Consider the following 71,541-nt stretch of genomic DNA (forward strand, 5'->3'; position numbering starts at 1 on the left):
TGGGGGCAGTTGGTTGGGTACTTGCTTTTTTTTTTTATAAGAGCATGAATTGTCGATTCCTCTCTTGGATATAAAGGACCTTTTGTTGTTTCAATTTCTAACTAGGAAGGTAGAATTTACGTTGTTGTTCTTTGGTTACTTGCATGGTATTGTAGTGTAAGATATTTTTTATATAGTGTTTTTAATTTAAAAATATATTAAATATAATTGAATTTTTAGATTTTTTGTATTTTTAACATTATTATAATCCAAATTAATTGAAAAATACTAAAAACTTAATTTGATATTTTTGAGATAAGCGCACTTTTAAAATGTACCTAAAAATAAAAAGCTATAATATTTGTTGTTTTTGTTTTTAGATGTTTTTTAAAATATTTTAAAAAATATATATTAAATTAATATTGTTTTTAGTTCTTTTGATTATTTTAATGTTTATGATGTTAAAATAAAATTAAAACTAAAAAATAATTTTAATTAATTTCTCAATGAAAAGCGCTTAAAAAGCAAATTGCACACAAACAAATATATAGTTTGAGAGAAAATTAAATCTTGATGTCCAAGAGTCAATAAAATGTATTTTTTTTTAAAAAAATGCTATCTACATATGTAATTTAATATAATTTTCAAAATATTTTTTTCTGGTGAATTTATTTTTATTTTTTCTTATCTAATCAACATTAACTTTTATTAAAATCCGGTTGTAAAACCATAGTGCAAGCACCAAGACAACTCCCTTAATAAAATATGACATCCAAGCAAAGAGAAATGTCATCATAAAATTCAAGCGTAAGGCTTGTCTGCGAAACACTAATGTGACCATTGCACTGTAGTGCATGAAATGCAATTGCAATTGTCTCACAAAGCATGTTCCTTTGAATCTCACTTAATTAGCAATTCCAAGCAACTAGACTTGATAATAATATATTTAACCAACCTTGAACTTCAATCCAACGTATCATCAATTTTATTATTTTTCATTAATTAAAATGATGTTGTTTTATCTTTTTAAACCTTTATTTAGTGTTAAATTAGATGAAATCTAAACATTAATCAGGGTGACTAGCTAAATTTTAAGTCAATCAAATTTAATTAAATAAATTTATTTTTTTAGTTCAAATTAAAATCCAATCCATATCATATCTCAAATAGATTTGAACAAGTTTAATAATCATCCTAAGAACTTCTGAATTGTTAGAGCATTTATATAACTTTTCAAACCCGAGACATTAGACTAAAATCACTCTATTCGAAAAAATAAAAAAAAAACTTAATTCTCAACCAATCAAATATTAAAAGCTAAAATTGAACAAAACAAAGAATTTCAATTGTAGAAAAAAAAATTAAAAAAAAATAGCAATTAAAATAACGAGCATTAAAATAAAAATAAATAAAATATAATTATTTTTTATTGAAGGGTGGAAATGAAAAGAAATTTTTTTTTAACAAAAAAGACAAAAAAAATTTAATCAAAATAATGAGGATTAAAGTTGAGATAAAAATAAAAACAATTCTCTTTATTAAATGGTGAAATTAAAAAGAAAAATTAATTTAACAAAAGGACCACAAAATAATTAAAAAAATGAAGATCAAATTAAAAAAAATAACATATTACAAATTAAGATTAAATGACTAAATTAAAAACAAATTAAAATTTTATAAAAAAATAAAAATTAAAAAATAAAATCAAATTCAACATCTCAAAAAATCAAAGAACAATTCTGAAATTTTATATGGCAAACAAGATTTTCAAGAGGACAACATAGAAAAGTGGGAGAAGGAAAAAAAGCCATGTGTCATTTCAATTACATAGCAAAAGTTAGTGTTGTGTTGCTAAGAGGTGCAACATGCACCATTGAAAGGACTTGCGCTTCCTATATGAAAATACACGCGCTAGCTTTTTTTTTTAAATATTATTTTTTATTTATTAAAATATCAAAGTGACTTTTAGTTAACTTAATAATAATATTAAAAATAAGTGAAACACAAAGATGTCCCTAGATGTTAGTTTTATAATTTTTTGTTTTTATAAATATTTTAATCACTTTATTGTGTTTTAAAAATATAAAAAAGTTAATTATCTTCAAAAAAATTAATGATAACCAATGAATCTGATAAATAACCATGTTGCACTTAATAACCTGTCCAATGTTTTTTTATAATAAAAATAACAAAAAACTGTTATTACACTATTTTAGTTATCGGGTGTTTTTTGAAGGGATTTTAAACTTTTGCTAATAATTTTATATATTTTGCTACAACTGTTTGAATGATTGGTTGATGTTACCTCCGCATTGCATATTTTGAGTTTTGAAATAAACCTTCTTTGCTATTAACGAGAAATTTATCAGCCACTACATGAAGTGGGCTTTCACGTGGTGGACCCGTAATATATACTGTGATATTTTCTGCAAGTCTTCGTCAATTTTATTTTTTTTTAATTCTCGAGTCTTTGTTAACATTTTAAGTCTTGGTCAATAATTCATGTTGTTATGAACGAATGGTTCCTCGGAGCCACAAATACCACCAAACCAGCGCAAGTCTTGCTGTGTTCCCAGTTTTGCGAGCAACAGACTTGAACCCTTGATTTGAAGCTGGTTCATGTGTTAGCACAAAAGAAGCTATATATTGTGGAGTCCAGCTGCGTGTTATTCATCATTGCAGACTTTGAATATTCTGTATGTTATTCATTTAGCCATGAATGGTATGTTTTTAGTCTGTCACCGTTTGTTTCTCAACTTCTCTTGATTCTTACTTCTGTTTCTTCCCTGATTTAAAATATTTTGCAGGAATGAAGACGAGAAAAGAGAGAGAGAGAGGGTAGAAGATGCTGGAGGCATTGTCAACAATGAAAAAGGAATTCCGCGATTTAAGACTTTGCAACTGGCTAGCAGTTTATGCGATCTATCATCTTGAGCATTTTACAGATGAGACTGCATGATTTGAGTGGATCTACCACATCAGAACTGGGATGACAAGATGCAGAGAGAGAGACTACCATTTGCAACTGGCCAGGCACTGTCATGATAGACCAGTCAAAAATCAAGTAGCCGAACCAGGCCCAAGAAAAAGAGGAGGAGGAGAAAGAGAAAGAAAAGAGAGCCCAACATGACAGACCCAGCCCAACAGGCGAAGAGGAAGAGAAAAAAAAAGGAATGGAAAGGCCCAAACCGTCTAGCAGTTGAGCCAGCCAAGTTAACAACTTGTTTGGGCCAAATGGCCAAGATTTCGTCAAAGTTTTGAGGAAACGACAACAAAACATTTGAGCTTCGAACAAGCTTATATTTTTGGTGATGTGCAGTCGAGGAAAGCAAACCGGCCTCTAAAGAAGAGGAGAGAGTATGATAAGGTATGACTAAATAGTCTTAACAGTTATGACATAGTCGAACTAGTTTTCCTACAGCCTCCATTAATTAAACCGTATATAAGTAATTACTTTGGTTTTGCTTTCTCTTCTTTCTTGAAAGAAAAAAAAAACCCTTTTAAAAATGAAAAAAGCTATTCACATCCAAGTTCCCACTTACTAATGTGTTTTTCTACCTGTTTACCGAGAGGAGCTATTTCATGGTGAATTAAATTTTTATCTTATCAAACAATAACATATTATATATATTGATTCTTTCTTAACAGTTTTAGGAAAATGAATAGAGATCAAGTGATTGAGATTGTATTTTTTATAGTATTTGAAGGTATTTTTTTAAAGATGTTTTAATTTTTCTTGAAAAAATCAATTAATTTTTTTTTTCAATGATTTTAATATGCTGATATTAAAAATAAATAAAATAATATTTTAATATAATTTTAAATAAAAAATATTTAAAAATAATAATTTATACAGCAATATAAAAAAATGCTCCAAAGCAAACGATCGGAATTAAATCTAACTTCAGTTGATGGTGTCTTAACGTGGTAAAAAGCACTACATGGTCTGAACCTCATATCTTCCCTATCGGTCGTTTTTCGGAGGACTTCGCTCGGGTTTCGTGGGAAAGCGTTCTTTCTTCTAAAATAAATTTTTTGTCTCTCTTCTCTCTCTCTCTCTCCTCACGGGATCACTCTTCGTGTGGCTCATACACCATTTCATCTGGTCATAAATTCTCTCTCTCTTCTCTCTGCCTAAATATCGCTGTGCCTTTAGTCTCGAGTTTTCAGTACTTTTCCTTATCGATTGTTTTGTTTTCCTGAGATTACCAGGCAATTCAATGGAGATCAACCTGTAACTTGTCGGGGTACGGTACAATCCATCTATGATAAATAAGTGTTTCGTTGAGTAGATCTCTAGTTAAATTAATATGTTTCTGTTAAAGAACCATCTTTAACATGTTCATCATTTCTCACATATTTTCACTGTGATTTGTGCTGATGTTGATGTTGTTTGGTTTGCAAGAAATTTTAAATCTTTTTCTTTTTTAAAAAAAATAATGGCCATTTAATCGCCATTCAAACACTCTGGAAAGTTAACTTTTAAAATAATTAGAGTCGAATATAACTAAAAGGAGATTTGTTTTAAGGGGGGGTTTTTTATATAAAAAAAAACAGATATATTAGTTGAAATTAAGTAAGGAGAAAAATGAACAGCAATAATTCATGGTAGTTTTTTTAGATATATGTTGTTTTGATCCTTGATTTGCTAAGTTCAGTCGGATCATCAAATTAAACATGAAACGAAGTTATGATTATTACTGTGCGGTTAAGCATTATAGCTCCTAGTCACATGAGTTATCAGCCTTAATTTATTAACAAGAAAAGAAAAGACAATAAGCTTCTACATAATAAAGAGAATCTACATAGTTTATGTACTGGAGTGTACAGATCAGTTTAAGCAACTAATCCTTTATAAGTGAAATCTTTTTTTATTATTATTACTGGAAGTCATGTCAGGCCACACGTAAACTTAACTAATTTCACGGATTCAAAATTAACAATTATATAATTTTTTAAGTGGTTTTGAGATTGTAAGATTTAAATTGATAATCTATAGAAAATAAAACTTAAAAACTTGACCGATTAAATTATATTTTTCAGGTTACATGATCTGGTATATTAGAATACTTGTACCTACATTAGAACCCATTAATATTTAATATGTTGGTGAATTACCAATATATCAGCAGGTTAACATGCATATACATTGATTTTAATTGAGCATTGTAATAGTAGGATGATTCACCCATATCATATGATTTGTGACTGTTTTATATATGGATATATTGAAAGCTAGCGATCGCATTCGTTAACATATGTGGCCAGGTTTATTTTTTCTTTTTTCTTGTCAGTATATATATATACTTGAACCTAGTACCATAATTATTTCGTGCTTTGTTCTCCTGAATTTTAACCATATGAACACATAATCAGAACGATCAAGCTGCGCCCAATTCCATCAGCTGCTAATCAGGTAATACAATCAACTTGTTCAACTATCTGCTGATAAAATAAAAAAAGAAAGAAACCGGAAGGTGCTGACAAAGAAATATAATGAGAGAAAAAAGGTAGAAATGAATGAACAGTATATCCCTCTATATTTTTTTCTCTTTTTAAACTCTGCAGATGTAGTTAATTTGTTCTTTTCTTTTCTATATACATCTACGTGCAGACAGAACGAAACGTTGTAGCAGATAAGGCTAAGTTAAGAAAAAACTTGCCTCCACGAAGGCAAGTTTAAGAGAAAACTTGCTCCCACGAAGGCAAAGTTGAAGAGAAAACTTGCTCCATGAGGCAAGTCTTGCTCCACAGAAGGCAAGTCTTGCCTACAAGAATGGAAAACTGGATCAATTGAAAGAGGACATGGAGCAAACTAGAGAAACTTGTAGGATACAGAAGCAGATGGTGGAAACATATATTATGATCACATGCTTTCAACAACATGTAAGGCTGCGGTTTCTCTTTCTACATGCATAGATATCATTTTGCACACGCTAATAGTTTACTTGTGATTTCATTAACATCCATGCATACACCTGAATTATTTCTTATATGCATAGAGAGTGAGTGACATTGTATGGATAGAGAGTGAAAGGACTACACTCTCCTCTTGAAGATGGATGGTAGTTTTTGTGTGTGGAGACCGGAGAGAATAATACACAAATTTCATTTTATTTTATTTAATAGCCCCAAATTAATATTTCTATTTGTATAGATATAGTTTTTTAAAAAGCATTATAAGATAAACTATCATGTGATTAGAAAGTACTGACAAAGGGGCTTGATTGAAAAAAACAATAAATTAAATGACTAAATTCTATTTTTCTAGAAACTACGAGTAAAATTACAAACAAAGACTATTTGTGATTCTAATACAGGGACTACAGCAAACTTTTCAAAGCTTATATGGACTAAAAAAAGATTTATAAAAGCCGTGCATTACTAAACAAATTTGCAGAATGTAAGATCAATATGCACAAAATTCCTATAGAAATAAACAAGAGAGCCAGGCATTTCTTAATTTATTTTCGATGTCGAAGAGAATAAATATATTGCTGCACATTGATTGATCCTCTGCATGCTATATATGTCAAAAACTTTTAACAGCGCATAAACTCATTTTCCTTTTCTCTTTATATATAAATCACTATCTGTAACTGTGTACAAAAATCTTGTAATTGCAGCTCCCATTTGAAATACCTCAATTTAACACTGGAGAGATAGGGCTACCTGTTAATCACCCACCAGCTAATCAGCCTGGAATTCGACCATTGAAGAGTTATTAGAGCAGTGTCAATTACTTCTCCCTCAAGATGGGGCACATGTATGTCTCCATTTTTTTATATAATTACTTGCGTCCTGTTTCTATTTTCATGAAGAAATAATTACTTATTTATTTTTTTTGTTTTAAAAAATATAAAAAGCAAACAATTGAAAATTGTTATAATTATTTTAAACGAGGCGATTTTCAAATATTGTAATAACGATTGTTGGTTTTGCTCTTTTTCAAGAAAGAAATAAGAATAACAATTTTTTATTTATGTTTTCAAGTGCCTTAAAATTAAAACAAAAGACATAAACTTAAATGATATCAAACAATCTCTTAATTTTTATTTTTTGTTGTTTAGAATGTATACTAACAATTATTTTTACCATACACAGGGGAACAATGTTGAGCAGCCTGCCTTCAATTATGGTGGTTATCTGTCCGGTAGTCCTGATCACTTGAACAACAGTACTTATCCACCTGGAACAGGCACTGTATGTCTCCATTTTCTTTATAATTACTTGCATCCCATTTTTATTTTCATGAAAAAAATTCACTTATTCCTGCTTGCTATGTTTTTGTTTTGGTTTTATCTTAAAAAAATATAAAAAAGCAAATGATTGAATTGTCGGGTTTTTAAAACAAGGTGATTTAAAAAAAAAAAAAAAAAACAATTGTTGGTTTAGTTTCTTGTTTAACAAAAAATCCCGAACATCAAATTTTTATTTATGTTTTTAAAAACCTGAAAATTAAACAAAAGACAAAAACTTAAATGATATCAAACAATTTCTTAATTTTTATTTTTTATTTTTTAAAATGTATACTAACAATTATTTTTACTATACACAGGGGGACAACGTTGAGCAGTCTGCCTGCGCTTATGGTGGTGATCTGCCGGTTAGTCTTATCATTTGAACAACACTTATCCACCTGGAACAGGCACGTGTATGTCTCCATTTTTTTTATAATTACTTGCATCCCATTTTTATTTTTTCATGAAAAAAAAAATCACTAATTCCCTGCTTGCTATGTTTTTGTGTTGGTTTTATTTTAAAAAATTATAAAAAAGCAAATGATTGAATTGTCGGGTTTTAAAACAAGGTGATTTTAAAAAAATAAAAAATAAATAACAATGGTTGGTTTTGTTTCTTGTTTAACAAAAAATCCCGAACATCAAATTTTTATTTATGTTTTCAAAAGCCTGAAAATTAAAACAAAAAGACAAAAACTTAAATGATATCAAACAATCTCTTAATTTTTATTTTTGTTATTCAGAATATGGACTAACAATTTTATTTTTACTATACACAAGGGAACAATAGTGAGCAGCCCCCGCGCCTCAGATAATGATGACCAGTTCCCTGCTGTTCTTTATATATATATATTATATATATTTACTGTTTGTTTATGCGCGGTGTACTGTATTTTCCAGAGTGTATTTGATATTATGTTAACCTTAATTATGGCTTGAAAAATTGGTTTGATTAAAACATAAAGTTTGATTAAAATTATGGTTGAAGTTGTTTGTCTAGTAAAATACATGTTTAATATGTTTGGTTTAAAATTTATGATTGAAATTGTTATTAATAATAAAATAACTAAAAAACATGTAATAATTTCTTATTTTGTAATTACATTTATATGCATTTGATTATCAATACATTGTTTAAAAAACAACCATGTAAAATTACAATATTTGTTTTATTATCCAATTAAATTTACTATAGTTTCTTCAAAAAATAATCTATTATATAAATGAAATAAGTATTTTAACTATATAATGTACTTATTAATTATTACTTAACTACAGAAACAATAGCAATTAAATTCATATACCTTTTTTATTCTATTTTATCATTTAAAAAATTTTAAAAATGGTTTTTTTTTTAGGTGTCAAGATGCATGCTTGTTCAAATACAAACACTCCAAGCTTTTAAAGACAATTTATAGCTTTTTATTCATATTGTTTGTTTCTTTAACTAAGAAAAATTTTGAAAGGTTATTTTGGTATGTTTCCTTTCAACAATAAAAAAGAAGCAGGTAAAAATAAAAAGGCACAAGAAGAGTGGTTGATTGAAAATATATAAAAATTGCTTCAACCAAAAATCTAAGATCAAACATTATTTATTGGTGGATCCCATAAACAAACCACAGTTTTATTTTATAATCAAATATCATACAATTAAGGTTAGACAAAAATACTGTAAAAACAAACGTTCTCAATTGTCTACGCGGTTGTGCTGTATTTTCAAGTTAAAAAAATACATAATTGTTCTTTTTCTTAACATAACTTTTCACACATAAACAAGCTGAGAAACGTGATTCTGAACTGTTGGTGAGTCGTCGGACTTATCCATAAAGGCATTGTAGAAATTAAACATGATTGCAGTTGTTTTTTTAATAATTTTTATATTAAAATATATGTTAATAATATTTTTTTATTTTTAACATCAACACATCAAAAATGATTTGAAAACACTAAAAATATATTAATTTTAGGTTAATAAAAAAATAAAATAAAAATTAAATTCTTTTAAAAGTATTTTTAAAACGTATAAATAAATAGGTTAGGCAAATAAATATTGTTTTCCTGCTTCCAAGAAAGAACAAAAAACAAAATTAAATGATTGTTTTTTTTTATGAACAATTATTATTATATAGCATGAATTGTCAATTCCTCCCTTGGATATAAAGGACCTTTGTTGGTTCAATTTCTAACTAGGAATTTAGAATTCATGTTGTTGTTTATTAATTATTTGTCTAATATTATGGTATAAGATATTTTTAGTAATTTTTTTATTTAAAAATATATTAAAATAATAATTATTTTATTTTTAGTATTACCACAACAAAATTATCTAAAAACATTAAAATATTTAATTTAATATTTTTTAAAGCAAATACATTTTTAAAAAGTATCTAAAAACAAAAAACTACAGTATTATTATTGTGAAAACGAGGGCTAAGTAGAAGGTTGGGATTAAGGTTGTTTTTTGCTTTTAGGTGTTTTTCAAGATTTTTTTTTATAAAAAATATTAAATTAATATTTTAGTGTTTTTTTATTATTTTTAATATAATAATGTTAAAAATAAAATAAAATAACTAAAATATATTTTAATATATTTTTAAATAAAAAAATACCTAAAAACACCTGTAACACAATGACAAATTACATGGTTTGAGAGAAATTTAATCTTGATGTCCAAGAATCAATAAAAAAATGTTTTTCTTTTAAATGCTATCTAGATATGTAATTTAATATAATTTTCAAAATAGTTTTTTTAGTGGTGTGTGAATAATTTGATTTTGATTTTTTCTTATCGAATCCGACATCAAGCTTTATTAAAATCCGGTTGCAAAACCATATTGCAAGCACCACGACAACTCCCTTGATAAAAATATGATATCCAAGCAAGAGGAATGTCGTGACAAAATTCAAGCATAAGACCTACTCTGGGAAGCTTGCTTTGCCAAGATGCGAGGAGACCATAAATTGAGAAACACTAATGTGACCATTGCACTGCAGTGAATCAAATGCAATTGCATTTGTTCACAAAGCATGCTCCTTTGAATTTCACTTGACAGATCAAGCAACTAGACTTGATAATAATATATTTAACCAACCTTGAATTTCAATGCAGCTCAAAGTCATCTTTGATCAACTCGGTCCAGTTTTGATCAAAAAACAATATCTAAATCATCTGATCAATTCACGTATTATTAAGGTAATTATTTTTTTATTAAAATAATATTATTTTATTTTTAAAAAAAAATTATTTGTTGTTGACTTGTTCAAGTCTGAACATAATTTAGTTAAAAAATAACAATTGTTGGTTTTGTTTCTTGTTTAACAAAAAACCCCGAACATCAAATTTTTATTTATGTTTTCAAAAGCCTGAAAATTAAAACAAAAGACATAAACTTAAATGATATCAAACAATCTCTTAATTTTTATTTTTAGTTATTCAGAATATGGACTAACAATTTTATTTTTTACTATACACAGGGGAACAATAGTGAGCCGCCGCGCACCTCAGCTAATGATGATCAGTTCCCTGTTGTTCACTATATATATATAATTTTGACTGTTTGTTTACGCGGTGTGCTGTGTTTCCAGAGTGTATTTGATATTATGTTAACTTAATTATGGTTTGAAAAATTGATTTGAATAAAATACAAGTTTAATAAAAATTATGGTTGAAGTTGTTGTCTAATAAAAAAAATATTTAATATGTTTGGTTAAAATTATAATTAAAATTAATGTTAATAATAAAATAACTAAAAAGGACATGTAGTAATTTCTTATTTTTGCAATTATATTTATATGCATTTGATTATTAATACATTGTAAAAACAGCCATGTAAATTACAATATTTATTTTATTATCCCATTAAATTTATTATAGTTTCATCAAAAACATAATTTATATATAAAGAAATATGTATTTTACTATAATGTACTTGTTAATTATTACTTAACTACAAAAACAATAGCAATTAAATTCATACACCTTTTTTAATTCTATTTATCATTTAATAAATTAGTAATTTGGTTTTTTTGGTTGGTGTCAAGATGCAGGCTTGTTTCAAATACAAACACTCCAAGCTTTTTAAAGACAATTTATAGCTTTTTTATCCATATTGTTATTTCTTTAACTAAGAAAAAATTTATATGTTGTTTTGGTCTGTGTCCTTTCAACAATAAAAAAGAAGCAGGTAAAAATAAAAGGCACTGGTTCGTTGAAAATATATAAAAATTGCTTCACCAAGACCTAACATCAAACATTATTTAATTGGTGGATCCCATAAACAAAACCACGGTTTCATTTTATAATCAAATATCATACAATTAAGGTTAGACAAAAATGCAACAGTCACCGTAAAAATTAAACCTGTTGTCTACGCAATTTGCTGTGTTTTCAAGTTAAAAAAAACATAATTGTTTTTTTTTTTGCTTAAACCTAACTTTTCACCGCATAGACAAGCTGAGAAACGTGATTCCGAATTGCTGCTCGAGTCGTCGGATTTATCCACCAAGGGATTCGTGGAATTCTGTGGATTGTGTAGGGGGGAATCTACTAAAGCTAGGCAAATAAATAGACTCATTTCCTGCTTGTAAAGGAGAGCAAGAAACAAAAATTAAATGATTGTTTTTTTATTGATGAACAATTATTATTATTATTATTATTATTATTATTATTATTATTATTATTATTATTGTAGCATGAATTGTCAATTCCTCCCTTGGATATAAAGGACCTTTGTTGGTTCAATTTCTAAGAATTTAGAATTCAAGTTGTTGTTGATTGATTACTTGTCTGATATTATAGTATAAAATGTTTTTTAGTAATTTTTTTGTTTAAAAACATATTACAATGATTATTATTTTATTTTTAATATCACCATTAAAATATTATTGAAAAATATTTTAAAAAATTAATTTAATATTTTTGAAAGCAAATACATTTTTAAAAAGCATCTAAAAACAAAAAACTACAATACTGTTATTGTGAAACGAGGTTAAGTACAAGGTTTGGATTAAGGTTGTTTTTTGCTTTTAGGTGTTTTTCAAGATTTTGTTTATTTTAAAAAATATTAAATTGATAATTTTTTTAGTATTTTTTATTATTATTTTAATATGATAATATTAAAAATAAAAAAAAATAATTAAAAAATATATTTTAATATATTTTTTAAATGAAAAACACCTGCGACACAATGACAAATATATAGTTTAAGACAAATTTAATCTTGATGTCCAAGAATCAATAAAAATGTATTTTTTAAAAAATGTTATCTATATATGTAATTTAATATAATTTTTCAAAATAGTTTTTTTTTCCTGGTGTGTGAATAATTTGATTTTGATTTTAATTTTTTCTTATCGAATCCGACATTAACCTTTATTAAAATCCGGTTGCAAAACCATAGTGCAAGCACCACGACAACTCCCTTGATAAAATATGGGATCCAAGCAAAGAGGAATGTCGTCATAAAATTCAAGCATAAGGCTTGTCCGCGAAACACTAATATTAAATATATATATTTTTAGTATTTTGTTATTATTTTAATATGATGATATTAAAAATAAAATAAAATAAAAAGTAAAAAATATATATTTTAAATGAAAAATACTTAAAAACACCTGCAACACAATGACAAATACATAGTTTGAGAGAAATTTAATCTTGATGTCCAAGAATCAATAAAAATGTATTTAAAAAAAAATGCTATCTATATATGTAATTTAATATAATTTTTTCAAAATAGTTATTTTCCTGGTGTGTGAATAATTTGATTTTCATTTTTTCTTATCGAATCCGACGTTAACCTTTATTAAAATCCGGTTGCAAAACCATAGTGCAAGCACCGCGACAACTCCCTTGATAAAACATGATATCCAGGCAAAGAGGAATGTCGTGCTAAAATTCAAGCATAAGACTTACTCTGGGAAGCTTGCTTTGCCAGGATGCGAGTTGATCATAAATTGAGAAACACTAATGTGACCATTGCACTGCAGTGAATCAAATGCAATTGCATTTGTCTCACAAAGCATGTTCCTTTGAATCTCACTTAGCAGATCCAAGCAACTAGACTTTATAATAGTATATTTAACCAACCTTCAACTTCAATCCAACTCAAAATCATATTTGATGAACTTGGTCCAGGTTTATCAAAAAAAAGTGTCTGAAATCATCAAGTCAATCCAATCCATGTATCATTAATTTAATTATTTTTCATTAAAATGATGATGTTTCATCCTCTAAAACATTTTTTCTAGTGTAAAATTCGATCAAGTCTAAACATGATTTAAATAACTCATCAGGTGAGTAGCTACATCTTCCTGAGACCTTGGTGTGTCGATCTCGAACGATGTCTCGACGATGTCTCCTCGCAGATTTCATCTTTATATTGACACTTTCCGTATGAAATCTACATCTTCCTCTGCTCAATTTTCCATTCTAGCAAGCTATGGAAGCTAATAGGATCGAGCTGGATCCATCAGGCCAAGTACTCGAAGGTACGTGTGTTTAAATCTATAGATCGATATTGATCTGCAGGTTTGATTTTGAGCTAAACGATTTTAACTGATTTTAACTGCTTTCTTGATTGCAAATACTTCAGCTTCATTTGACTCTTTTGCACCAATTGTTCATGAGAAAACACACTTGAAAACGCACCAATTCCCTTTGTTTTCGGCTTTCCAAACCAAAGAGGAACCATCGACATTCCATGTTCCAGGACTAGAGAGTATATAAAGGACTTTACTTTTTTCTTTTAATCATTTGATCAACCTATATCTTATTATATCCAGATCTGCTGCAGTGGGATTAAAGTAAGATAGATAGGTTTCATGATTGCTTTTTAAGATGTCAGAACATTTAAAATTTAAGATGGGAGAAGATTGAAATGAAATTTTTTGTTTATAATATAGTTTTTTTTTTTTTTATCTTATTTCTAAACGCACAGTTGCGTGAATACAAATTTTCTAGCTGTGAGCTACAAGCCTTATTTTTTATTATTGAAAAAGGAAACTCATCAACAAGTTCATTTTTAATAAGCAAAACAACAAAATTTCCTATTGTATATTTATATATTGACCAATAAGTTCATATTTAATATTTTCTTTCCAAAAACATTTAATTTTTCACGTACTTTCTTCATTGGTACCCTCCAGCATCTTACATTATCAATCTTCCATTCTCTCCTTCGCAGCCATAAATTTATCAAGAGTAATTATTATATTCAAGCACAGCTATATATCCTTACTTTCTGCTTAAAAAATAATGCATATATCATCATCTTTTATTTTTCCATAGCATGTCAATTGTTAGGGTTCTCTTTTTAACTCAATTTTCTTTCGATCAGTGAGGCAATAAATTTGTTTCGAAAGATTTTAGTGTTTTGTTTTCCAAAAAATAGTTTTAAATTTTTAGTTGACATTTCATGTTTTGACGGTTCATTTAGAAAATGTTTAAAGAATTGAATTTTTTTGGAATAAAAATTCAAAAATGAACTTATTGATAATTTTCCTTATTGATGACACGTATTATTAAGGTAGGAGGTGCAGTGTCCTGAGAGATTTCTGTACAGAAAATAGCCAGGATAAAACGAAAATCATATGCGGAGGTGGAAAATAAAGGAAATATAAAAAAACAAATGAAGGATGGTTCCTTGAATTCTTACTATACACATATACAGCACCTGCTTGAAGCTCTCATCGGCATCCTTATTCCTTAACGCAAGTTTTTAAAGGTTTTCTTCTTAGTTTAAACGCAGCTCAAGCTAAAACCTTAATTGGAAACTCAAACTGCACGCAGGCAGAACTATCGCAGGGGAGATCTCATCCGTGAATCATCGAACACCCTTGCCATCAGCTCCACCTATAGAAGGAAGAGTTAAAAGCAATGATCAGAAAAGACAAAGCAAGAGGGACACTGATAAGAGATACAACGTGAACAGGAAGGTATAATGACCTGCTATTATCTTCTTATCTTGTTAGAGAATAATATAAATTATATTACCAATCTCATCTAATAGGTTAAATTATTAAATTAAAATGGTTTTTTATATGATATCAGAGTCTTAATAATCAAGTGGTCACGAATTCGAATCTTACAATCCATATTTTATTGATAAAAATTAAACACAAATATAATGTAGACTTATACAAATTTCAAGTCTAAACAGTTTTTACTTAAGGGGATGTTTTAGAAAATAATATAAATCATATCCTGAGATTCATCTAATAATTTAAATTATTAGATTGAGATTGTTTTTTAACACCCGTATCCCTTTCTATTCCTTAATTGGTGCTCTTTCTTTTGTTTCCTTCGTGACTAGTCTATTTATTGTGCAGCAAAAGGAGGATGAGATTATGAAAGAGGTCGAAAGCCTGGAAAAAATTTCTGGTGAATTGGAGAGTGAATATAAAGAGTTACAACGCCAAGAAAAGCAGTGGGAGGTCAACGTAGATAAGGAATATGGAAAAATTGTTAGCCAGTTGGAGGACAATAATGCAGGACAAAATACTGATGTGCAGGGGGCAAGCGCGCATGCCGATTTTCCAATTGCAAATGCAGATGTGCGTATAAATTTTTTTGGTTTATAATTAAAAAAAAAAAATAATATATATATATATATATATATAAACACAATAAAAAAAGTAATATATTCATTTTTTCTGAAAAAATATAAAAAAATTATACCCACAGCATCACGGCGGGTCACATAGTGTTAAGCTATGCTTTGTTTTCATTGTTTTGCAGATCAATACTACTGGAGAAATATCAATGGGTCATGATGGGCTTAAACGAGAAATGAACCAAGCCCCGATCACGAGCAGTAAGTTCAGTTCCACCTAGAAAAAAAGGTGTATCTATTGCATTGTTTTGATGGCATGCATTTCTATAATAACAATAAACAAACAACCATTTAATGCCTGTTTTAATACTTTAGAAAACTTTAAAATATATAACTGGAGTCAATACATTATAAGGTATGTGTTTAAAGACTTGCAAACTTAGGAGGAGGCGTTTATTTTGTGGAAACGTAAAATATCTTATATTTTATATGAAATATATAATATCATATTGATAAAAGGTGATTTTAAATAATGATGGTAATTAACTTCAACATGGTGCTGCTGCTGCACCAATCTCTCAATCCTCTTTTGCGGTTGCTATTGCCAGCATAGTTTCTATGAACTCTTCTCTAGATATCATGAATAGATCTGCTATCATTCCTCTTCTTAATACGTAACAAGTAATCTCCTTACGACTCTCTAATACCAACTTCTTGTATTAGAGGATGCAGATAAAACCTTTTCTTTTAAGCCAAGTGTGTACTCCTTTATTGATGGCACCTCACCATGTCCTCCCTCTCATCTTATATCTATTGTCACATCCTTACCATTGGTCAATCCTTCATATTTATCATGGAAACAACAAGATCACCTAATCATGAGTGCTTTGTTATCCTCGCTCTTCACAGAAGTTCTGCATCTAGTTGTGGATTGTAAAACTTTTCAACAAATCTAGACAACACTGGAAACTGCCCTTACTTCCCCTTCAAACTCACGGATTATGCAACTCCACGGTGCTTTCCAAGATTTTTGACAAAACGATGACTCTGTCACCACGTATTTACAGAAGGCTAAGGCCTTGTTAGATGAACTTGCTGCACTGGCAGACCAATATCCATGGCCAAATTTAATTTGTATGTGTTTCGGGAGTTACGCAACGATTTTAAGGATTTGGTAACCAGCCTGTCCACTAAGGCTAATCCCATCTCTTCCACATAGCTCTATAGCCATCTCCTCACCCCATGAATTTCTCCATAAGGCTTCACTCCATCCTGCTGTAACAACTCCTTTGTTACCAGCTCCATCACAGCAGCCATCTGCATTTTTTAGGCAGTGTCAGTTTGGTTCTAGTACTGGAAAAAGTGGCCCGTTTCGTGGGGTTTGGAGATAGAGTAATCGTAGCTACAGTCGTGGGAATCATGGCTATAGTTCAGACTCCATCTTCAGCATTAATAGTTATGGTTCAGGTCTGAAATTTGGACAACAGCAAACCGTTTGTACTAATTAAGTCTTCATTTCATCCATAAAAGATATGCATGAACGTACGTGTACAATGTTCTTCATCATTGGCTTTCGAAGGCTCTAGCCAGTGCTTCTTACGTACCTTTATATATGTGTGTGTTTGTCTTAGCAATCTGACATGCATCTCCTAATAAGGGTTTTGTTCTTCTAGAGTTCAATTGCTGTACGTTCAAAGTAAACATGTTCACTAGAAACTGAATAGAAATGTGTGTGCCTATATATATAGATGCAGGTACTTTCTCTAGAGAGAACGCATCCATGAATGTTCAACTTGTAGGAAGTTCTGGCTTAACTGATAAGCGAGTAAAGAAAAGGATAGCTGACAAAAAATGTCGTGAAAAAAGGAAGGTATATATTCTCTTATATATTCTCCTTTGTGTTATTTCTGTAAATATTCTCCTTATATATAATTACTCTATTTTCTTTTCTAAATATATATTTTTGTGCAGGGTAAGATAAATGAAGCCCAGGAAAGGATTAGAGAACTTCGAATAAAAAATCATAAGCTGCAGTTACAGAACGTCAAATCAAAGGCAAAAGCAACTCAGTTGCAAAAACAGCTCGCTCAATATCGCAACATCAGTGCGCTGATGACTTCCAAAAATGCTAGAAGAAATGCTCTGCTGGAACAGGTTTTGAGTGATCATCTGGTAAGGATGCTCTTCTACTTCTATGCTACTCTTTTCTATTTTTATCTTCTAATTTACTAGATAATGTTTTTAAAATCCACATCATTGAATTTAATTCAATATTTAAGAATTGTGTTCAATATTGGATAATTATTTAAATATATGATTGGTGCCGTTTTATTTTTATATAGATAGAATATTCTATTGGTATTTAAAAAAAACTTTTCATCGATAATTACAATATTAATAGAATTGCCAATGAAAACATGTCGTCGACAAGTTGCTTGTCGAGGATTTAAGTTCCGTTAGTGTTTCTATCGACAACTTCTTATATGTTGCTAAAGTTAGAAGTTGAGTCAACTATTATTTTTAAAATGGTTTCATAATAAACTCATGGTTTTTTTGTATACAAATCAATATAAGTATTTATTGACAGATTATTTTTTTTTAAATAGATGTATTATCACATTTTTATAATGAAACTTTTTATTCTTACACTTTACACATGAACATTTAGTTTCACCATCACTAATATTTTTCAAATTAAAAAGTATGAAATTAATAAATATCCTCAACTTTTGATAATTTTATCTATACAATCCTTCAGAAAAATCTTAATACATCTAAGAACAATAATAATTCATTAATTACAAAATCTATATAGAATATATATTGATAACAATATTTATTAATAATATAACTGTCAATTCAAAATTAAAATTTTTATCAAAAATAAATTCATAATCCAATAACTAATTATCATTTCTATACAAAACCAATTTTGCATCAAAATATAAACTAAACAATAAAACTAACAACAAATAATAACTCAACTAACTATCCATTATTTATTTAATTTAAATTTATTCAATCTAAATTTATACCTTTTTAATTATTATCAATTTTCCTAAATTTTCTCAAATTTCTAACTTGACAAAATGTAAGTAGCATCGCAATTGAAAACCCATTATTTTTTTCAATAATAACACACCTAAGTTATAAAATTAAATTCAATTTTATAAAATAAAAAATAAAATTAATTTCTCTTTAAATCCCAAAAAAAATTCTAACATACATCTCATATATTCATACAATTAAAATTCTGTAGGAAAAAGTTGTAAAACACTTAAATATATAAATAAAAAATATTATAATTTTTTTAATAAATTAACCTAAAATAAAAAATGAATTAAAAAAAAAAAGTATATTTATTTACTTGGTGTCGCAAAGGTCTTACAATAAATTAAAACAAGAGATCAGGAATGCTAACACTATTGATAAATATAAAGAAGATAGATGGTGGTTTGGGGGTACTGGCTGAATTTTTTAGGATGGTGGTCGTATATTATGAGAAAATGAGGAGGGGCTGCTTTTAGAAAAAAAAAAAAAAAAAAAGATAGAAAGAAGAAGGAAGAGTCGAGAGAGTTTTGGGTTTTAATTCATTTAAATTTGTTAATGAAATATCCATTTTGAAAAAATTGTTTCGTGTCAAATTTCTAATAGAATTGCGCAATTTTTTATTGTTTTTTTTTATTATTATTATTTTCTCTACTATGTTAGAAATTCCAATGGAAATGTTTCGTTGTTACTTTCGTTGGATATTAAGATTGAATATTTTTTGTTGAATTTGCTAATTTTATGGTAGTTTAGTAATGATTTAAAAAAAAAAAACTGTAACCATTTCAACGGTTTAGATTATGCAAACATTATTTGGTTTACACAAAACCACTCCATAATATGGAACACGCTAAAAATGAAATTGTTTGTCGAAGCTGAAACTTAATGCACTGTTAACAAACTATTAGGACTAATATGTGGCAGAATGCATATATCCTTTTGACATGCTGTTGGAAACATAAAACGCTTGTGAATCAAAACCCTTTATATATATATATATATATATATATATTATAATATATATATATATAGAGAGAGAGAGAGAGAGAGAGAGAGAGAGAAAGAGAGAGAGACCGAAAAGGCACAAGCCTAAAACGAAAGGAAACAAAATCGTGAATACGATGAGATAAATTAAGAAGGTTAAAAGTATTAATAGTGATTGTAACATAGACATGATGTTGCGTATATTTTTCTCAAAACATCTGGAAATCAATCTTGTAGGTTGCAACTATGTTGTTGTTAAACCGTTTTTGCTTCTCTCATTATCATAAATCACAAAACCAAACCTAATAATTTATTTGCTTGTAAACAATTGGCAGCTGGCAAAACTCTGGCCATGGAAGCACACCTTTTCAACACACAGGTGCAGCTCTTCACTATCGTTGCTATTTCTATAACATGACTTGTTGTGCTTGACAGCTTTTTTCATAAAAATGAGACAAATCATTAAGATGGTTAGAAGTATTAATAGTGATCAGATCGTCTTTCCATACTGATTATAGCATGGAACGTAAGGATCATATGTTTTTGGTCTGCTTTCTCTCAGAAAATCTGCAAATCAATTCACCCAAGGCTACAACTGTGTTGTATTAACCTTTTACTTCTCCCATTATCATAAATCTCAACCAACCTAATAACTTCTTTCTGTAAAAAAAATTGCAGCTGCAAAACTCTTATCAGGGAAACACACCTTTCAACGCACAGGTGCGAACTTTTTTTACCCTTATTTTCCTCTTTCTATTTTTTGTCTTGTTGTGGTTTAATAGATTGTTTCACAAAGATGAGACAAATTAGGAAGGCAAGAAGTATTTGCGAATAGTGATTGTCTTTTCTTCTGTACTGGTTATATAACATGGAGGGCATTGGGGATCATTTTTTTTTGGTTGTGCATTCACTCAAAACATCTGGAAATCAATCCTGCAAGGTTGCTGGTAACAGTGCTTCATTGAGCCCTTACCTTTTCTCATTATCATAAATCACAATAAACTAATAATTTTTAGCCTAATGAAAATTCTATAGCTGCAAAAACTATGTAAGGGAAGCACACCTTTCAACACACATTTGCGTCTCTTCACTGTTGTATTCCTCTTTGTATAACCTGGCTTTGTTGTGCTTACAGATTCTTTACAAAGATGAGACAAATTAAGAATGGTTAGAAGTATTAATGGTGATCGCCTTTTCCACACTGGTTATAGCATGGAATGTAGGATCTTTTTTTTTTTTTGTTGTCATTCTCTCATAATTAATTATCTGGAAAATCAATCACCTAAGGTTGCAACTGAGCTGCATTTAACCTTTTACTTCTCTCTCATTACTTTCTCCCTGTTGGTGGGAGAAACCACTGGTGATGGCTTTGAAAACATCTCAGAGGGGATAAAACACACTGTTTTATTACACAAAAACCGAAGCTTACAAATACAACACAAAAGCTACAATACACGCCCTCTTTCTCTCTTCTCTTACAAGTGTTCCTCTCAATTCTCTCCACACACTTTAAACAGAGGCTGGGCACTCAGTATTTATACACGAAATTAAAACAAGAAAATTCAACCTTCAAGTGTGAAGGCGGCTGGCGACCGTGGTGTGAAGCGGCTGGCAGCTGCGACTGGCGGCTGCGCTGGCGGCCTGGTCGGTGGTGCTGGTCGATGGCAGCTGGTGGTTGCCTTCCTTGACCATCTAGATGTTGAGTTTTAATTCAACAAATCTCCCCTTAAACTCAATCGAGGGATGTCATGGCCAGCATGAACACTTCTCCTTTCAATGCCTTCTTTTCTGCTTGTACCTTTATTCCAATAATTGGCTTCGTCTTGTAGACCTTTTTGACACCTATTTGCTTTCTTCTTTTCTGGTGGTCTTATCTGCATGGAAACAAAACAGAGTTGTATCTTTCCATAACCTGAGTGGGTATCGTACAAAAATAAAATCTTCAAGATTCCACATCTTTCTTGGTCCTTTTTTTTTATTTCTGATGAGGATGCTGATGGTCTGGTGTGTGATGAATGATGCTCCCTGGGGTGTGTTCCTTCTGTTGAATACAGCATCCTCATGGAATCTGTGTGTTACCGGACTTTGTGGTTCAGCTGCTGGTATAAACAGTTCTTCTACAAGTACAATCGGTTCTTCGACAAGTACTGTTTTTTTGGTACTTCTTCTCCTTCAAGGATCAAATCAAGATTGATCCATTTTGATTGCTTCTATGATCACCATTCCATGCTCGAAGATTTATCTTCTTCAAAGGAAACATCTCTACTCGTTAACACCTTCTTCGTGATGGGATTATACAACCTGTATCATATCCTTCTTCACCATATCCGACAAAGATGCATTTCTCGCCCCTTTCAATCATCGAGCTTTTTCCTCTTTGCATTCTGGTGATCTTTGGCATATGCCACACAACAAAGACTCATAGATGAGTAACACCTTGGTTTATGACCACTCCATGCTTCTTCCTGGAGTTTTATAACCTTGCAAAACTTTCTGGGTTGGGCAGCGATTCAACAGATACACTGCACATGATACAGCTTCAGCCCAGTATTGCTTGGGCAACTTCTTTGCTTTTGAGACAGACTTCTTGCCATGTCAACAGAAATCCGTGCGATTCTTCCTTATCTGGCTACACCGTTCGTAGCTGTGGTGTATAAAGCTGGTGTCGTCTGATGTCTGATGCCTTGTTGTGTACAATAGTTCAAAGTCATTGGCTGTATTTTTCTCCTTTGATAGATCTTACTGTTCTGATGTATAACCAGTTTGCTTCTCACAATTGCTTTAAAGTTTTAAAATAATTGATATACTTCTGACTTCCTCTTCAGAAAGTATATCCACGTCTTTTCTACTAAAATCATCAGTAAAAGTGAGGAAGTACCATATTTTGTCCAGTCAGACATGGCGTGATTGGGCCACACACATCTGTGTGTACTAACTCCAGTGGCCTCTTTGCTATCCAGTTGACTTCTTTGGCAAAACTGATCTGTGATGTTTGCTGAGGACACAACTCTCACAGACTTCATCTGGATTGATCAATGTGAGGCAAACCTTTGACCATCTTCTTGCTTGCTAGCATCTTCAAACTCGTGAAATTCAGATGTCCAAGTCTCAGGTGCCAAAGCCATTCTTCACTGTTGGTGATGGCGCTCAAACACCTTGCTGCATCATACTGGATGTTCAAAGGAAACATCCTATTCTTGGACATTTTCACATAGGCCATTAATCTCCAATTGTTGTCTCTAATTGCAAGATGACAATTCTCCGAGTAAAAAGTATAGCCTCTCTCCAAAAGTTGACCTAAGCTGATTAGGTTCTGCTTTATGGCTGGGACATAATAGACATTGGCGATGTAGCTGGAATCGCCGTTCTTCAACTTAATTGGGATGCTGCCTTTACCTTTGAATGGAACCTTTGTGGTATCTCCAAAAGTAACTAGACCTTGCTTGGTCTCATCTAGATTACTAAATAACTTTCGGTAGCCGCACATGTGATTGCTGGCTCCAGTATCTAGATACCATATGTCCTCCTGCTTCTCATTAAGTCCTTGTTGGACAAGTAATGCAGATGCTTCTGTGTCATCTTTTTGCCTGCAAAGTTAGCATGCTCACGTTTATCTCTAACGGAGCTTTGCTTTCTGCATTCAGTGCTATAGTGCCCAAATTGATTGCAACTATAACATTGGATGTTCCTTTTGTCACGGTTATTGTAACCGCCTCCTCTTCCTCTAGGAGTGAATGCATGTTGCCCTCGGCCTCCTCTGGTGGTGTTTCTGCCACCTCTTCCTCTAAAACTTGTATTCCAAGAACCTCTTCCTTGGAATTGCTGGAATCCTCCTCTGGATTATTGACTTCCTCCTTGAGTGGTGTAGCCACTTGATGAAGTCTCCCCTTGCTCATATCTGTCCTTGAGGGACAACTTTGCTTGTAAGGCATGTTCAATGGCCTTATCTCCATTTCGCTTTACTATCTTCTGCTCATGAGCTTACAAAGAACTCATAAGCTCATCTACTGTCAACTTGTCCACTTCTTTGGACTCTTCAATGGCGACAACAACATGATCAAATTTTGGATCTAGGGATCTCAAAATTTTCTCCGTAATTTGAGCATCGATGATGGCTTCTCCATTTCTCCTCATCTGGTTGACTATCACCATAATCCTTGTGTGATAATCAGAAATAGACTCCGAGGACTTCATTTGCAATAACTCAAATTCTCCTCGCAAAGATTGAAGACGAATCTTCTTGACTCTGTCAGCACCTTTGTATTTCTGTTGGAGAGCCTCCCATATATCATGTGATGTTTCAGCGGAAGCTATTATCTCGAATGTATCTTCATCAAGACCTTGATAGAATGATGGTCTTTGCTTTGTTGTCCTTCTTTCTGTTGACTTTGAGGGCTTGCTTCTGTGCCTCTTGTAAAGCATCTTCTCTTTCTTTGGACTCTGGTTCATCATAACCAGTTTGTACAATATCCAAACACTCTTGTGACCCAAGAAATGCCTTCAATCTGATGCACCAACTATCATAGTTGTCTTTGGTCAGCTTCGGGATGAGTGTATGTGTACCTTCTGTAGTCATTTTGCTCTTGGAATGACTATATCACCTCTTTGGGAGCCGAATTTGGCCAAACGACACTGTAATCGATCGGAATGGTCCAAAATAGTAGGGAACCGGTCTGACTTTGAAGAAATCGGGTCATAAAATGGGTGAACCGGTCAAAAAACCAATTCTGTACGGCGGGCGGTTCGCTGGGTTGAACCGGGAATATTCTGTGGAATATTCTGGGAATATTCGGGGGAATATTCTCTCGCTCGGCTGCGGCTGGAACGCGGCTCGGCTCGGCGCGAGGTACGGCTCGGCTTGTGGCTCGGCTGGACTCGGCTTGTGGCTCGACTAGGACTCGGCGTATACGGTGCGGCGCGGCTCAAATATGGCGCGCGTGTGGCTCAGTCGTCTTCAACCTCGGGGCGCGTGGGATGCGCGTGTGGGCGATCTGGCTTTGAATATTCAGGCGGCGCGTCATAGTGGGCTACCCCGAACTCCGATTTGGCTGATTTTGCGGCAGTGAGTTAGTATTGATGAGCTCTACACTGTGGAATGATCAAAACTTGTTTTTGGACAACTTTGAAAATTCGGATATACCCCAAAACTCTTCTGTTTTCCAACGAACGGGGCTCTGATACCAATTGTTGGTGGGAGAAACCACTGGTGATGGCTTTGAAACACTCAGAGGGGATAAAACACACTGTTTTATTACACAAAACCGAAGCTTACAAATACAACACAAAAGCTTACAATTACACGCCCTCTCTTTCTCTCTTTCTCTTACAAGTGTTCCTCTCAATTCTCTCCACACACTTTAACAGAGGCTGGGCACTCTATTTATACACGAAATTAAAACAAGAAAATTCAACCTTCAAGTGTGAAGGCGGCTGGCGGCCGGTGGTGTGAAGGCAGCTGGCAGCTGCGGCTGGCGGCTGGTCGGTTGGTGGCTGGTCGATGGCAGCTGGTGGTTGCCTTCCTTGACCATCTAGATGTTGAGTTTAATTCAACACTCCCTCAACCTAATAATTGGTTGGAACATCTATCACTCAATAACAGAAGGATTTAATTAACACTCATAATTGATTCTGCCAACATATTTTGGTGAAATACAAAACACTAATTAATTGTACTCTCACACCTTTCTCTATCAGAATTCATACAATATATATAGACATTGTAGAATGTCGTTTACAAACTTCAAAGTTCTTAATCAACATTTAACTCATTAACACTAACACAAACTTCATAGTATTTCAAACTTTCATGTTTATTTTTTAATTATTTACTTTAATATACTTATTAATTCTAGTAAACAAGTTTAATAACTAACAATAATTTCTTTTTGCCCAATAAAAAACTTCCAGCTGCAAAACACCGGTCAGGGAAGCACATCTTTCAGCACACAGGTGCCACTCTTTATTATATTGTTTCCTCTTTTTATATTGTGTTCAACACACAACTGCAAAACCCTGTGTTTAAATAGATTGTTCACAAAATGAGACAAAATTAAGATGGTCAGAAGTATTAATAGTGATTCTCTTCTCCATACTGGTTATAACGTACATGGAACGTGGGGATCATTTGTTTTTTGGTTGTACATTTTCTCTCAGAACATCTAGGAATCAATCCTGCAAGCTGCAAAGTATTTCATTAACCCTTTACCTTTCCATTATCATAAATCACAATCAAACTAATAATTTCTTATGCCTCCAAAAAATTTATAGCAGCAAAACTATGGTCTATGGGAGCAACACGTTTCAATACACAGGTGCGGCTCTTTGCCATTGCTTTCTCTTTCTATATTTTGGCTTCTTGTATTAAATAGATTGTTCACAAAGATAGTGCGAATTAAGATGGTCAGAAATATTGATAATGATTTCTTCTCTATACTGATATTATAACATGGAAAGTATGGATGAATTTGTTTTTTAGTTGTGCATTCTCTCAAAACTTGTAGAAATCAATTCATGTAGACAGAAATTGTTTTGCGCTAAACTCTTTTACTTCTCTCATTATCATAAATCACAATCAACCTAATGATTTCTTTTGCCCGTAAAAATTTGAAGTTGCAAAGTTCTGGTCAGGGGAGCACAGCTTTTTAAAAAACAGAGATGCGACTCTTTTCTATTGTTTCCTCCTTCAATAACCTGACTTGTTGTGATTAACAAAATGTCCACAAAGATGAGACAAAATTAGGATGGTAAAGAAGTATTGATAATGATTATCTTTTTGTACCAGTTATAACATGAAATGAAGGGATTATTTGTTTTTTGGTTGTACATTCTCTCTTTAACATTTAGAAATCAATTTTGCTAGACTGCAACTTTGTCGAGTTAACCCTTAATGCTTCTCCCATTATTCATAAATCACAATCAACCTAATAAATGTTTTTTTCCCACAAAAAAAATTCGCAGCTGCCATGCTTTGATACAGGGGATCAGGGAAACACATCTTTCAACGAGGATGTACGACTCTTTACTATTGTTTCCTCTTTTCTCTTTGTCTAAATTAGCTAGTACTCACTGTGTTATTTTGGTTTCAGTTCAACTGGCTCCTGGACGGGTACATTGCCTCAGTCGGACGTCATAAACCGGAGATAGAATTAGTTGAACCCCCTGCACATGATGAGGTGGCTGCAATCAGGGCAGCGCCCGACCCGGAGTTGGTAATGCACCAAGCCTCTCTTTCCATTATTGCTCGAAGGTCGTATAATAATATCCTAGATATTCTTGTGTTCTAATTAATAATTCTAAATTGTACATGTATAGGAGAGAACGAAGGCAGTCGCTTGTTGATCCGGTCCTTTGATGTTGATGGCTTATTAGAGTTTTGATAACTGAGACACTCGGGAATATGCGCTGGCATATGCATGGACACAACAAGCAGCTGGATGATGGGGAGAGGGAAAGCAGGGAAACTGGAAGATTGTTTACTGGCTTTGTTTTTTATCTAGTTTTTCTTGAAGATTTTGGGAGATACTATCATGGCTTTTCTTGTTTGTTTTATTTTCTTTATTTTGATTTTGGAAGTACTCTGATTCTAAGTTGTGTGTGGTTAAATTGAAGTTTTTGAAATTAAAATCTTCTCTCGTATCATTGATTTAAAGGAATTGCTACAAAACTCTTTTATAGGTGATGAGCATGAATCGAAAACCACACAATCGTGACTAATGAGAGCATGATGGCTAGGGGTTTATAATCTCGGCAAGTATATTACCTTTTCTTCTTCTGCAATCCTCCTACTATGTTGCCTAGTTGGTGGTGAATGCTGACCCGTGAGCGCATACATACATCCATGCATACATATAAACACAGCATGTCTGAAAAAACAGTAACATGCCCTGAGCCTGAAAATACAGTTGGGTAATATAAAATAAAATAATCTAGAAGAATATAAAATATAAACAAATAAATAGATAATTAGCCTGCCTATAAAATTTATAAAAAAAGAAAGATTGTATGAAAAATATAACCCATTCTTTTTTTTAACCTTTATTTTTTTTTCTTTTTAATCTTTTTTTTTCAATTTTTTTAGTAAGTCTATTTGGGAGGGTGATTTGAAATATATTTGAAATAATATTTTTTAAAAAAAAATTATTTTTAATATCAAAACATCAAAATGATCTAAAAACACCAAAAAAATATTAATTTGAAACAAAGAAAAAAATAAATAAAATTTTTTAAATTTTTTAAAAACACTTTAAAACGCAAAAATAAATATTTTTATTATATCTAAAAAGTCAGGATAATTATCAAAGCTAATCGCCAGCTGTAAATGCAAATTTAATTTAATTGATAATAATTATTTTTAAAAGTATTTTTTTTTATTTAAAATATATTAAATTAATATTTTTTATTTAAAAAAAATATATTTTGATATCAATGCATCAAAACAATTCAAAAATATATAACAAACACTAATTTTAAACCAAAAAATTTAAAATTTAGTCAACTCCTATTTAGAACACAATGTCAAACGGCTACGAAGCCTTAGAACCTGCAAGCTTATACGTGGTGTGTCTATATATAAATACTGGATTATAGTTTTCAAATCAGGTTTGGAGTTTGACTTTACATAAAATTTTAGTTATGAATTTATCAAGTTAATTATGTTTATTTTTAAATTTTTATCATTTTAATTCTTTTAATAACTAAATTTATATCATTTTAAAAAAAATTATGAAATTCGGTCTTTTTGAATAATAATTAAAACAAAATTCTTGAAATTAATCTGGTCAAGATTTATATTGATTAATCAAGTTAAGAAGAATTGACACATCAGGTTCAAAATGGTTTCAAACCTGAACCAAGCTCCTAATCAACGATCATCAATCCTGATCGATTTTAATAAGCCTCCTCTAGTATCTGAAGAAACTTTTGTTTCCAACAAATTACATATATGCCAGTCATTGTGCAAGTTTGGATTGTTTTTTTGAAGAAAAAAAAATATCTTTTACATCTAATTTTATGAACAACTCTTGGGGTTAAATAATTAAGACTTTTCCATAATAAAAAAAAAAAGAAAAAAAAAAAAGAGGAAAATTTGTTTGAAGTGAAAGTTTCGAGTTACATGAATTAACCATCATGAGATCATGATATTTTCCCCTCACATGTCCTTGACAACCCGTTAAAGTGCACGGGAAGATAATAACATCCTGGGATATATATTGCAGAACATGCTGGTACGTTTAACAAGTTCTCTGAATGAAACAAATTATCCTCCATATCTATTCACTTTCAATAATTAAATTATAATTATATAGATTTTTGAATGTTCAGTTGATGTGCCTTCCGCGCATTGCAAATTTTCGAGTTTTGAAATAGAACTTCACATGGTAGTAGGCTTTCACGTGGTGGACCCGTAATATATAATGTGATATTTTCTGCAAGTCTTCGTCTATTTTTTATTTTTTTTAATTCTCGAGTCTTTGTTAACATTTTATGTCCTGGTCAATAATCATATTGATATGAACGAATGGTTCCTCGAAGATATATCCAGACCAGTTCAAGGCTTACTGCTGTTTTCAGTTTTGCGACCAACAGACTTGAACTCCTGATTTGAAGCTGTTTCATGTGTTAGTACAAACCAACAAGCCATATATTGTTGAGTCCAGCTGTGTGTTATTCATCTTTGCAAACTCGAATATTCTGTTTCTTTTTCCTGCTCCTAATGATCAATGTTTAGCCATGAATGGTATATTTTTAGTCTGTCACTATTTGTTTCTCAACTTCTCTTGATTCTTACTTCTGTTTCTTCCCTGATTTAAAATATTTTGCAGGAATGAAGACGAGGATGAGGGGGGGGGGGGGGTAGAACATGCTGGAGGCATTGTTTGCCAATGAAAAAGGAATTCCGTGGTTTAAAACTTAGCAACTGGCTAGCAGCTTATGCGATCTATCAGTTTTTTTGAGTATTTTTACAGATGAAACTGCATGATTTGAGTGAATCTACCACATCAGAACTGGGATGACAGGGTGCAAGAAAGAGACTCGGTTGCAGCTGTACAGGTACTGTCATATGATTGACATGGGCAAAATAAATAGCCCAACCAGGCCTAAGGAAGAGGAGGAGGGGAAAGAGGAAAGAGAAAGAAGAAGAGCCCATCCAAGGCCCAATATGACAGCCCCAGCCCGACCTGAGAGGCAGAAGAACAAAGAAAAAAGAAGAAGAGGAAGGGAAAGGCCCAATTTAACAACTTGTTGGGCCAAATGGCCTAGCCTTCGTCGAAGATTTGAGAGAACGAAAACAAAACATTTGAGCTTTGAACAAGCTGATATTTTTGGTGCTGTGCAGTCGAGGAAGCAGCAACTGGCCTCTAAAGAAGAGAGTGCGATAAGGTATAACTGAATAGTTCTAACAGTTATGACATAGTTGAACTCGTTTTCCTACAGCCAAACTAACAGCCTGCAATAATCAAATCGTATATAAGTAATTACTTTGGTTTGTTTTCTCTTTTTTATTTGAAGAAAAAAAATCCCTTTTAAAAATAAAAAAATAAAACATTCAAGTCCAAGTTGCCACTTCCTAATGTGTTTTTCTACCTTGTTTTACCGAGAGCTGTTTCTTGGTGAATTAAATTTTTATCTTATCAAACAATAAGATATTATATATTGATTCTTTCTTAACAGTTTTAGGAAAAACATTTAGGAGGGCTAAAGTATAAATGTTCTTTATATTTAGTACTAAAAATCTAATTAGTTAAAGGAGAGGTCTTTTCCCACCTACCTCCACGTCAGTAACATTTATAGTCACCAGATCTTCCCCTTCCATAGTTTCTCGTGCATCTTCTTTCTTTCTTCTAAAATAAACATGTTGTCTCTCTCTCTCGCTCTTTTTCAATTTTCCAGCAGCTGTGGTGAAATATTACTACACTTAACAGTATAATGGGGGCCGCTATTAATTTTACTTTGAGGGTCTAATTAGATAAAAATATTTAGAAGGGGGTTAAAATTCAATATGTTTTTATTTTTAGGACTAAAAATCTAATTTATTGAAGAACAGAGGACTGAAAAATTCTTTCCAGGGCCGTGCAGCTCCCCCGTGTCATGTTCTTATCATCTCCCCCCTATAATTATATTGTCTCTCTCTCTCACTCTGTCCCACCCGCAACTCCATCAAGTTCTCTCTCTCTGGATTGTTGTGCTTTTAGCTTGGAGTTTTCAGTACTTTCAATTGTTTTGTTTTCTGCAGCTACCAGCCAATTCAATGGAAGCTCCATCTGAACTTGTCGGAGGTACAGTACAATACTTGTATATATCCATGATAAATAAGTATTTAGGTGGCTAGATCTCTAATTTATATGTTCATCATTTCTCACATATTTTCCCCGAGCTAGCTACGCTTAACTAGCCTGATTTTGTGCTGATGTTGATGTTTTTGTTTGGTTTCCACGAAACTTAAGAGAAAAAAAAAAGGCAATGTAATCGTCATTCAAACACTTTGGAAAGTTACCCTATTAAAATCAATCAGAGTCGAATATAACTAGAAGGAGATTTGTTATAAGGGTTCTTTTTATTAAAAAAAAAAGGGGGGGGGTATATATAGTTTTGAAAGTAAAGAGAAAAAATGAACAGCAATAATTCATGGTAGTAATGTTTTATGGATATGTACTGTTTTGATCCTTGATTTGCTAGGTTTAGTCGGATCATTAAACATGAAACAAAGTTATGCTTGGTACTGTGTGGTTAAGCATTTTAGCTCCTCGTCACATGAGTTATCAACCCTAATTTATTACCAAAAAAAGAAAAGAAAAGACAATAAACTTTTCCATAAAGAGAATCCACATAGTTTTTAAGGAGGGTACAGATCAGTTTAAGCAACTAATCCTTGATTGGGTGACTATAAGTTTTATAACAGTCCTTTCTTATTTGGAATTATATTAGTCATATGTAGCATATATAATGGATAAATACAAACGGATGGCTAGAGCTTCTTTTCCAGTGAAAATCTTGACAGTACTGGCACCTTCATCTAGAACCCATTAATTAAAATGGTGGTGAATTACCAAATACATCAGTAGGTTAACATGCATACACATTGATTGTAATTGAGCATTGTAAGAGGAAGGATGATCGATTCACCCATATCATATTGATTTGTGACTGTTTTATAGATGTTAATATATGAAGAAAACCAATAATGCTAGGATATTTGAAAAGCTAGCGATCGAACGCATTCTGTTAACATAATTGGCAAGGTTTTTTTTACCTTGTTAGTATATATATGCTTGAACCCTATTGCTATAGTTATTTCGAGCTTTGTTCTCCTAAATTTTAAACATATGAACACAGGTCAAGCTGTCCAACCATCAGCTGCTGAAACTAAGAAAGCAAAGAGACTATGGGTAAGTGATAAGAAATATTGTCATGGAAAGAAGCTAGAAGTGAATGGAGCAGTATGATCCCCTCCATTTTATTTTTTCTCGTTTTAAACTCCATAGATTGTTAATTTATCCTTTTCTCTTTCTATATATATCTACGTGCAGCAAAAGATGGAGGACACTCAGAAACAGTTCAAAAAGCTGAAAGCAAATTATGCTAAGTTGGTGAAAAGCGAAGCCTCCTCCAGTGAAATACTGGATCGCTTGAAAAACGACTTGGAGAAAGCTAGAGAAGCTAAAAGGCTACAGGAGCAAAAAGTTGAACAGCAAAATCTTATGATCAACACGCTTCAGCAACTTGTAAGGCTGCGTTTTCTCTTCCTACATGTATACATAGATATCATTTTGCACGCACTAATAGTTACGTGTGACTTCTTTAACATCCATATGCATACATATAAAGAGAGTGAAAGGACTACATTCTCCTCTCGAAAATGGATGATAGTTTTTGTGTGTAGAGACTGGAGAGAATAATACACATGTTCATGTTGTTCTTGCCATTATTTAATAGCCCCAAATTGATAGTTCTACATGTATAGATATAGATTTTGGATTTTGAAACCAATCACTTGTGTAGTTTTTAAAATTGTAACACATTTTAAGCATCGCATAGGAATAAACTATTACATGATTAAAAAGGACTCACAAAGGGGCTTGATTGCAAAAACAATACATTAAATGACTAAATTGTATTTCTTTCTTAAGAATACGAGTAAAAATTACAAACAAATTAAGACTATTTGTGATGCAAACACAGGGACTGAAATAAAAATTTCAAAACTTATATGGACTAAAAGATTTATGAAAGCCTCGTACATTACTAAACAAATTTTACAATCAAACAAAGTATTAAACTCCAATCCTTACATCACATCAAATACCAAGTAAATAAAATTCTTATTAACTTTAGGTAGTTCCAGTACTGTGAATTTTAATTGTATAAAAGATATTGATGTAGTCTTGGTATATAAAAGTAGTTTGCAAATATCCTAAACATAAAAAAAGGAAACTTTATGCAGTAGGAATGTAAGATCATATGCACATTTTGATCCTCTGCTAATAATGTCAAAACACTTTTAACATAACATTAACTCATTTTTCTTTTCTCTTTATATATAAATCACTATCTGTAACTATGTACATAAATTTTGTAGTTGCAGCTTCCATTTGAAATGACTGAAGGAGAGACAGGGCTACATGTTCATCACCCACCAGTTTATCAGTCTGGCACAGGTATGTCTCCATTTTTCTTTATAATTACTTGCATCCGCATTTCTATTTTTCATGAAGAAATAATTACTGATTATTGTTTTTGTTTTAAAAAAAATATATATATATATATAAAACAATTTAATTGTACAACATTTTAAACGAGGCGATTTTCAAAAATTGTAATAACAATTGTTGGTTTGCTTTTTTTTTTTCAACAAAGAAATAAGAATAACAATTTTTTAATTATTAATGTTTTCAATAACCTGAAAATTAAAACAAAAGACAAACTTAAATGATATCAAATTAACAATCTCTTAGTTTTTATTTTTTGTTGTTTAGAATGTGTACTAACAATGTTTTTTACTATACGCAGGGGAACAATAGTGAGCAGCCCGCCTCAGCTAATGATGATCAATTCCCTTGTGTTCACTCATCAAACTAATGATAAATAAACGGCAGCTTATAAGCAGGCAATAACATTGATGTTTGAGTTAAGAGTGCCGGAATGTACTAAAAGTACTGTTTTTATTTTTCAGAATCATCCATGTGTGTTTTATGAAGATATTGGGGGCAGGTGGTTGGGTACTTGCTTTTTTTTTTTTATAAGAGCATGAATTGTCGATTCCTCTCTTGGATATAAAGGACCTTTGTTGTTTCAATTTCTAACTAGGAAGGTAGAATTTACGTTGTTGTTCTTTGGTTACTTGCATGGTATTGTAGTGTAAGATATTTTTTATAGTGTTTTTAATTTAAAAATATATTAAAATAATTGAATTTTTAGATTTTTGTATTTTTAACATTATTATATCCAAATTATTGAAAAATACTAAAAACTTAATTTGATATTTTTGAGATAAGCGCACTTTTAAAATGTACCTAAAAATAAAAAGCTATAATATTGTTGTTTTGTTTTTAGATGTTTTTTAAAATATTTTAAAAAATATATATTAAATTAATATTTTTTTTAGTTCCTTTTGATTATTTTAATGTTATGATGTTAAAAATAAAATTAAAAACTAAAAAAATAATTTTAATTAATTTCTCAAATGAAAAGCGCTTAAAAGCAACTTGCAACACAAAACAAATATATAGTTTGAGAGAAATTAAATCTTGATGTCCAAGAGTCAATAAAAATGTATTTTTTAAAAAAAAAATGCTATCTACATATGTAATTTAATATAATTTTCAAAATATTTTTTTCTGGTGAATTTTGATTTTGATTTTTTCTTATCTAATCCAACATTAACTTTTATTAAAATCCGGTTGTAAAACCATAGTGCAAGCACCAAGACAACTCCCTTAATAAAATATGACATCCAAGCAAAGAGAAATGTCGTCATAAAATTCAAGCATAAGGCTTGTCTGCGAAACACTAATGTGACCATTGCACTGTAGTGCATGAAATGCAATTGCAATTGTCTCACAAAGCATGTTCCTTTGAATCTCACTTAATTAGCAATTCCAAGAAACTAGACTTGATAATAATATATTTAACCAACCTTGAACTTCAATCCAACAGATCATCAATTTTATTATTTTTCATTAATTAAAATGATGTTGTTTTATCTTTTTAATCCTTTATTTAGTGTTAAATTAGATGAAATCTAAACATTAATCAGGTGACTAGCTAAATTTTAAGTCAATAAAATTTAATTAAATAAATTTATTTTTAGTTCAAATTAAAATCCAATCCATATCATATCTCAAATAGATTTGAACAAATTTAATAATCATCCTAAGAACTTCTGAATTGTTAGAGCATTTATAACTTTTCAACCCGAGACATTAGACTAAAAGCACTCTATTCGAAAAAATAAAAAAAACTTAATTCTCAACCAATCAAATATTAAAAGCTAAAATTGAACAAAACAAAGAATTTCAATTGTAGAAAAAAAATAAAAAAAATAGCAATTAAAATAACGAGCATTAAAATAAAATAAAATAAAATAATTATTTTTTATTGAAGGGTGGAAATGAAAAGAAATTTTTTTTAACAAAAAGACAAAAAAAAATTAATCAAAATAATGAGGATTAAAGTTGAGATAAAAAATAAAAACAATTCTCTTTATTAAATGGTGAAATTGAAAAGAAAAATTAATTTAACAAAAGGACCACAAAATAATTAAAAGAATAAAGATCAAATTAAAAAAAAATAACATATTACAAATTAAGATTAAATGACTAAATTAAAAAACAAATTAAAATTTTTATAAAAAAAAATAAAAATTAAAAGAATAAAAATCAAATTCAACATCTCAAAAAAATCAAAGAACAATTCTGAAATTTTATATGGCCAAACAAGATTTTCAAGAGGACAACATAGAAAAGTGGGAGAAGGAAAAAAAGCCATGTGTCATTTCAATTACATAGCAAAAGTTAGTGTTGTGTTGCTAAGAGGTGCAACATGCACCATTGAAAGGACTTGCGCTTCCTATATGAAAATACACGTGCTAGCTTCTTTTTTTAATATTATTTTTTATTTATTAAAATATCAAAGTGCCTTTTAGTTAACTTAATAATAATATTAAAAATAAGTGAAACACAAAGATGTCCCTAGATGTTAGTTTATAATTTTTTGTTTTTATAAATATTTTAATCACTTTATTGTGTTTTAAAAATATAAAAAAGTTAATTATCTTCAAAAAAATTAATGATAACCAATGAATCTTGATAAATAACCATGTTGCACTTAATAACCTGTCCAATGTTTTTTTATAATAAAAATAACAAAACTGTTATTACACTATTTTAGTTATCGGTGTTTTTTGAAGGGATTTTAACTTTTGCTAATAATTTTATATATTTTGCTACAACTGTTTGAATGATTGGTTGATGTTACCTCCGCATTGCATATTTTGAGTTTTGAAATAAACCTTCTTTGCTATTAACGAGAAATTTATCAGCCACTACATGGTAGTGGGCTTTCACGTGGTGGACCCGTAATATATACTGTGATATTTTCTGCAAGTCTTCGTCAATTTTATTTTTTTTTAATTCTCGAGTCTTTGTTAACATTTTAAGTCTTGGTCAATAATTCATGTTGTTATGAACGAATGGTTCCTCGGAGCCACAAATACCACCAAACCAGCGCAAGTCTTGCTGCTGTTCCCAGTTTTGCGAGCAACAGACCTGAACCCTTGATTTGAAGCTGGTTCATGTGTTCGCACAAAAGAACAAGCTATATATACGTGGTATTCATCATTGCAGACTTGAATATTCTGTATGTTATTCATTTAGCCATGAATGGTATATTTTTAGTCTTTCACCATTTGTTTCTCAACTTCTCTTGATTCTTACTTCTGTTTCTTCCCTGATTTAAAATATTTTGCAGGAATGAAGACGAGAAAAAGAGAGAGAGGTAGAAGATGCTGGAGGCATTGTCAACAATGAAAAAGGAATTCCGCGATTTAAGACTTTGCAACTGGCTAGCAGTTTATGCGATCTATCATCTTGAGCATTTTACAGATGAGACTGCATGATTTGAGTGGATCTACCACATCAGAACTGGGATGACAAGATGCAAGAAAGAGACTACCATTTGCAGCTGGCCAGGCACTACCATGATAGACCAGTCAAAATCAAGTAGCCGAACCAGGCCCAAGAAAAAAGAGGAGGAGGAGAAAGAGAAAGAAAGAGAGCCCAACATGACAGACCCAGCCCAACCGGAGAAGAGGAAGAGAAAGCGAAAAAAATGAGGAAGGGAAAGGCCCAAACTGTCTAGCAGTTGAGCCAGCCCAAGTTAACAACTTGTTTTCCTACAGTTTGGCATGTCACATGGAAAGGCCCAAACCGGCTATGATAAGGTATGTCTAAATAGTCTTAACAGTTATGAGTCTTATGACAAAGTCGAACTAGTTTTCCTACAGCCAAACTAACAGCGTCCATTAATTAAACCGTATATAAGTAATTGCTTTGGTTTTGTTTTCTCTTCTTTCTTGGAAGAAAAAAAATCCCTTTTAAAAATGAAAAAAGCTATTCACATCCAAGTTACCACTTACTAATGTGTTTTTCTACCTTGTTTTACCGAGAGCTATTTCATGGTGGATTAAATTTTTATCTTATCAAACAATAACATAATATCGATTCTTTCTTAACAGTTTTAGGAAAATTCGATAGAAATTAGATTAAGTGATTGAGATTGTATTGTTAATAGTATTTGAAGGTATTTTAAAAGATGTATTTGTCTTGAAAAAATATCAAATTAATATTATTTTTTTGTGTTTTTAAATAAGTTTAATATCTCGAAATTAAAAATAAAACAATTTAATATAATTTTAAATAAAAAATACTTTTAAAAAATAATTTATACAACAATATAAAAAATGCTCCAAAGCAAACAATCGGGTTAAATCTAACTTAAGTTAATGGTGTATTAACGTGTAAAAAGCACTTCATGGTCTGAACCTCATATCTTCGGACGTTTTTCGGACGTCTTCGCCCGGTTTCGTGGGATAGCTTTCTTTCTTCTAAAATAAATATTTTGTCTCTCTTCTCTCTCTCTCTCTTTCTCTCTCTCACTCACTCACTCACTCTTCGCCTCATACACCATTTCATCAGGTCATAAATTCTCTCTCTCTCTCTCTCTCTCTCTCTCACTCACTCACTCTTCGCCTCATACACCATTTCATCAGGTCATAAATTCTCTCTCTCTCTCTCAATATCGCTGTGCCTTTAGTTTCGAGTTTTCAGTACTTGTCCTTATCCAATTGTTTTGTTTCCTGCAGATACCAGGCAATTCGATGGCAGATCAACCTGAACTTGTCGGGGGTACAGTACAATCCTCTATGATAAATAAGTGTTTCGTTGAGTAGATCTCTAATTTAAATTAACATGTTCATCATTTCTCACATATTTTCACTGTGATTTTGTGCTGATGTTGATGTTGTTTTGGCTTGCAAGAAATTTTAAATCTTTTTTCTTTTTTTCAAAAAATAGATGGTCATTTAATCGCCATTCAAACACTCTGGAAAGTTAACCTTTTAAAATCAATTAGAGTCGAATATAACTAAAAGGAGATTTGTTTTAAGGGGTTTTTTTTTTAAAAAAAAAAACAGATATATATAGTTGAAAGTAAGGAGAAAAATGAACAGCAATAATTCATGGCAGTAATGTACTATAGATATATGTTGTGTTTGATCCTTGATTTGCTAAGTTCAGTCGGATCATCAAATTAAACATGTAACGAAGTTATGATTATTACTGTGCGGTTAAGCATTATAGCTCCTAGTCACATGAGTTATCAGCTTTAATTTATTAACAAGAAAAGAAAAGACAATAAGCTTCTACATAATTAAAGAGAATCTACATAGTTTATGTACTGGAGTGTACAGATCAGTTTAAACAACTAATTCTTTATAAGTGAAAGTCTTTTTTTATTATTATTAATGGAAGTGTTCGGATTAATCTTATGGATCAGAAGTTAATGACCATATAAATTTTTAATGGCTCTGAAATTTATGGAACTCAAACTGGTGATATGTAAAAAACAAACTCAAAACCTGACCAATTAAATTATACTTTTCAGGTTACATGATGTAGTATATCTAGACAATACTTATACCTACATCTAGAACCCATTAATATTTAATATGTTCGTGAATTACCAAATATATCAGCAGGTTAACATGCATATACATTGATTGTAATTGAGCATTGTAATAGTAGGATGATTCACCCATATCATATTGATTTGTGACTGTTTTATATATGGATATATTGAAAAGCTAGCGATCGCATTCGGTTAACATATGTGGCAAGGTTTATTTTTCTTTTTCTTGTCAGTATATATATATATATATACTTGAACCCTAGTACCATAATTATTTCGTGCTTTGTTCTCCTGAATTTTAACCGTATGAACACAGGTAATCAGAACGATCAAGCTGCCCAACCATCAGCTGCTAATCAGAACAATCAACTTGTTCAACTATCTGCTGATAAAAATAAAAATAAAAACAAACGGGAAGCTGACAAGAAATATCGTGATGGAAAAAAGGTAGAAGTGAATGAACAGTATGATCCCTCTATATTTTTTTTCCTCTTTTTAAACTCTGCAGATGTAGTTAATTTGTTCTTTTCTCTTTCTATATACATCTACGTGCAGAAAAAGACAGCGGGCATACTGGAACAGAACCAAACGTTGATAGCAGATAAGGCTAAGTTGAAGAGAAAACTTGCCTCCACGAAGGCAAAGTCGAAGAGAAAACTTGCCTCCACGAAGGCAAAGTCGAAGAGAAAACTTGCCTCCACGAAGGCAAAGTTGAAGAGAAAACTTGCCTCCATGAAGGCAAGTCTTGCCTCCACGAAGGCAAGTCTTGCCTCCACGAAGGCAAGTCTGGATCAATCGAAAGAGGACATGGAGCAAACTAGAGAAAGTAATAGGATAGAGAAGCTGAAGGTGGAAACACAAAATAGTAAGATCAACGAGCTTCAACAACAGGTAAGGCTGCGGTTTCTCTTTCTACATCCAAAAGATATCATTTTGCACACCCTGATAGTTACGTGTGATTTCATTAACATTCATGCATACACCTGAAATTATTTCTTATATGCATAGAGAGTGAGTGACATTGTATGGATAGAGAGTGGAAGGACTGCACTCTCCTCTTGAAGATGGATGGTAGTTTTTGTGTGTGGATACTAGAGAGAACAATACACAAATTCATTTTATTTTTATTTAATAGCCCCAAATTAATATTTCTATTTATATAGATATAGTTTTTTAAAAAGCATTATAAGAATAAGCTATCATGTGATTAGAAAGTACTGACAAAGGGGCTTGATTGCAAAAACAATAAATTAAATGACTAAATTCTATTTTTCTAGAAAATACGAGTAAAAATTACAAACAAAGACTATTTGTGATTCTAATACAGGGACTACAGTAAAATTTTCAAAGCTTATATGGACTAAAAAAGATTTATAAAAGCCCCGTGCATTACTGAACAAATTTGCAAGAATGTAAGATCAATATGCACAAAATTCCTATAGAAATAAACAAGAGAGCCAGCATTCTTAATTTATTTTCGATGTCGAGAGAATAAATATATTGCTGCACATAGATTGATCTTCTGCTAATAATGTCAAAAGACTCAAAACACTTTTAACAGCACATAAACTCGTTTTCCTTTTCTCTTTATATATAAATCACTATCTGTAACTGTGTATAAAAATCTTGTAGTTGCAGCTCCCACCTCAATTTAACACTGGAGAGATAGGGCTACCTGTTAATCACCCACCAGCTAATCAGCCTGCAACAACAATGGTGTCAGGAGTCGCAACCAATGATGAGTTATTAGGGCTGCTTCAATTACTCCTCCCTCAAGAAGGGGCACATGTATGTCTCCATTTTTTTATATAATTACTTGCGTCCTGTTTCTATTTTTCATGAAGAAAAAATTACTTATCATTTTTTTTGTTTTAAAAAATATAAAAAAGCAAACAATTGAATTGTTAAATTGTTTAAACGAGGCGATTTTCAAATATTGTAATAACGATTGTTAATTGGTTTTGCTCTTTTTCAAGAAAGAAATAAGAATAACAATTTTTTATTTATGTTTTCAAGAACCTTCGAATTAAAACAAAAGACAGAAACTTAAATGATATCAAACAATCTCTTAATTTTTATTTTTATTGTTTAGAATGTATACTAACAATTATTTTTACTATACACAGGGGTACAATGTTGAGCAGTCTGCCTACATTTATGGTGGTGATCTGCCTGGTAGTCTTGATCACTCGAACAACACTTGTCCACCTGGAACAGGCATTGTATGTCTCCATTTTCTTTATAATTACTTGCATCCCAATTTTTATTTTTCATGAAAAAAAAAATCATTGATTCCCTGCTTGCTATGTTTTTGTTTTGGTTTTATTTAAAAAAATATATATAAAAAAAAGCAAATGATTGAATTGTCGGGTTTTTAAAATAAGGTGATTTTCAAAAAAAAAAATAACAATTGCTGGTTTTGTTTCTTGTTTAACAAACAATCCAGAACATCAAATTTTTATTTATGTTTTCAAAAGCCTGAAAATTAAAACAAAAGACAAACTTAAATGATATCAAACAATATCTTAATTTTTATATTTTAGTGTTTAAAATGTACACTAACAATTATTTTTACTATACACAGGGGTACAATGTTGAGCAGCCTGCCTTCAATTATGGTGGTTATCTATCCGGTAGTCTTGATCACTTGAAGAACACTTATCCACCTGGAACCATAGTTATTAAACCCGGCCCGGAGGTTGACCCGGTCAAGGGGCCGGGTCTCGGGTTTCATGGGTCAACCCGGGTTAACCCGGGTCAACCCGGATTATCCGGGTTGATTAAAAAAAATTAATATTTTATATGAAAAAATCCATGTAAAATATGGGATAAAAAAATTGGTTTAAATATTTCAACTTAAAATGATAACATAGTATATTTTCAAAGTGGGGTTTAAAGCCCTTTCATATATATACTCTATGTTTACATGAAAAAATCATGTTTTTTCAATGTGGGATTTGAAACCCATTAGTATATATACTCTATGTTCCCAAGGAAAAAATCATGTTTTTTCAATGTGGGATAAAAAACCTTTTGGTTTAAAATACTTCAACTTAAAAGGATAACATAGTATCTTTTCAAAGTGGGGTTTAAAGCCCTTTCATATATATACTCTATGTTTACATGAAAAAAAATCATGTTTTTTCAATGTGGGATTTGAAACCCATTGGTATATATACTCTATGTTCCCAAGGAAAAAATCATGTTTTTTCAATGTGGGATAAAAAACCTTTTGGTTTAAATACTTCAACTTAAAAGGATAACATATTATCTTTTCAATGTGGATTTGAAGCCCTTTCATATATATACTCTATGTTTTTTATCCCACATTGAAAAAACATAACTTTTTTTCATGGGAACATAGAGTATATATACCAATGGGTTTCAAATCCCACATTGAAAAAAACATGATTTTTTTCATGTAAACATAGAGTATATATATGAAAGGGCTTTAAACCCCACTTTGAAAAAGATATTATGTTATCCCTTGAAGTTGAAGTATTTAAACCAAAAGGTTTTTTATCCCACATTGAAAAAAACATGATTTTTTTCCTTGGGAACATAGAGTATATATACTAATGGGTTTCAAATCCCACATTGAAAAAACATAATTTTTTTCATGGGAACATAGAGTATATATATGAAAGGGCTTCAAATCCCACATTGAAAAGATACTATGTTATCCCTTTAAGTTGAAGTATTTAAACCAAAAGGTTTTTTATCCCACATTGAAAAAACATGATTTTTTCCTTGGGAACATAGAGTATATATACTAATGGGTTTCAAATCCCACATTGAAAAAACATGATTTTTTCATGTAAACATAGAGTATATATATGAAAGGGCTTTAAACCCCCACTTTGAAAAGATACTATGTTATTATTTTAAGTTGAAATATTTAAACCAATTTTTTTTATCCCATATTTAAAAAAAAAAAAAAAACCCGGGTCTCGTCCGGGTCTCGTCCGGGTCACCCGGGTCCCGGGTCGACCCACCGGGTCGCCCGGGTTTGGCCGGGCTGTTGCCACAGCCGCGTCTTTTATTAACCCGAACCCGGTCCAGCCACCGGGTCGACCGGGTCCCGGGTTGACCCGCCGGGCCGGGCCGGGTTTAATAACTATGCCTGGAACAGGCACTGTATGTCTCCATTTTATTTATAATTACTTGTATCCCATTTTTATTTTTCATGAAAAAAAAATTCACTGATTCCCTGCTTGCTATGTTTTTGTTTTGGTTTTATCTTAAAAAATATAAAAAAGAAAATGATTGAATTGTCGGGTTTTTAAAACAAGGTGCTTTTCAAAAAAAAAAAATTGTTGGTTTCGTTTCTTGTTTAACAAAAAATCCCAAACATCAAATTTTTATTTATGTTTTCATAGGCCTGAAAATTAAAACAAAAGACAAAAACTTAAATGATATCAAACAATTTATTAATTTTTATTTTTTTATTGTTTGAAATATATACTAACAATTATTTTTTATTATACACAGGGGAACAATGTTGATCATCCTGCCTTCACTTATGGTCATGATCTGTCCGGTAGTCTTGATCACTTAAATAACACTTATCCACCTGGAACAGGCATTGTATGTCTCCATTTTCTTGATAATTACTTGCATCCCATTTTTATTTTTCATGAAAAAAAATTCATTGATTCCCTGCTTGCTATGTTTTTGTTTCGGTTTTATCTTAAAAAAAATATAAAAAAGCAAATGATTAAATTGTCGGGTTTTTAAAACAAGGTGATTTTCAAAAAAAAAAAAACAATTGTTGGTTTCGTTTCTTGTTTAACAAAAATTCCCGAACATCAAATTTTTATTTATGTTTTCAAAGGCCTGAAATTTAAAACAAAAGATAAAAACTTAAATAATATCAAACAATATCTTAATTTTTCTAATTTATTGTTTAAAATGTATACTAACAATTATTTTTTACTATACACAGGGGAACAATGTTGAGCAGCCTGCCTTCACTTATGGTCGTGATCTGTCCGGTAGTCTTGATCACTTGAACAACACTTATCCACCTGGAACAGGCACTGTATGTCTCCATTTTCTTTACAATTACTTGCATCCCATTTTTATTTTTCATGAAAAAAAAAAATCACTGATATGTTTTTGTTTTGGTTTTATCTTAAAAAATATAAAAAAGCAAATGATTGAATTGTCCGGTTTTTTAAAACAAGGTGATTTTCAAAAAAAAAAAAAAACAATTGTTGGTTTCGTTTCTTGTTTAACAAAAATTCCCGAACATCAAATTTTTATTTATGTTTTCAAAAGCCTGAAAATTAAAACAAAAGACAAACTTAAATGATATCAAACAATATCTTAATTTTTATATTTTATTGTTTAAAATGTACACTAACAATTATTTTTACTATACATAGGGGAATAATGTTGAGCAGCCTGCCTTCACTTATGGTCGTGATCTGTCTGGTAGTCTTGATCACTTGAACAACACTTATCCACCTGGAACAGGCACTGTATGTCTTCATTTTTTTTATAATTACATGCATCCCATTTTTATTTTTCATGAAAAAAAAAATCACTGATTCCCTGCTTGCTATGTTTTTATTTTGGTTTTATCTTAAAAAATATAAAAAAGCAAATGATTGAATTGTCGGGTTTTTAAAACAAGGTGATTTTTCAAAAAAAAAAAAAAAACACAATTGTTGGTTTCGTTTCTTGTTTAACAAAAAAATCCCAAACATCAAAATTTATATTTCTGTTTTTCAAAGGCCTGAAAATTAAAACAAAAGACAAAACTTAAATGATATCAAACAATTTCTTAATTTTTATTTTTTATTGTTTAAAATGTATATACTAACAATTATTTTTACTATACACGGGGAACAATGTTGAGCAGCCTGCCTTCAATTATGGTGGTTATCTATCCGGTAGTCTTGATCACTTGAACAACACTTATCCACCTGGAACAGGCACTGTATGTCTCCATTTTATTTATAATTACTTGCATCCCATTTTTATTTTTCATGAAAAAAAAATTCACTGATTCCTTGCTTGCTATGTTTTTGTTTTGGTTTTATCTTAAAAAATATAAAAAAGAAAATGATTGAATTGCAGGGTTTTTAAAACAAGGTGATTTTCAAAAAAAAAAAAAAAATTGTTGGTTTTTTTCTTGTTTAACAAAAAATCCCGAACATTCAAATTTTTATTTATGTTTTCAAAGGCGTGAAAATTAAAACAAAAGACAAAAACTTAAAATGATATCAAACAATTTATTAATTTTTATTTTTTTATTGTTTGAAATATATACTAACAATTATTTTTACTATACACAGGGGAAACAATGTTGAGCAGCCTGCCTTCACTTATGGTCGTGATCTGTCCGGTAGTCTTGATCACTTAAACAACACTTATCCACCTGGAATAGGCACTGTATGTCTCCATTTTCTTATAATTACTTGCATCCCATTTTTATTTTTCATGAAAAAAAAATTCATTGATTTCCCTGCTTGCTATGTTTTTGTTTCGGTTTTATCTTTAAAAATATAAAAAAGCAAATGATTGAATTGTCCGGTTTTTAAAACAAGGTGATTTTCAAAAAAAAAAAAATTGTTGGTTTCGTTTCTTGTTTTAACAAAAAATCCCGAACAATCAAATTTTTATTTATGTTTTCAAAGACCTGAAAATTTAAAACAAAAGATAAAAAACTTAAATAATATCAAACAATATCTTAATTTTTATAATTTATTGTTTAAAATGTATACTAACAATTATTTTTACTATACACAGGGGAACAATGTTGAGCAGCCTGCCTTCACTTATGGTCGTGATCTGTCCGGTAGTCTTGGTCACTTGAACAATACTTATCCACCTGGAACAGGCACTGTATGTTTCCATTTTCTTTATAATTACTTGGCATCCCATTTTTATTTTTATGAAGAAAAAAAAAACACGGATTCTCCCTGCTTGCTTATGTTTTTTTGTTTTGGTTTTATCTTTAAAAAATATCAAAAAGCAAAATGATTGAATTGTCCGGTTTTTTAAAACAAGGTGATTTTCAAAAAAAAAAAAAAAACAATTGTTGGTTTCGTTTCTTGTTTAACAAAAATTTTCCCGAACATCAAATTTTTATTTATGTTTTTCAAAAGCCTGGAAATTAAAACAAAAGACAAACTTAAATGATATCAAACAATATTCTTAATTTTTATATTTTATTGTTTAAAATGTACACTAACAATTATTTTTTTACTATACATAGTGGGAATAATGTTGAGCAGCCTGCCTTCACTTATGGTCGTGATCTGTCCGGTAGTCTTGATCACTTGAACAACACTTATCCACCTGGAACAGGCACTGTATGTCTCCATTTTTTTTTTATAATTACATGCATCCCATTTTTATTTTTCATGAAAAAAAAAATTCACTGATTCCCTACTTGCTATGTTTTTGTTTTGGTTTTATCTTAAAAAATATAAAAAAGCAAATGATTGAATTGTCGGGGTTTTAAAACAAGGTGATTTTCAGAAGAAAAAAAATAACACAATTGTTGGTTTCGTTTCTTGTTTAACAAAAAAATCCCAAACATCAAATTTATATTTATGTTTTCAAAGGCCTGAAAATTAAAACAAAAGACAAAAACTTAAATGATATCAAACAATTTCTTAATTTTTATTTTTTATTGTTTAAAATGTATACTAACAATTATTTTTACTATACACAGGGGAACAATGTTGAGCAGCCTGCCTTCAATTATGGTGGTTATCTATCCAGTAGTCTTGATCACTTGAACAACACTTATCCATCTGGAACAGGCACTGTATGTCTCCATTTTATTTATAATTACTTGCATCCCATTTTATTTTTCATGAAAAAAAATTCACTGATTCCTTACTTGCTATGTTTTTGTTTTGGTTTTATCTTAAAAAAATATAAAAAAAGAAAATGATTGAATTGTCGGGTTTTTAAAACAAGGTGCTTTTCAAAAAAAAAAAATTGTTGGTTTCGTTTCTTGTTTAACAAAAAATCCCAAACATCAAATTTTTTATTTATGTTTTCAAAGGCCTGAAAATTAAAATAAAAGATAAAAACTTAAATGATATCAAACAACCTCTTAATTTTTATTTTATGTTATTTAGAATGTGGACTAACAATTTTATTTTTTACTATACACAGGGGGACAATAGGGAGCTGCCCGCACGCCTCAACTAATGATGACCAGTTCCCTGCTGTTCAAATATTATATATATTATTTTATATGTCTACGCGGTGTGTGTTTGTATTTCAAGTTAGAAAAAACATAATTGTTTTTTTTTTCTTAAACCTCACTTTTCACCGCATAGACAAGCTGAGAAACGTGGTTCCAAACTGCTGGTGAATCGTCGGACTTATCCATCAAGGGATTCGTGGAATTTCTGTGGATTGTGTTGGGGGAAATCTAGGTGTGTTTGGTATTGCGTTATCTTTTGTGGTTGTGGTTTGAAAAAAGTTGTTTTATAAAAAGTACTTTTAGTTGAGGTTGGTTTGAAAAAATAGGTGTTTGGTTAAAACTGTGGTTAAAATTTGAGGTCGAAGAAAAAGTAGTTTAATGTGTTTGATTAAAAAAAAATACTTTTCAAATTGAGGTTATAAAATAATTAAAATATATATATATATATATATATATATATATATATTAATATTAATGATTTTTAATTTAAATATTATAAATTTAACTATTGTTATTACATCATGAAATAAATAATATTGATATTAAATATTTTTTATTATTCTAATTACACTATGTGCAATGTCATCACATACGAAATATATCAACAAGGACTATATTTTTCATGGTTTTGCTTAAGCGTGCAACAACAAAAAACTGAATCTTTTATTTACGTCATCAAGTGATCTCCTTTTAATTTTTTTGAATAGAATACAATTAAAATAAAAAACTAAAATTTTTTTAACTGGGCTGGACCCGGCAATAACATAATTGGAATTGCGATTTAAAATTTCACAAATGCTACGTCATTATAATTTTTTAAAAAACAAAAAAAAATTTAAAACTCATTTTCATGGTTTTTTTTTTTAAAAAAAAAAACATCTGGAAACGTGAACAGTACGCAAGTGGAGCATGGCTCCACTGTTGACGTTATTGTCAGCATGACTCAGAACATGCGGTCCAGCCACCAAAAATTAATGGGTCCTACCACAGGGGAACAATAGGGAGCTGCCCGCACGCCTCAGCTAATGATGACTAGTTTCCCTGCTGTTCAATATATATATATATATTATTTTTATGTCTTACGCGGTGTGCTGTATTTCAAAGTTAAAAAAAAACATAAAATTGTTTTTTTTTTTTTTCTTAAACCTCACTTTTCACCGCATAGACAAGCTGAGAAACGTGGTTCCAAACTGCTGGTGAATCGTCGGACTTATTCCATCAAGGGATTAGTGGAATTTCTGTGGATTGTGTTGGGGGAAATCTACTAAAGCTAGGCATATAAATAGACTCCTTTCCTGCTTCTAAGGGAGAGCAAGAAACAAAATTAAATGATTTTTTTTTTTATCTGATGAACAATTATTATTATTATTATAGCATGAACTGTCAATTCCTTCCCTTGGATATAAAGGACTTGTTGGTTTCAATTTCTAACTAGGAATTTAGAATTCACGTTGTTGTTTATTTGATATACTTGTCTAATATTATGGCGTAAGATATTTTTTAGTAGTTTTTTTATTTAAAAATATATTTAAAATAATTATTATTTTTTTTTATTATCACCACAACAAAATTATTGAAAAAACATTAAAAAAATTAATTTAATATTTTTCAAAGCAAATATATTTTTAAAAAGTATCTAAAACAAAAAAATTAAAGCACTATTGTTGTGTGAAACGAGGCTAAGTATAAGGTTAGGATTAATGTTGTTTTTTGCTTTTAGGTGTCTTTCAAGATTTTTGTTTCTTTTTAAAAAATATTAAATTGATATTTTTTTAGTTTTTTTTATTATTTTAATGCATAATGTTATAAAATTAAAATTAAAATAACTAAAATATATTTTTTTAAATAAAAAAATACTTAAAAACACATGTAACACAATGACAAATACATGGTTTGAGAGAAATTTAATCTTGATGTCCAAGAATAATAAAAATGTTTTTCTTTTAAATGCTATCTAGAAATGTAATTTTAATATGATTTTCAAAATAGTTTTTTTTAATGGTTTTTGAATAATTTGATTTTGATTTTTTCTTATCAAATCCGACATCAAGCTTTATTAAAATCTGGTTGCAAAACCATAGTGCAAGCACCACGACAACTCCCTTGATAAAATAAGATATCCAAGCAAAGAGGAATGTCGTCATGAAATTCAAGCATAAGACTTACTCTGGGAAGCTGGCTACGCCAGGATGCAAGTAGACCATAAATTGAGAAACACTAATGTGACCATTGCACTGCAGTGAATCAAATGCAATTGCATTTGTCTCACAAAGCATGTTCCTTTGAATTTCACTTCGCAGATCCAAGCAACTAGACTTGATAATAATATATTTAACCAACCTTGAATTTTAATGCAGCTCAAAGTCATCTTTGATCAATTCAGTCCGAGTTCGATCTAAAACAATATCTAAATCATCTGATCAAATTTATGTATCAACAAGGTAATTATTTTTTATTAAAATGATATTATTTTATTTAAAAAAAAAATTATCTGATGTTGACTTGTTCAAGTCTAAACATAATTTAGTTAAAAAAATAACAATTGTTGGTTTTGTTTCTTGTTTAACAAAAAATCCCGAACATCAAATTTTTATTTATGTTTTCAAAAGCCTGAAAATTAAAACAAAAGACATAAACTTAAATGATATCAAACAATCTCTTAATTTTTATTTTTTATTATTCAGAATGTGGACTAACAATTTTATTTTTTACTATACACAGGGGAACAATAGTGAGCCGCCCGCGCGCCTCAGCTAATGATGATCAGTTCTCTTATGTTCACTATATATATATAATTTTGATTGTTTATTTACGCGGTGTGCTGTGTTTCCAGAGTGTATTTGATATTATGTTAACTTAATTATGGTTTGAAAAATTGGTTTGAATAAAATATAAGTTTGATGAAAATTATGGTTGAAGTTGTTTTCTAGTAAAAAGAATATTGTCAAATTTATAATTAAAATTAATGTTTAACAATAAAATAACTAAAAAGGACATGTAGTAATTTCTTATTTTACAATTATATTTATATGCATTTGATTATTAATACATTGTAAAAACAGTCATGTAAATTACAATATTTATTTTATTATCCCATTAAATTTATTATAGTTTCATCAAAAACATAATTTATATATAAAGAAATATGTATTTTACTATAATGTACTTATTAATTATTACTTAACTACAAAAACAATAGCAATTAAATTCATATACCTTTTTTATTCTATTTTATCATTTAGTAATTTGTTTTTTTTTTTTGTTGGTGTCAAGATGCAGGCTTGTTCAAATACAAACACTCCAAGCTTTTAAAGACAGTTTATAGCTTTTTTATCCATATTGTTATTTCTTTAACTAAGAAAAATTTTATATGTTGTTTTGGTCTGTGTCCTTTCAACAATAAAAAAGAAGCAGGTAAAAATAAAAGGCACAAGAAGAGTGGTTCGTTGAAAATATATAAAAATTGCTTCACCAAAAGCTAACATCAAACATTATTTAATTGGTGGATCCCATAAACAAAACCACGGTTTGTTTTTATAATCAAATATCATACAATTAAGGTTAGACAAAAATGCAAGAGTCACCGTAAAAATTAAACCTGTTTGTCTACGCGATGTGCTGTGTTTCAAGTTAAAAAAAACATAATTGTTTTTTGTTTTGCTTAAACCAAACTTTTCACCGCATAGACAAGCTGAGAAACGTGATTCCGAACTGCTGCTCGAGTCGTCGGATTTATCCACCGAGGGATTCGTGGAATTCTGTGGATTGTGTTGGGGAGAAATCTACTAAGAGTCCGTTTGTCTACGCGGCTGCGGCTGCGGCTGCGTTTTATTTAAAACACAGTCCGCAGCCGTTTGGTAATTAAGAAAAGTGATTTACTGTATATGGGACCCACATGAATTTTGCGTTTGAAACGCTGAAACGAAAAAGCAACGAAAACATGCTTTTCGTTCTCTGCGGCTAATAAAAAACAAGGAACAGTGCAATTCATTGCACTGTTCACAAGTGAATTGCACTGTTCACGTGAACAATGCAATTCACTTGCACTGTACGCAGGTTTTTTTTTTTTTTTTAAATGTGTTAATTGTATTATATTTAAAAAAAAAAAAAAAAAAAACTAGTTTGCAGAATTAAATTCGTTCGCGACGTGAATAATATTTTTTTTCTCGAAATTTTTTCTTGAAAAACTAGTATAGAGTGAATTAAATTCACTCGCACAGTAATATCAATTTTTGTAGTTTTTATCGAATGAATTTTGTACGTAATGAAATTATAAAATAGTTTAATAAAATAATAAAAATATTTTATATAAAGTATTATTTTTTTCATGATATAATAGGAGTAATTAATTTTACAATATTTAAATTTAAAACCATCAATATTAATATATATATTTTTTAATTATTTTATAACCTCAATTTGAAAAGCATTTTTTAAAACCAAACACATTAAACTACTTTTTCTTCAACCTCAATTTCAACCACAGTTTTAACCAAAACACTCATTTTTTCAAATCAACCTCAACTAAAAGTACTTTTTATATAAAACAACTTTTTTCAAACCACAACCACAACAGCTACCGCAATGTCAAACACACTTTAAAGCTAGTCAAATAAATAGACTCATTTCCTGCTTGTAAAGGAGAGCAAGAAACAAAATTAAATGATTGTTTTTTTATTGATGAACAATTATTATTATTATTATTATTATAGCATGAATTGACAATTCCTCCCTTGGATATAAAGGACCTTTGTTGGTTCAATTTCTAGGAATTTAGAATTTCAGTTGTTGTTCATTGATTACTTGTCTATAAGATGTTTTTTAGTAATTTTTTTTGTTTAAAAACATATTAAAATGATTATTATTTTTATTTTAAATATCACAATTATAAAATTATTGAAAAACATTAAAAAAATTAATTTAATATTTTTCAAAGCAAACATATTTTTAAAAAGTATCTAAAAAACAAAAAATTACAGTACTGTTATTGTGAAACGAGGCTAAGTACAAGGTTGGGATTAAGGTTGTTTTTTTGCTTTTAGGTGTTTTTTCAAAATTTTGTTTATTTTAAAAAATATTAAATTGATATTTTTTTAGTATTTATTATTATTATTTTAATATGATAATGTTAAAAATAAAATAAAATAACTAAAAATATATTTTAAATATATTTTTTAAATGAAAAACACCTGCGACACAATGACAAATATATAGTTTAAGACAAATTTAATCTTGATGTCCAAGAATCAATAAAAATGTATTTTTAAAAAAATGTTATCTATATATGTAATTAAATATAATTTTTCAAATAGTTTTTTTTCCTGGTGTGTGAATAATTTGATTTTGATTTTGATTTTTTCTTATCGAATCCGACATTAACCATTATTAAAATCCGGTTGCAAAATCATAGTGCGAGCACCACGACAGCTCCCTTGATAAAATATGGCATCCAAGCAAAGAGGAATGTCGTCATAAAATTCAAAGCATAAGGCTTGTCTGCGAAACACTAATATTAAATAGATATTTTTTAGTATTTTTTTATTATTTTAATATGATGATATTAAAAATAAAATAAAATAAATTAAAAAATATATTTTAATATATTTTTAAATGAAAAATACTTAAAAACACCTGCAACACAATGACAAATACATAGTTTGAGAGAAATTTAATCTTGATGTCCAAGAATCAATAAAAATGTATTTAAAAAAAAATGTTGTCTATATATTTAATTTAATATAATTTTTCAAAAATAGTTTTTTTCTTGGTGTGTGAATAATTTGATTTTGATTTTTTCTTATCGAATCCGACATTAACCTTTATTAAAATCCGGTTGCAAAACCATAGTGCAAGCACCGCGACAATTCCCTTGATAAAATATGATATCCAGGCAAAGAGGAATGTCGTGATAAAATTCAAGCATAAGACTTACTCTGGAAAGCTTGCTTCGCCAGGATGCGAGTTGATCATAAATTGAGAAACACTAATGTGACCATTGCACTGCAATGAATCAAATGCAATTGCATTTGTCTCACAAAGCATGTTCCTTTGAATCTCACTTGGCATATCCAAGCAACTAGACTTTATAATAGTATATTTAACCAACCTTGAAATTCAATTAACCTCAAAGTCATATTTGATCAGCTTAGTTCGAGTTTAATGAAATAAAATATCTGAATCATCTGGGTAATCTACAAGGTAATTATTATTTTATTAAAATAATGTTGTTTCATCATTTAAAAAATTTATATAATATTGACTTTATCAAGTCTAAACATGATTTAAACAATTCAATCAGATCATTAGCTAAAACTTTAAGCCAATTAGATTTAATTATACAAATTTATTTATTTTTGTTCAAATTAAAATCCAATCCATATCATATATCTTAAATAAGTTTAATAACCATTCTAAAAACCTTTGCCAGAACATCTATAACATGCCATGAATGATAAAAGAATTCCCCTAGAATCAATAAAAGAACTACAATGATCCCAACCCACTAGAACATAGCTAATCCCTCCACTCTTGGTTTGCTGACCTTTTGCTCATCAACATTGTACTTAAATACCTTTGCAAAGGAGTCTGCCATTTAACGATCCGCTGGTAAATTGTATATTTAATAGTATATTTAACCAACCTTGAACTTCAATCCAACTCAAAATCATATTTTGATTGAACTTGGTCCAGGTTTATAAAAAAAAAAGTGTCTGAAATCATCAAGTCAATCCAATCCATGTATCATTAATTTAATTATTTTTCATTAAAATGATGATGTTTCATCCTCTAAAACATTTTTTCTAGTGTTAAATTCAATCAAGTCTAAACATGATTTAGATAATTAATCGGGTGAGTAGTTAAATTTTCAAGTTGTTTTAGTTAAATAAATTTAATTTTCAGTTCAAATTGATATCCAGTCCATATCATATCTCTAATAGGATTGAATGAGTTTAATAATCATCCTAAAAAAAAATTAATTGTCAGAGCATTTATAACTTTTCAAATCCAGGATATTAGACTAGAAACATTTTATTTAAAAAAAACCACAAGATTTAATTTTTAATCAATTAAATATTAAAAAGCTGAAATTAAAAAAAAAATTAATTATACAAAAAAAAAAACAAAAACAATTGAAAGAACGAATATCAAAATTAAAATAAAATAAAATAATTAGTTTTAATTGAAGGGTGCAAATAAAAAGAAAAATAAATTTAACAAGAAGATAAAAAAATAAGTAATCAAAATAATGATGATCAAAATTAAGATAAAAAAATAAAAACATTTTTTTTATTGAAAGGTGAAATTGAAAAGAAAAATCAATGTAATAAAAGAATTACAAAATAATAATAAAAAAAAGGACCAAATTTTTTTTAAAAATAACATATCACAAACTTGGATTGAATGATCAAATTGAAAACAAATCAAAATTTTACAAAAAAATAAAAATAAAAAAAATAAAAAATAAAAAAAAATAAAGATGAAATTTAATATTTCAAAAAATCAAATGATAGTTCTGAAACTTTACATGGCCAAACAAGATTTTCAAGATGAGAAGAGAGGCAAGTGGGAGAAGGACAAAAAAGTCACCGGTGCTTTTGCCACCACCCCGTCACACATTGTCACAAAAAAAAAAAAAAAAAAAAAAGATGTTGTGGCGCTTTTAATGATTTAGTAGAAGTTGGTGTTGTGTTGCTTGGAGGCATGACATGCACCATCGAAAGGCACTTATACCTCACGAATGAGATTGTATGTGCAAATTATTTTTTTAATATTATTTATATTTATTAAAATATCAAGGCAATCTTTAGTTAGCTTAATAATAATAAAAAACAAATGTGAAAATACAAGATGCTCGTAGATGTTAGTTTCTAATTTTATAATTATATATATATATATTAATTGTTTTACTGTATTTTTAAAATATAAAAAATATTTATCTTTAAATAATTTGGCAATAACGAATGAATTTTGTTAAATAACTATATTGCATCTCATAACCAGTTGACTGTATTTTTTTATAATAAAAATAACAAAACTGTTATTACACTATTTTAGTTATCGGTGCTATTGAGCATGGGTGAACCGTGTTTTTTTCAAAGGGATTTTTACCTTTTGTTAATATTTTTATATGTTTTCCTACAAGTGTTTGAATGATCGGTTGATTTTACCTCCGCGTTGCATATTTTGAGTTTTGAAATAAACCTTCTTTGCTATTAACGATAAATTTATCAGCCACTACATGGTAGTGGGCTTTCACGTGGTGGACCCGTAATATATACCGTGATATTTTCTGCAAGTCTTTCGTCGTCTTTTTTTTAAAAAATATTCTCGAAGTGTTTTGTTTACGATCCAAAGCGGATTTTTGAAATGATTGTAAGAAGATATTTTTTAAAACATTATTTTAAAATTTTCTATTAAAATAATATATTTTTTTTATTTTTTAAAATTTATTTTTTATAATAACTTGAAAACATAAAAAATATTAATTTTAAAAAAATAAAAATTTAATTTTTTTAAAATACTTTTAAAACATATTCAATAATTGATATTGATATAAACGAATGAGTTCTCGGAGCAACAAATACCACCAAAGCAGCACAAGTCTTGCTGCTGTTCTCAGCTTTGCGACCAAACAGACTTGAACCCTTGATTTGAAGCTGGTTCATGTGTTCGCACAAACGAACAAGCTACATATTGTCGAGTCCAGCTGTGTGTTATTCACCGTTGCAAACTTGAATTGTTCTGTTTATTTTCCTGCTCCTGATGATCAGCGTTTAGCCATGGATTATATATTTTTAGTCTGCCACTATTTGTTTCTCTACTTCTCTTGATTCTTACTTCTGTTTCTTCCCTGATTTAAAATATTTTGCAGGAATGAAGACGAGAAAAAAAGAGAGAGGTAGAAGATGCTGGAGGCATTGTTAGCAACGAAAAAGGAATTCCGCGATTTCAGAATTTGCAACTGGCTAGCAGCTTATGCGATCTATCAACTCGAGCATTCTACAGATGAAACTGCATGATTTGAGTGAATCTACCACATCAGAACTGGGATGACAAGGTGCGAGAAAGAGACTAACATTTCCAGCTGGCCAGGTACTGTCATATGATTGACTCGGCAAAATCAAGTAGCCGAACCAGGCCCAAGAAAGAAGAGGAGGAGGAGAAAGAGAAAGAAAGAGAGCCCAACATGAGACCCAGCCCAACTGGAGAGGAGGAAGAGGAAAAGGAAAAAAAGATTCTTTTCCAATGCAGGGCCATACTAGCCAGTATATCATGCCGTTATGTTCAGATCATTTCCCCCCTCTGTTGATAAATATACTGTCCCTCTCTCTTTCACTCTTCCCGTCTCATACAATATTTCATCAAGTAGTAAGCTTTCTCTCACTAAATTGTTGTGCTTTCAGCTTGGAGTTTTCAGTACAATTGTCCTAGATTCAGTTGTTTTGTTCTCTGCAGATACTAGCCAATTCAATGGAAACTCCATCTGAACTTGTCGGAGGTCAGTGCAATACTGTACATGTCTATGATAAACAAGTGTTTAGTTGGCTAGATCTCTGATTTATATGTTCATCACTTCTCACGTATTTTCCCCGAGCTAGCTAGACTTAGCTAGCCTGATTTTGTACTGATGTTGGTGTTGTTTGGTTTGCACGAAATTTACATGAGTGCGTGCATGTGCATCAATTAGATTTGAACATAACTAGAAGGAGATTTGTTTTTAAGGGTTTTTTTTATTAAAAAAAAGAATATATATACGTACACACACACTTTATTTACCAAGTTGGATAGAATCATCTAATTAAACATGAAACCAAGTAACTACATAAATATAATTACCGATGGTAATTGGTACTTGTATATTGAATTTCTTGATATTCATATCTTATTAATTATTTATTAAATAAAAAATTTAGGTAATTATAAACTATATCTATCAGATTTGGAGTATTCAATGAGTATCAATTATCTAATATTATTTATTAATCAATAAAAAATAAAATAGCTAATATATATATTTGAAGTATGTATTTATATATATTAAATGGTAAAATGATAAATATTATTCACATATGTGTTTTATTTCAATATCAAGGTATGTATATGTTATATTGTATTAAAAAAATCTAAATATTTTACAAATATATTTATATGATAGAAATATATATTTTGGGTTAGGTTTATATGGATTTTTTTTTCTTGTCAGTATATATATTCACTCGAGTGCCCTAGCTAGTACTATAGTTATTTCGAGCTCTGTTCTCTTAAATTCCAAACACGTGATCACAGGTGATCAGAATGATCAAGCTGTTCAACCATTAGCTGCTGATCAGAATAATCAATCTATCCAACCATCAGCTACTGAAATTAAGAAAGCAAATAAACGGGCACGTGACAAGAAATATCGTCATGGAAAGAAGGTGTGAATGAGCAGTATGATCCCCTCCATATTTATTTTTTCTTTGTAAACTCCATAGATAGTTAATTTATCATTTTCTCTTCTATATATATATATATATATATATATATATATATATATATATATATATATATATATATATATATATATATATATATATATATATATATATATATACGTGCAGCAAAAGATGGAGAACATTCAGAGACAGTTCGAAGAGCTGAAAGCAGATTATGCGGAGTTGGTGAAAAGAGAATCCTCCTCCCAGGTAATACTGAATCATTTGAATAACGACTTGGAGCAAGCTACAGCAGATAAAAGGCTACAGGGGCAAATAGCTGAACAACAAAATCTTATGATCAACATACTTCTGCAACTTGTAAGGCTGCGGTTTCTCTTCCCACACACACACACACATATAGATATCATTTTGCACGCACTAATAGTTACGTGTGGCTTCTTTAACATCCGTATGAATACATAAAAAGAGAGTGAAATATTTGTATGGATAGAGAGTGAAAGGACTACGTCCAGTCTTCTCTCGAAGATGGATGATAGTTTGTGTGTGTGGAGACCGGAGAGATCATAATACTCATATTCATATTGTCTTTGCCATTAATTAATAGCCCCGAATTAATAGTTCTATATGTATAGGTATAGATTTTGGATTTTGAAACCAACCACTTGTGTACGTAGTTTTTTAAAAGACATCGCATAAGAATAAACTATTATATGATTATAAAGTACTCACAGAGGGGCTTGATTGCAAAACAATACATTAAATGACTAATTCTATTTTTCTTAAAAATACGAGTAAGAATTACAAACAAAGACTATCTGTGATACAAATACAGGGACTGAAATAATTATGATTTTCAAACCTTATAGGGACTAAAACAAAGATTTATGAAAGGCCCGTACATTACTAATCAAATTTGTAAGGATGTAAGATCAATATGCACAAAATTCCTTTAAAAATAAACAAGAGAGCGCCACATTTTTTATTTTCGATGTCAAGAGCATAAATATATTGCTGCACACATTTTGATCCTCTGCTAATAATGTAAAAACACTTTTAACAAGATATTAATTTATTTTTCTTTTTTCTTTATATATAAATCACTATCTGTAACTATACACAAAAAAATTATAATTACAGCTCTCAATTGAAATGACTGAATTTGGCACTGGAGCGACAAGGCTATCCGTGCATCACCCACCAGTTTATCAGTTTGGAACAACAATGGAGTCAAAAGGCCCGGTCATTGAACAGTCATCGGGATTGCCTCAGTCATATCTCCCTCAAGGATGGGCACATGTATGTCTCTATTTTTCTTTATAATTACCTGCATCCCATTAATTTTTCATGAAGAAATAATTACTGATCATTTTTTTGTTTTAAAAAATATAAAAAAGCAAACAATTGAATTGTCAAAATTTTTAAACGAGGCGATTTTCAAAAATTGTAATGCCGATTGTTGGTTTTGCTTTTTTTTCAACAAGAATAACATTTTTTTTATTAATGTTTTCAAGAATCTGAAAATTAAAACAAAAAACAAAAACTTAAATAATATCAAACAATCTCTTAATTTTTATTTTTTGTTGCTTAGAATGTGTACTAACATTGTTTTTTTTTTAATTATTCACAGGAAAACAATGTTGAGTAGCCTGCTTTAACCTATGATGATGATCTGTTCGTTAGTCTCAATCACTTGTTCACCAATTATCCGCCTAGAACAGCAATGGCGCCGGGTAGCTCGCCGATGCAGGGGTCACTTGCCCCTCAAGGGCAGGCACGTGCATGTCTCCATTTTTTTTTATATAATTACCTGCATCCCATTTCTATTTTTCATGACAAAATAATTACTGATTCCCTCCTTGCTATGTTTTTGTTTTTGTTTTCTTTTAAAAAATATATAAAAAAACAAATAATTGAATTGTCAAGTTCTTAAAACGAGGTGATTTTCAAAAAACAAAATAACACTTGTTGGTTTTGTTTTTTTTAACAAAAAATTAAGAACATCAAATTTTGATATGTGTTTTCAAAAACCTGAAAATTAAAACAAGAGACAGAAACTTAAATGATATCAAATGATCTCTTAATTTTTATTTTTTGTTGTTTAGAATGTGCATTGACAAATTTTTTTACTAGACACAGGGGAACAATAGTGAGCAGCCCGCCTCGGCTAATGATGATCAGTTCCCTGATGTTCACTAAATATTATACTAATGATGAATAAACGGCAGCTTACAAGCTTTTAATGTCGGCATGTACTGAAAGTACTGTTTTTATTTTTCAGAGTCTGATACTATATCTATGAGTGTTTTATGAAGATTTTCGATAATATATATTGGTGGCAGCTGGTTGGGTAATTGCTTTTATTATTATTATTATTATTATTAGAGCATGAATTGTCAATTTCTCTCTTGGATGGAAGGGACCTTTGTTGATTCAATTTCTAACCAGGAATGTAGAATTTATGTTTTTTTATTTTATTAATGTGGGTGTTTGCGCCAACTTGTATGTATCCCGGCTAATCTCATCGACTTTAAAGTTAATAATTATGTAAGCCTTCAATGACCCTAATATTTGTGAAACTTGAATTAGTGACCTCTAGAGAGCAAACCTAAGACCTGATTAATTGAGTTACACCTCTTATATTTGTAGAATTTACGTTGTTGTTTTTTAGTTACATGTGTGTCGTGGTATAAGATTTTTTTTAAAATAATATTTTTTATTTAAAAATATATTAAAATAATAATTATTTTATTTTTAACATCACTATATCAAAATCATTGAAAAATATTTAAAAAATTAATTTAATATTTTTTTATAAAAAAATACCTAAAAACATAAAGCTACATTACTCTAAAATGGGGCTAAGTACATGGTTATTATTGAGGTTGTTTTTGTTTTTAGGTGTTTTTTCTTTTAAAAAAAAATAAATTGATATTTATTTAGTGTTTTATTTTTATTTTAATGTGATGATATTAAAAATAAAATAAAAAAATTTTTAATTTATTTTTTCAATGAAAAACACTTTGCAACACAATGACAAATACATAGTTTGAGAGAAATTTAATCTTGATGTCCAAGAATCAATAAAAATGTATTTTTTAAATAAAAAATGCTATCTATATATGTAATTTAATATAATTTTTCAAAATAGTTTTTTTCCTGGTGTGTGAATAATTTGATTTTGATTTTTTCTTATCGAATCCGACATTAACATTTATTAAAATCCGGTTGCAAAACCGTAGTGCAAGCACCGCGACAACTCCCTTGATAAAATATGATATCCAGGCAAAGAGGAATGTCGTGATAAAATTCAAGCATAAGACTTAGGCCCCGTTTGTTTGCAGGAAAGTGGTTTCCTTTTGGAAAGTGAATTCCGGGGAAAGTGAATTCCTGGAAAGTGAATTCCGGGAAAGTATTTTCCGATGTTTGGTAGTGTTATGGAAAATGAACTGGAAAATACTTTCCAGTGTTTGGTTGTGTTATGGAAAATGAACTGGAAAATAATTTATTAATGAATTAAATTTTTTTTCAAGTTTATCTAATATATATAAAATATTTAATCACTTACAATTGTCATAACCCAATTTTTGACCTTTTTTTATTTTTATTATTAAAAAAAAAAGATGATGAAAAATAAAAATAAAATAAATGAAGGATGAATTAAAATTTGGGTTAAGGGCAACATGATTGGAAGTTTAAAGATTTAATTAAGTTCTTGACTAGTTTAATTAATTAAATCAAGGGTTTAATTGGAGAATTGATTTAATTAAAATTTAGATTATTTTAATTAATAAAATCAAGAATTTAATTGAAGAATTAATGAGTTTGAGGAATTAATTAAACTTTGATTTAATCAAAAACCCAGGACTTAAATAAAATAAATCGAGAGAACCGGCTTCGTCTTCAAGCAGCAAACCACAAATAATCCCCCCTTTGCATTTTAATTCACTGCTACAGTAGCAAGTGAATTATATCACTTGCTACTGTAGCAAGTGAATTATAATTCGTCTTCAAGCAGCAGACCACAAGTAATCTCTCTTTGCATTTTAATTCACTGCTACAGTAGCAAGTGAATTATATCACTTGCTACTGTAGCAAGTGAATTAATTCATTGGGCAGGCGTGCGCTACGCACGCCAAAAGAAAAGTGTTTTCCTTTCTTTAAAAGCGGAAAACACTTTCCTTCGAAACGTTATTAATTTTAGGTTGACTGGAATTCATTTTTCTTTGACCATTTTTCCTTTTTGTTGCCAAACATAGAAAAAGCAGGAAAGTGAATTCCAGGAATTCACTTTCCTGCAATCAAACACGGCCTTAACTCTGGGAAGCTTGCTTTGCCAGGATGCGAGTTGATCATAAATTGAGAAACACTAATGTGACCATTGCACTACAGTGAATCAAATGCAATTGCATTTATCTCGCAAAGCATGTTCCTTTGAATCTCACTTAGCAGATCCAAGCAACTAGACTTATAATAGTATATTTAACCAACCTTGAAATTCAATTCAGCTTAAAGTTATATTTGATTAACTTGGTCCGAGTTTAATAAAATAAAATATCTGAATCATCTGGTCAATTTACATATCATCAAGGTAATTATTTTTTTATTAAAATAATATTGTTGCATCATTTAAAAAATTTATATGATATTGACTTGATTAAGTCTAAACATGATTTAGACAATTCAATCAGGTCACTAGCTAAAACTTTAAACCAATTAAATTTAATTATACAAATTTATTTTTTTTGTTTAAATTAAAATCCAATCCATATCATATATCTTAAATAAGTTTGAATAAGTTTAATAACCATTCTAAAAACTTTTACCAGAACATCTATAACATGCCATGAATGATAAAAAGAATTCCCCTAGAATCAATAAAAGAACTACAATGATCTCAACCCACTAGAACATAGCTAATCCCTCCACTCTTAGTTTGCTGACCTTTTGCTCATCAACATTGTACTTAAATACCTTTGCAAAGGAGTCTGCCATTTAACGATCCGCTGGTAAATTTTCACAGAATGATCATTAGAAGGACTTGATGGAATAGTATTTCAAATAATCGGGACCGGATAATAAAATTTATAAGCTTGAGATTCAATTGGAATGAATAAATAAAAACTAGGAGCTAAATTGAAGTTTAACGTTTTCATAGGAGAACCATCGCAGATAGCGAAAAGTAGCTAAGCCTCAAATCAGAGATTCTGAGCGTAAGAGAGAGTGCGAGCCAAGCCATGGCAACCTTCGCGCTCCCGCTAGTCATATCCGTTTTAAAACCCCAATCCACCCGCCTCTTCCTCTTCAGCTCCCCCGCCACCGTTGTCGGAAAGCCAAACGCTAACCGCTTTTTTCTCAATCGCCACCGCCTCCGCCACTTCACTAGAACCACCACCTCCGCCTTTAGTACCAGTTCTTCTATTCAACAGCATTCCTCAACGAACCCTTACAACGAGCCTCAAAAAACCTCTGTCCCTACTTTCCAACAAGCAATTCAGCGACTCCAGGTCAAATTTCCAGCCTCCACTGCCCTTTTCTTTTCTGTTTTAAAATTTTAATTTCATTTAAAAATGGAGATTTATGTAATTTTGTTTTCTCGAAAAGGAATACTGGGCTTCAGTTGGATGTGCAGTGATGCAGTGTAGCAATACAGAGGTAGATTGAATTACACGTGTAGTTTTGTCATTTTTTCTTCAAATTCGTGTCACTTCCTCTTTTTATCGAGGTTTTTGGCTGTGTATTGCCAGGTTGGAGCCGGGACTATGAATCCTCTTACATTCTTAAGAGTTCTTGGTCCTGAACCATGGAATGTGGCGTAAGTATATGATTTTCAATGCGATTTTGTTACTACCATTCATTGTTTTTATTTTCGGAGTAGATGACAGTATGACAGTGATTCCGAATGAAAAGAGTGAATGGTTGCCAGGATTTTGGTTCAAATTGTGAAATTCTGACTGCCTGCATGGTTTTTAGCTGATGTTTGAATTATGTCGTGATTAGTTAATTTGATATACTGGTATACTGTCAAGATGGGTTTTGGAGGTTTACTATTTACAGTAATTGCTAATTTGGAGTTTTTAATGAAAGGTACGTGGAGCCTAGTATTCGCCCAGATGATAGTCGTTACGGGGAAAACCCAAACAGACTACAGCGTCACACACAGTTTCAGGTTAAGTTGAATTTTACTTATCAAATCTTGCAATGTTAAAATACTGATGGAATTTTATTTTGGAATTATGTTTATATGATTGATATCTTCTACTATTGGGTTTCATGTTCATTTCAGGTTATACTAAAACCTGATCCTGGAAATTCACAAGACCTATTTATTCGAAGTCTCTCTGCGTTAGGTGATTTTCTCCTTTTCCATGTGCCATTTCAAATTTGTTAGTCTTTTGCGAGAAGTTTATGTTATTTCTAGAAGTGCATTCTTTCTAGAAGTTCATGACTTAGCTTCGATTTATTTCTATTCTTTTTGTAATTCATTTGAAAATTTGGCAAACTTTTTTGTTTCTTTCCCCCCCATAATTCAAAAAAAAAGAAGATAAAAGTAAAAAGAAGAGGAGAAAGGAAGAAAAAGCCTTCAAGTAAGACAGATTGCATTGTTAAATGAGACTAATCACTAGTAATTTTTCTGTTTCTATACGGGCAGTATGTGCATGTACATGCACGCACTCATGTAAATTTCTATGGTTTGAAAGGTAGGAGCCTATCTAGATGGTCTTCCCACATGTCCTGATCATGAGAACAAGAGAAATTTCCACACATTTTTGTTCCTTCTTTCTTTCTTTTAATTAGTGTGTATCTGGTGACTGGTGTATGGTGGAAATTGTTAAATAGCAGGGACCAGGGTGCTTTAGTTCCATGCAGCAAATATCTTACTCAGACTAGAATATAGTTGTGTTGCGCTGCGTATGCCTGTTGAAATATAATTATAGTTCTTCATTTTTATACTTAGGTCATTTAATTTATTTTTTTAAAATTATGTCCTGTTTGGTTTGCAGTTACTATTGTTTTTCTCTAAATCATCAGCAAAGTGGGTTGTTTAATAACCATCTTGCTCCAATTTAATGTGTTGATTCGCTGCATTCACTTTCAGATAATTTTTCCTGTTTAATTTGTGATAGAGGCCTAATCTTTTCCTTCCTTTATGCTTGACAGGTGTTGATGTTAATGCACATGATATACGATTTGTGGAGGACAATTGGGAGAGCCCGGTAATTTGATTTGCATGCCAGTAACTCTTGCATTTAACAAAATTGCATAGAACTTTTGGGTATATAATTCATTGCTGAAAAAGTATACATTACCAGGATCTAAAAATGCTTGTAGGTACTTGGCGCTTGGGGTTTGGGCTGGGAAATCTGGATGGATGGGATGGAGATCACTCAATTCACCTACTTTCAGCAGGTTCATCTCTGATATTTGCAATGACTAAATGTATGATGTTTTCCATTTCATAATTATGGCTTCTAGGCTTTTATTTATTTATTGGTGCTCTTGGATTTTCCTGGAAGGTTGGAGTTGAACTTTCATAGAGTTTTTAATTTATGTGTTTGCTTGGGATTCTCTTTGATTTCCTATTTCTCTAGGCTGGAAGTCTTCAACTGTCACCCATATCTGTTGAAATCACTTACGGCCTTGAGCGCATCCTCATGTTGCTTCAGGTTAATGTCCATCCTTCCCTTTTCCTTTTCTGCTTTTGTTTGCTTTAGAACTTTGGCTTAAGTTATTTCACTACTAATTGGCAGGGAGTTGACCATTTTAAGAAAATTCGATATGCTGATGGCATTACATATGGGGAGTTGTTCTTGGAAAATGAGTAAATGAGATTATTATCCCCTTTTGTTTTCATATCAACTTGAAGTGGATGCTATGCATATAATTTGTGACAAGAATTAGTGTACATTGATCAGTAACTGCTCTCTGTTCCTTTTTTTCGTCTCTTGTACCTATTTTTACATGAACATTATGCTCGCTCTTGTAATAACTTTTCAATATTGCTATTATTGTTGTCAAAATTTCACTCCCATTATTTCAACTTCATGTAGCTTGTGCTTTTCTCTTTCAAGTTTCAAATTATTTGCAAATTACCAAAATATTGAAGTTCTGTTTCAGGAAGGAAATGAGTGCGTATTATTTAGAACATGCCAGTGTTCATCATCTTCAAAAGCACTTTGATTTTTTTGAGGAAGAAGCTCGTTCCTTGCTTGCCTCTGGTCTTCCAATCCCTGCGTATGTATAAGAACTTTTTTTCTATTTTATTTGCACTGTCTGGGTTACTCTGTGGTTTCTTAAAGTTAATGTTTGCTGAACATGCTAGGTATGATCAGCTACTGAAGACCTCTCATGCTTTCAATATCTTAGATTCTAGAGGTTTTGTCGGGGTAACAGAGCGTGCTCGATATTTTGGTCGAATGCGTAGGTGAGTGTGCCTTTTCTCGCTCATGCTAAATAACTCCCTGAATTATCTAGAACAATTGATTGTTCACATAACAATAAACTGAAGAGGCTTGCCTTCTCTCACTCGTGTCAAATAGCTACCTGAATATCTAGAACAATTGATTGTTCACACAACACTAAACTGCAAAGGCTTACCTTTCCAGTTAAATCAGGGAACTTCAGTTGTCTCTTTTGAATGTATCTGAAAAATGCAGATACACACTTGAAGAGAACATTTTGCTTGCTATGAAACTATTTTAAATCAATTCTTCCCATCTTTTGTCTGATTATTTCTTTTTGGTTTAACAGCTTAGCTCGTCAATGTGCTCAACTTTGGTTAAAGACCAGGGAATCCCTTGGACATCCTCTGGGTACTGTTTCTGAACCTGCTCAACTTGTATCTGCTAAAGAGCTTTTGGAGGCAGCTGTCAAAAAGGTTGGTCTGCTATAAGTCAGTTGAATTTTGTTCATTCTTTAACATGACAGCTTTTCCCCCTACTTCTTAAATTTTTTATATGAAACAATCTGTGTCTAGAGAACTCATATATGTCCTTTTCAATCATCGTTGACAGTAACACTTGATACTTGAATTTTTTTATCTAACTTCTTACAACAGGTGCATGATGAGCAAAGGTTTTTTGTTCTTGAAATTGGTACTGAAGAGATGCCTCCTCAAGATGTAGTTCATGCAGGGCAGCAAGTAATTTCATTTCATTTCAGCTTTAGATCTTGTCATTTGTAGCTATCCTTTTCCGACCAGAACTCTTCTATTTTTTCCTTCGAATTGCTGAAAAAATTTGTTCGCTATTTTAACTTCTGCAATGTCTATTTCCTACATGTCTCTTCTATATTCTGTAGTTATGTTTTACTCTAATAGCTGTTCACTGACTGTTCTTGCTGATCTTTTCAGCTCAAAGACTTAGTGTTGCAATTGCTAGAGAAACAACGATTGAGTCATGGCAAAGTTGAAGCTTTTGGTACTCCTCGCCGACTAGTGGTATAGCTATTAATATTTACCTTGCCTGACATCTTTTTTACTATCTTTGTTTAAACAATGGTACAGATAATAAGAGTTCTTCACTGGTCTTCTCACTAAATTATGTAGTAGCCTGTGAGTGAAGGACAAAACACCATATTAATCTCAATGATAAAATCATGTTTCCCTTTGATTTAGAAAATATCATCAACAAAAAAATGATATATGCCATTCTAGCAAGAGAATTAGTAAAAACTCTCAATATCTCTAGAATTGCTCTTTTTATTTAGAAGCATGTTTTTACTCTTCCTCCCTATATGGCAATGCTGGTGATGGCTCTTTTTGTCTGCGTACATTTTCTTGCTGCCTTTGTTTGTTATTTTTGGTGTTATAGAAGTGTAAAGTAAAGTTGATTCTTATTCCTACAGCAATCTCAAAGATGGTAATAATTTTATCCATGCTGCTTGTGCACAATTCTCTACCTCCATAAAGGGGAATTGGATCAAGACAATAAATTATTTGCATACAGGGAAATCCTTCATTAATGAGGAGCATATCTTTTAATTAATTTTTGTTTTGTAATTTGTACATCTTACAGTTGCAACTTTTATGACCCTGTAGTTCTGTTTTCTGATCTGGTATATGCATGTATCTTTCTTAACAACCATTCACATTTCTATTTTGTAATATGTGAACGTTTGTTACTTTCTCATATTTTTCATGCAAGGTATTTGTGGAAAAAAACCAACAATTACCAATTCTTCCTTCCCTGGCTAGCTTTACTTTTGAATTAGCTTTCTTAAGTGGAATGTAAATATATTGCATCACACTTGTCATCAATGCCTTCAATTCCTGAACCACCTAGATCCATGTTTAGTTCACTCCAGTCCAATTCTAATAGCTTGTCAATGAGCTTGAATAAAAGAAGGTATGCTGTTCATGCACAGCCATACTCTATTACCTGGCATGCAACCTATACCGTGTAGAAATAGAGGACGATGAGAGATAAATACTTGATATTAATCAAGTTGGTAACAATATGCTGCTAGCATTAAGAACAGTTGCCAAGGACTTTTGCATACTCTCTTACTATTTTTGTTGGGATCCATGTACTTGTTTCTCAATCATAAACTGACTGTTTCTTCATTACCATGTTTATTATGAAGCCTATCATTTCTCATATAACACCCACTATCTTCATTTCTATTTTATCACACAGACTAATGTACCACATTATGAGTTTTCATCTTTTCTGATAAGAGTGTCATATGCACACACACAATTTTTTTTGAGAAGAATAGTGTTTTCAGTTTCGTAATCTTATGCCAATATGTTGACTTATCATTTTACTTAAAGCACTGAGGATTTGTTTTGATATTGTCAAAATGTTAATATTTATGCCCCTAAGAATTTTCTTGTAACCACAGGTTTGTGTTGAGAGTCTTTACACTAAGCAAGCTGAGATTGAGCTTGAGGTTCGAGGACCTCCTGTTTCAAAGGCCTTTGATCAAGAAGGAAATCCTACAAAGGTTTTGCTTGATCTATAATTTTTCCCCTTCATATTTTTAAGCTCAAACTTATCCTTTATCCTCATACTCTGTCCTCTTTGGTTTGTATTTTTAAATTTATTACATGGTGAAAATAGAATATGCTAGTGTTGGAGTATTTGTCCTTTGTCCTTTATCCTTTATCCTTTATCCTTTTTTACTATATTTTTTATTCTCCACCATGTTTGTGTATTTCCTTACTATGATCTGGCAAAGTCATAGGCATAATTAATCTATTTCCCACATCTTTCAAAACCATAAAGGAAAAATAAATGAAATTGATTTCTTCCTCACTTAGTCATGTATTCAGTATGACATGGTATCATATTTAGTTTGCTGTTTCATGTCAGGCTGCTGAGGGTTTTTGTCGTAGATACAACATATCATTGGACTCATTGTTTAGAAAGGTTGATGGTGAGTCGGTTTGGATGCATGGATGAATACCAGGGTTTGCTCTGTTTATTTTCTGCAGATTTGCTTTGTCTTCTTCATGTACTGGTGCTATCTATTGATTTTCTAAAGTCTTTGAACTTCCATTTTGCTTAATGTCTTTGAACTTTTAGGAGTTGTTTGTACCATGTTATATTGGAAACAGTTCAATCATGTTCTCTTATTTTATTTTATAATTATTTTTTTGATAGCCAACCTTTTCAATCTCCTAATCTCACTTGGTTGCCTTGAAGATTTAAAAATGTTGGATACCAATCACTGAATCATTTTCAGTATCCTCTTAGTAAGTTCTAGCTGGTATTTTTGCACCTTAACTAGCTTGATGTTCTTTTCCATCCACATAGATACATGCAGAATGCAGCCAGTGGAAATCCAATGTTAAATTATATCTTTTGTTGCTTGAGCTGGCAATGAAAACCTTATGGAGATAACCTGACCTTGTTTGGTGCTAGTCCTATCTGGTCCAATCTCATACATTAAGGTATACCCAGGTTTCATATCCAATAATTCCAATTTGTGAGTAAAATCAATCTTTCAAAATCTGAACACATACCCTTTGCCAGTAAGAGCATTTCTCAACAAATATTCAGAATTCATTATATTCTAATAATTTCAGGTAGGTAGCCCAAAACCTGTATCTACTAGGATGGCTAGGATAGGTGTCACTTGTAAGCTTGCTTTGTACAATGAAATTCTTAGGCTTGTATCAAGGCTAATCCTATCCAATTCAGGTCTCCAAGGTTTGAAAGCAACCTGTGGCTTAGAGTTGGTAGGCTTATTTCATCCCTGTTTAAGTGAGACTCTCAAGTCTGATCTAGTCAGTGGATTGGCTTCCAGATGTTTTTCAATTGCTGTCCTTGGTATCACCTTAGTTCCCCTTTAATCATGGTTTATTTATTCACACACTCTCAGAACAGGCTGCCTCCCAATAAAAGAGGCAGTGGTAAGAGCTATCTTGCTGCTGCCTAAAGGCAACGGAATATGCTGCTGTTCATAGGCCTGCTCAGCCAGCAAGCTTCTGAATTTAGTTTATGCGTTGAACTTGATTTATTTTTCTTATTAATTATTGTTGTTGTTTCTGGTACTATTTACTATTGATAATTTTACTTATTGTTTTTCTTTTCAAGTGCAGGCAAAACAGAGTATGTACATGCCCATGTAAGGGAGACTGCACGGTTTGCTTTGGAGGTTGTAATTTTTTTCTCTCTTTTGCTAGTTGTTCTGATGATTGTAGTGTCAGCCTTTTTGAGTCGTGATACTCTTAAGTAGAGAATGGGATGCTGGCAAGTTTAGAGGATCTGATATCCTTTTAATTCTGCATGAGGTTATTTTTGTTTGTTATCTTCTTTCCGGACTTGTCCCATAGACAATAAATGCTGATGCTATCCATAATGGATGGAGTATTCAAATTGTGGCGGTGTACAGAAAAACTCAAAGAAAAAAGTGAACAGATGATGTTTGAGGGTTAGGCTGCAATAGTACCAGATTCATGAATAGCTATTCTATGTTATTACAATGCTTCTTTCTTAGAACCTGCTGTAGTTCATTATTGATGATCTTTTCTTTATAAATATCTAGACCAGTTTTATGTTGTATTGCATATCAGATTTTATCTGAAGATTTGCCCAGTACTATCAGTAAAATATCATTCCCAAAGTCAATGCGCTGGAACTCTCAGGTATGTGAATGGTCACTTTTCTATTCACTACACTTGTCTCTTTCATTAGGGAATGGCCTAGTCGAAATAAGGCCGGGGCATCTGGAACAGGTTTATTTGATTTATAACCATAACTTGTTTTCATGCTATGTCGGATCTAGGTCATGTTCAGCAGACCAATTCGTTGGATTATGGCCTTGCATGGAGATGTGGTTGTTCCATTTGCATTTGCTGGAGTTTCGAGGTATTTACAATCCCCCCCCCCTGGCAACTTGTCAAATTGTATTGGCTTTGCCCTTGGTTGGAATAATATATGGGAGTATTCAATGATCACTCCTTCCAAGGGCCAGCTTTTGCCAATTCTTTGCCCTTTTGTTTTGTTTAGAATTCTATCCTGCTATTTTATATGCAGTGTACTGTTTCTTAAAGTTTTTATGTTTGTTGGTGCAGTGGGAACCTATCTTATGGCCTTCGTAATACCCCCTCAGCTACTGTTCAGGTATGTGTAAAACTGACATGTTTTAATTTCAATGAACTTCCTCTGCCTTGTGAACAGATACTAAGTTGTGTTTTTTTTTTTTATCGTTATAGCTCATTAAGCACTGTGACTATGTTGTAGAAGTACAGTAATGGTATTAAGGGGTGCTATGATATGTAACATAACAATAGCTCATCACATCACCAAAGCAGTTTTTCCTGGCATTCGGAGGCACATTGGGGAGGTTTTTCAACTTTCTTTTGCTTTAAGTCACTGGTGTCGATTAAAAGCTCATCTATAGGCACTAATGAACTAGCCAGTCATTGCACGAACAAAAAAAGGCAGCATTGTTCTTTGGTGTTACCACTGTATGCGGAAATCCCTGTCTGGGCTAAT

The 71,541-nt window shown here is 30.9% G+C and overlaps 4 protein-coding genes and 2 long non-coding RNA genes across 18 annotated transcripts in view; all 6 read left to right on the forward strand.

Annotated features, from left to right (window-relative positions):
- The first annotated feature begins 6,608 nt into the window (after positions 1-6,608).
- On the forward strand, positions 6,609-8,207 carry LOC118062580 (uncharacterized). The gene is made up of 3 exons (XR_004689793.2): positions 6,609-6,745; positions 7,084-7,182; positions 7,538-8,207. It is a non-coding gene; the product is annotated as an uncharacterized lncRNA (long non-coding RNA).
- Positions 8,208-13,537: 5,330 nt separating this feature from the next.
- LOC118062579 (uncharacterized) lies at positions 13,538-27,142 on the forward strand. The gene is made up of 11 exons (XM_035076385.2): positions 13,538-13,709; positions 15,010-15,155; positions 15,549-15,773; positions 15,958-16,033; positions 17,521-17,642; positions 17,744-17,944; positions 20,483-20,524; positions 25,712-25,753; positions 26,762-26,812; positions 26,890-27,012; positions 27,116-27,142. The coding sequence occupies exons 1-11, from the start codon at positions 13,661-13,663 to the stop codon at positions 27,140-27,142; spliced, it is 1,104 nt and encodes a 367-aa protein (XP_034932276.2). The 5' UTR covers positions 13,538-13,660.
- Positions 27,143-29,689: 2,547 nt separating this feature from the next.
- LOC118062582 (uncharacterized) lies at positions 29,690-60,004 on the forward strand. 6 transcript variants are annotated; one of them, XR_012167839.1, is made up of 8 exons: positions 55,719-55,868; positions 56,032-56,528; positions 56,616-56,658; positions 57,447-57,577; positions 57,761-57,955; positions 58,736-58,894; positions 59,226-59,369; positions 59,735-59,995. XR_012167839.1 is itself a non-coding variant. In XM_073404334.1 (6 exons), exons 2-6 carry the CDS (start codon positions 31,053-31,055, stop codon positions 33,820-33,822), a joined length of 366 nt encoding a protein of 121 aa, XP_073260435.1. In that variant the 5' UTR covers positions 30,166-30,184; positions 31,038-31,052; the 3' UTR covers positions 33,823-34,133. The 6 variants fall into 6 exon arrangements, 3 of the variants coding, with proteins under 3 accessions (XP_073260435.1, XP_073260436.1, XP_034932275.1); XR_012167840.1 differs by having other exon boundaries at positions 55,723-56,525; positions 59,735-60,004; XR_012167841.1 differs by lacking the exons at positions 55,719-55,868; positions 56,032-56,528; positions 56,616-56,658; ... (2 more) ...; positions 58,736-58,894; positions 59,226-59,369 and adding exons at positions 29,690-30,184; positions 31,038-31,080; positions 32,138-32,190; positions 32,332-32,526; positions 33,381-33,459 and having other exon boundaries at positions 59,735-59,966.
- LOC140954217 (uncharacterized) lies at positions 36,451-41,978 on the forward strand. 3 transcript variants are annotated; one of them, XM_073404371.1, is made up of 8 exons: positions 36,451-36,684; positions 36,770-37,241; positions 38,163-38,205; positions 39,303-39,433; positions 39,542-39,877; positions 40,619-40,774; positions 41,113-41,208; positions 41,571-41,978. In XM_073404371.1, the coding sequence occupies exons 2-8, from the start codon at positions 37,206-37,208 to the stop codon at positions 41,778-41,780; spliced, it is 1,008 nt and encodes a 335-aa protein (XP_073260472.1). In that variant the 5' UTR covers positions 36,451-36,684; positions 36,770-37,205; the 3' UTR covers positions 41,781-41,978. The 3 variants fall into 3 exon arrangements, with proteins under 3 accessions (XP_073260472.1, XP_073260471.1, XP_073260473.1); XM_073404370.1 differs by having other exon boundaries at positions 36,451-36,658; XM_073404372.1 differs by having other exon boundaries at positions 36,451-36,629.
- LOC140954509 (uncharacterized) lies at positions 43,477-49,942 on the forward strand. The gene is made up of 4 exons (XR_012167847.1): positions 43,477-43,573; positions 43,932-44,027; positions 44,374-44,469; positions 49,881-49,942. It is a non-coding gene; the product is annotated as an uncharacterized lncRNA (long non-coding RNA).
- Positions 60,005-62,765: 2,761 nt separating the features above from the next.
- Positions 62,766-71,541, forward strand: part of LOC118062577 (glycine--tRNA ligase, chloroplastic/mitochondrial 2) — a 22,527-nt gene continuing 13,751 nt past the window's right edge. For 4 of the 6 annotated variants that reach the window (XM_035076380.2, XM_035076381.2, XM_073404327.1 and 1 more), the window contains exons 1-20: positions 62,766-63,102; positions 63,200-63,250; positions 63,343-63,410; positions 63,683-63,764; positions 63,882-63,945; positions 64,757-64,812; positions 64,928-65,005; positions 65,188-65,262; positions 65,347-65,417; positions 65,714-65,830; positions 65,919-66,020; positions 66,347-66,473; positions 66,654-66,737; positions 66,948-67,034; positions 68,441-68,542; positions 68,911-68,974; positions 70,143-70,198; positions 70,617-70,688; positions 70,829-70,911; positions 71,118-71,166. In XM_035076380.2, the coding sequence (XP_034932271.1) occupies positions 62,833-63,102; positions 63,200-63,250; positions 63,343-63,410; positions 63,683-63,764; positions 63,882-63,945; positions 64,757-64,812; positions 64,928-65,005; positions 65,188-65,262; positions 65,347-65,417; positions 65,714-65,830; positions 65,919-66,020; positions 66,347-66,473; positions 66,654-66,737; positions 66,948-67,034; positions 68,441-68,542; positions 68,911-68,974; positions 70,143-70,198; positions 70,617-70,688; positions 70,829-70,911; positions 71,118-71,166 (1,758 nt within the window). In that variant the 5' untranslated portion in view covers positions 62,766-62,832. Of the gene's footprint in view, positions 63,103-63,199; positions 63,251-63,342; positions 63,411-63,682; positions 63,765-63,881; positions 63,946-64,756; positions 64,813-64,927; positions 65,036-65,187; positions 65,263-65,346; positions 65,418-65,713; positions 65,831-65,918; positions 66,021-66,346; positions 66,474-66,653; positions 66,738-66,947; positions 67,035-68,440; positions 68,543-68,910; positions 68,975-70,142; positions 70,199-70,616; positions 70,689-70,828; positions 70,912-71,117; positions 71,167-71,541 lie in introns of those variants that run through there. The other 2 variants (XM_073404328.1, XM_035076383.2) reach the window with 2 other exon arrangements.

The sequence above is a fragment of the Populus alba genome, chromosome 14 (genome assembly GCF_005239225.2).
Source record: "Populus alba chromosome 14, ASM523922v2, whole genome shotgun sequence".
NCBI lineage: Eukaryota > Viridiplantae > Streptophyta > Magnoliopsida > Malpighiales > Salicaceae > Populus > Populus alba.

What these genes read in the sequence shown, in the direction of transcription:
- LOC118062579 (XM_035076385.2), top strand. Translation starts at nt 13,661, where the DNA reads ATGGAAGCTAATAGGATCGAGCTGGATCCATCAGGCCAAGTACTCGAA. An exon ending in GATACAACGTGAACAGGAAG is followed by an intron (nt 15,156 to 15,548) that starts GTATAATGACCT and finishes TTTATTGTGCAG; the next exon opens with CAAAAGGAGGATGAGATTAT. An exon ending in ACACACCTTTCAACGCACAG is followed by an intron (nt 20,525 to 25,711) that starts GTGCGAACTTTT and finishes AAAAACTTCCAG; the next exon opens with CTGCAAAACACCGGTCAGGG.
- LOC140954217 (XM_073404371.1), top strand. Translation starts at nt 37,206, where the DNA reads ATGTCACATGGAAAGGCCCAAACCGGCTATGATAAG. An exon ending in TCAACGAGCTTCAACAACAG is followed by an intron (nt 39,878 to 40,618) that starts GTAAGGCTGCGG and finishes AAAATCTTGTAG; the next exon opens with TTGCAGCTCCCACCTCAATT. An exon ending in GTCCACCTGGAACAGGCATT is followed by an intron (nt 41,209 to 41,570) that starts GTATGTCTCCAT and finishes TACTATACACAG; the next exon opens with GGGTACAATGTTGAGCAGCC.
- LOC118062582 (XM_073404334.1), top strand. Translation starts at nt 31,053, where the DNA reads ATGGAAGCTCCATCTGAACTTGTCGGAG. An exon ending in TCCATCTGAACTTGTCGGAG is followed by an intron (nt 31,081 to 32,137) that starts GTACAGTACAAT and finishes ATATGAACACAG; the next exon opens with GTCAAGCTGTCCAACCATCA. An exon ending in AGAAAGCAAAGAGACTATGG is followed by an intron (nt 32,191 to 32,331) that starts GTAAGTGATAAG and finishes ATCTACGTGCAG; the next exon opens with CAAAAGATGGAGGACACTCA.